The 61826-nt window shown below is 50.2% G+C and overlaps 1 protein-coding gene across 5 annotated transcripts; it reads left to right on the top strand.

Annotated features, from left to right (window-relative positions):
* Positions 1-8672: 8672 nt before the first annotated feature.
* Positions 8673-53263, top strand: LOC140076290 (up-regulator of cell proliferation-like). Of its 5 annotated transcripts, none has more exons than XM_072122854.1 (3): positions 8673-8881; positions 47029-47336; positions 47822-53263. In XM_072122854.1, the coding sequence occupies exons 2-3, from the start codon at positions 47045-47047 to the stop codon at positions 52525-52527; spliced, it is 4998 nt and encodes a 1665-aa protein (XP_071978955.1). In that variant the 5' UTR covers positions 8673-8881; positions 47029-47044; the 3' UTR covers positions 52528-53263. The 5 variants fall into 5 exon arrangements, with proteins under 5 accessions (XP_071978955.1, XP_071978959.1, XP_071978957.1 ...); XM_072122858.1 differs by lacking the exon at positions 8673-8881 and adding an exon at positions 11200-11224; XM_072122856.1 differs by lacking the exon at positions 8673-8881 and adding an exon at positions 33980-34133.
* The last annotated feature ends 8563 nt before the right edge of the window (positions 53264-61826 follow it).

Below are 61826 nucleotides of genomic sequence, written 5' to 3'. Positions count from 1 at the left end.
CCCCCTGTATGCTGCCATATGTAAGGGCATGTAGTGCAGTGTTACCTCCTGTATGCCTGCCATATGTAAGGGCATGTAGGGCAGTGTTATCTCCTGTATGCTGCCATATGTAAGGACATGTAGTGCAGTGTTACCTCCTGTATGCTGCCATATGTAAGGACATGTAGTGCAGTGTTACCTCCTGTATGCTGCCATATGTAAGGGCATGTAGGGCAGTGTTATCTCCTGTATACTGCCATATGTAAGGGCATGTAGGGCAGTGTTATCTCCTGTATGCCGCCATATGTAAGGACATGTAGTGCAGTGTTACCCCCTGTATGCTGCCATATGTAAGGACATGTAGTGCAGTGTTATCTCCTGTATGCCGCCATATGTAAGGACATGTAGTGCAGTGTTACCCCCTGTATGCTGCCATATGTAAGGGCATGTAGTGCAGTGTTACCTCCTGTATGCTGCCATATGTAAGGACATGTAGTGCAGTGTTACCTCCTGTATGCTGCCATATGTAAGGGCATGTAGTGCAGTGTTACCTCCTGTATGCCGCCATATGTAAGGACATGTAGTGCAGTGTTACCCCCTGTATGCTGCCATATGTAAGGACATGTAGTGCAGTGTTACCTCCTGTATGCCGCCATATGTAAGGGCATGTAGGGCAGTGTTACCCCCTGTATGCTGCCATATGTAAGGACATGTAGTGCAGTGTTACCCCCTGTATGCTGCCATATGTAAGGACATGTAGTGCAGTGTTACCTCCTGTATGCCGCCATATGTAAGGACATGTAGGGCAGTGTTACCTCCTGTATGCTGCCATATGTAAGGACATGTAGTGCAGTGTTATCTCCTGTATGCTGCCATATGTAAGGGCATGTAGGGCAGGGTTACCTCCTGTATGCCGCCATATGTAAGGGCATGTAGGGCAGTGTTACCCCTAAAAACCCGCCACGGAGGAGGTCATGTATCCATAACTACATGACCCTCCGACCCCCAGCCAACCAAAAACCACACCATATCCATATCCGTCCAAAGATGGACGCCAACAGGTAACAGCAAACCATCACTGGTGCCCACCAGCTGATGTGATACCACTTTTCCTCTGGCGCAAACAAATTGCGACACCGAGGTATTGTCACATCCACTATTGCTGCATCGCTATCCTGAAACCATATTGCCCTTATGATTATGTCCTACCACGCCAACTCGGGGTAGCAGAAGAAAGACGGGAATCGCTCCAGGTCGGACTGGATTAGTGTAATCTGTCACCTAAGGTGAATGTAGCAGATGACAACGCCCCTTATATGACGACTACTGAATAATGGCCGATTATCGTAAGCTCAAGCTGTTTTTTGCAAGCAGTGCAGGACCCGGAGACCTCACCCACAGATGTTGGTTCCATAGAAGCCCAAAGTTCCACCACCCAGACGGATATTCACGCGCTGATCTGCCCGATAGACACACAAGTGTCCTAGCAATCACATGCTGGAGTGAAAACCTGAAAAAGAGAATGCATTAGCAAAGAAGCAAAATTAAAGTGATATAACCAGCAAAACAATTAGAACGCCAGCACCTTATCCATCCCACCCTGAAACTAAAAAGACCTTACACACTAGCTGTAAGTGCAGCGCCAATTTTAAGAGAGTGAACTATATTCCTTAGAAGGAGTCCAAATTCACTAAAACCCTTCATAAAACAGAAGCAAATTGTAAACAACTCGCAGAAAACTGATTTGCAGGAGCAAAACCCACGCACACAAACTTTGAAATACAAGGAAACCTCAATTACATGACAAGTCTCACCCCAAAAAATGCCATGAGGCCAGCCCAATACCCTTATCAAGTTACTTGACACAATGTCATCTACATAAAGCCAGGGCCAGGAACAGCCATCAGCCCCTACAACACATCTGTCCGCTATGATCAACAAAAACAGCTCTAAAAACCTCAATGGCGCTAATTATCCAAACCCTTCGATGCAGGGAGATTACACCCATTGCGGACATGGAGCCCCTACTAGCAAAAAACCCACCCATCGTCATAACCTGACATACTGAAACCAGAAGGCCCAGGACTGACCACGCTGCTAAAGCGACTCGCACAACCAGGACAACAAGACAGCGCCAGGCATTGTAACTGCTTCCCCCTCTCTTAGGCAAAATACCGTCCCCAAAATAAATTTCCAATACGACTAAAATAGGATTCAGCCGAAGAGGGGACAACCTAAAGACAGTGAAGGAAAGGAAAGAAAATAAGCAGGTAACTTCAATGAGGAGAGTCACAAGGACCAACAGAAAATGATGAGAGTAACCAGTAACCAGAGAAGAGAACCCCTATCCCACCAGATCCACACCAAAAAGGTACTAAAACCACTTAACAATGAAATGAAGCCGCCCACCGGTAAACACGATCTAATAAGACATCATCCAGCTGGCGACCCAATTATTGGACACTTCAGGAACAGATAATAAGTATAAGACAGATTCAGCGTCCGATTTGCCATAAGGGCCCCAGACTCGCCTTGTAAACCACTCAACACTCTAACAAGGGAGACATAAGATACCAATACCAGATCCTTCATAATGCTTTTAGGACCCGCACCGGTGAGGGTTTGTGGCTCAACCTGAACTGCTCTACAAATCCTGAGAGCAACCTTCAGAAATTATGAAAAACTGAGAAATACACAAGGAACAAATGAGTCTAAGAGAAACCTGCCCTATGTATGAAATACTCCGCTTTTTTGGGTAACCCACTCTGAAGGCAGGAAGGGGCAGCCACAGGACAAGGACACTGGATGGTGCAATTATTGCCCCAACAGTTGGACTATACACGCCAGACTTACAGGCACCATAAATTAGACAGTGGCCGCTGTACAGCATGGAGCAGACCTCCGCACTGCCACCTGAGAAACCCCAAGGTGGAAAAGCAAAAGGAAGATGCCCAACCAAGGGCATAGTGGTAATCGTGGCCCAAAGCCACACATTAGTAACCTCATAATACAGAATAATTTACCTCAATTATGTGATCTCATTAATGAATGGCTGGTCCATTGTACCAGTGCTGCCACCTCCTGTGTCCTACTCCTCATGGATTGTAAGCTCTTGTGACTATTGTACCAGCCCCATCATGAACTGCATCACCCCTTCTCCTCATAGACTAAGTTCTTGGGGGTCATGCCCTCACTCATTGTATTACGTGGCTACGATATGTCACTGTTATGTCTTATTTTATTTGTAAGGCTACTAAATGAAGGGTAGAAAATACCATCTATGAAGTGTATTAGAAAGACTGTAAGCTCTTGTGCGCAGGGTCCTTATTCCTATTGGTCCTTCTGACCCTACAACGTGTTATGTTCTCCGCATAGGTAGGTAACGATCTGTAAGACGCTGTGGAATATGACAATGCGCTCTATAAATCCGTATTATTAAGAACTTGTATATAGGCGCCATGAGTTATACAGCGCTATGGAATATGATGGAACATATAACTACAGATTTATTATTAGTACTATTGTCCCAACCAACACCAGGACTTTCCCCTCCTCCAAATCACATCTCAGCCGGTCACATCCCCGTGGGAAGGGGAGAAACTGATCAGGACATTTTCCGTGTAATATCGCAACCAAAATCTGGTAAAACTTGAATATAATTATGGCCATAATTTTGAGTGTTTTGATTTAATTAATGACACTGCACTCAGAATGGCGCCGCTTGTAAGCAATCACCAAATCCACAGACAACAGGGACCAAATGTCCAAGTGCTGGTGCTGTAGGATCTAGACCTGGTGAGCGCTGAGAGGAGAAACATCACAGAAATAAGTATCACTAACGCTACTACTGTTAGGGGTGATAATAGATGTGACCATAATATATGTGACGCTTCAGCAAACTACCTCTCTTTTGAAAGCGTTCGCCCAAATGCCATCCCCAAAGGTGAACTACAAGACACAAAATTGCAGATTAAGACAAAGACCCCCAATCCTGCAGCAGAGGACGTCACCCACAGGTGCGGGAGCTACTGGTGCTCTGATCACAGCCGTGTGGACCACGAGAGGCGCCGGAGGTATCGGAACGCCGCATGACGACCTAGAGGAGCCGCTGCGAGAGGATATAACCGAGTCCCAGGTCATGGGATTGTAAAGACCTGGCGACCTGGATGTGGAAGAGCTGCGCCAATCCCCAGACTGGCATAGCCAGTAGGAGTGGGTTGCAGTACACATCCTAAAATCGTATATAACAGAGCCCCACATCACCAGTTAGCATGGTGCACCCTGGGATGGAGGAAGTTGGGGAGCATAAGCTGCCCATAGAAAAGGGGGGGGGGGGAGCAGGTCTTCATCAGGGACCTCAAATTCTATAGGGTATGATGGGGGGTGGGGTGTTACTCATAGCTGTGGCAGGGGGCTAGAGACTCCTAACAGCAGCAGAAGCCGCTGCCCTGGGGCACCACATGTGAGGGAAGGATCCAGCAGCCAGAGTAGGGAGCTGGGGATTCATAACTGCAGCTAAGCCTCTACCCTGCAGCACTGCAAGGGTTAAATATGCTGCTAGAAGCAGAGGGCAGTGAGGGTGGGGGAGGGGCAGTGTGCTGCTCAGGGCACTGTAAGTGAAGGTGCCAGGGCAGGAGATTTACTATAGATAAGCCCTGGCAGGACTATGGGGACCATGTGGTGTGTGCATGTACAGTAGTATAAGCAGCTGCTGGGGATGCACTAGAGCTATTCCCTGTCTGGCAGCACTATGGAGGTGATGTGGTGTGTGCATGTACAGTAGTACAAGCAGCTGCTGGGGATGGGGATGCACTAGAGCTATTCCCTGTATGGCAGGACTATGGGGACCATGTGGTGTGTGCATGTACAGTAGTACAAGCAGCTGCTGGGGGTGCACTAGAGCTACTCCCTGCCTGGCAGCACTATAGGGACCATGTGGTGGGTGCATGTACAGTAGTACAAGCAGCTGCTGGGGATGCACTAGAGCTACTCCCTGCCTGGCAGGACTATGGGGACCATGTGGTGTGTGCATGTACAGTAGTACAAGCAGCTGCCTGGCAGCACTATAGGGACCATGTGGTGGGTGCATGTACAGTAGTACAAGCAGCTCCTGGGGCAGGGGACAGGCTCATTACAGCTACTGCCAGACGGCCCTGATGATAGGGGAGAGGTGGCAGGAGACGCCATACCTGGAGTGACTGAGCAGGCCATGGCTTGTCTCTGCAGGGGAGGTGGTGGGACAATGTCCTGCCTGGTCCACAGCTACAGCAGGCAGAGGTGTAGGGGGGCAAGGCAGGAGCAGGGCAGGGGGGGGGGGCAGGCAGGGGCAGGGGGGGGGGCAGGCAGGAGCAGGGCTGGGGGTGCAGGGGGCCAGGCAGGAGCAGGGCTGGGGGTGCAGGGGGCCAGGCAGGGGGGGGGGGGCAGGCAGGACCAGGGCTGGGGGTGCAGGGGGCCAGGCAGGAGCAGGGCAGGGGGGGGGGGCAGGCAGGAGCAGGGCTGGGGGTGCAGGGGGGCCAGGCAGGAGCAGGGCTGGGGGTGCAGAGCTCGCGTGCTCTGCCAGGAGAGAGGACTCGGCGGTGACTGCCTACCAGAGCCTGGAGCAGGGTTGTAGGAGCCGGTACAGCAGGGGGAAGCAGCCATGGTGGTTTCCATCAGGAGTGACGCAGCCATGCTGAACCCTCAGCCTGCAGACGACGGCGCATCCTCAGACAGCACAGAACACGCGGGAAAACCGATGAAAAAGAGGCGGAGTCTCTGCTACTCAGAGTATTTGAGCATGTGCCCACCTCTTGTACCGCCCACGTTACTAGCCACACCCCCAGCACATCCCTCTGATGAATAAAGATGAGAGAGGGTAGAGCAACCTCCAATTAAAGGGGCCACACACTTTTTTTTTTTTTATTGTATTCGGACTGCTAGCCACCTTTGAGCAGTCATTAGCCCAACGGCTATGCGCCTAGGGGCTATCAAGACAGGGGCATCCTCTACACCTAGAGGAGAGGAGGTCCTACCATCACCATAGACAAAGGTTCTTTACTGTAAGAGCAGTGAGACTGTGGAACTCTCTGCCGCAGGAGGTTGTTATGGCGGACTCTATGTACATGTTCAAGAGAGGCCTGGATGACTTTCTGGAGAGAAAAAATATCACGGGTTATGGGGATAAAACATTTATTTAATTCTTGAAGGTTGGACTCTATGGACTTGTGTCTCCTTCCAGCCTTATATACTATGATGATGTGAGCGGGGAAGTGGCACATGCAGGATATCAGGCGCAGGATCTTAGTGACTCCCCGCACAGCGCATTATACACGAACAATGCACTTACATGCACCAGGAAGAAGAAGGTGAACTCCGGGGACCTGAGCGGGGAAGCGACACATGCAGGATATCGGGCGCAGGATCTTAGTGACTCCCCGCACAGCGCATTATACACGGACAATGCACTTACATGCACCAGGAAGAAGAAGGTGAACTCCAGGGACCTGAGCGGGGAAGCAACACACGCAGGATATCAGGTGCAGGATCTTAGTGACTCCCCGCACAGCGCATTATACACGGACAATGCACTTACATGCACCAGGAAGAAGAAGGTGAACTCCAGGGACCTGAGCGGGGAAGCGACACATGCAGGATATCGGGCGCAGGATCTTAGTGACTCCCCGCACAGCACATTATACACGGACAATGCACTTACATGCACCAGGAAGAAGAAGGTGAACTCCAGGGACCTGAGCGGGGAAGTGGCACATGCAGGATATCAGGCGCAGGATCTTAGTGACTCCCCGCACAGCGCATTATACACGAACAATGCACTTACATGCACCAGGAAGAAGAAGGTGAACTCCGGGGACCTGAGCGGGGAAGCGACACATGCAGGATATCGGGCGCAGGATCTTAGTGACTCCCCGCACAGCGCATTATACACGGACAATGCACTTACATGCACCAGGAAGAAGAAGGTGAACTCCAGGGACCTGAGCGGGGAAGCAACACACGCAGGATATCAGGTGCAGGATCTTAGTGACTCCCCGCACAGCGCATTATACACGGACAATGCACTTACATGCACCAGGAAGAAGAAGGTGAACTCCAGGGACCTGAGCGGGGAAGCGACACATGCAGGATATCGGGCGCAGGATCTTAGTGACTCCCCGCACAGCACATTATACACGGACAATGCACTTACATGCACCAGGAAGAAGAAGGTGAACTCCAGGGACCTGAGCGGGGAAGTGGCACATGCAGGATATCAGGCGCAGGATCTTAGTGACTCCCCGCACAGCGCATTATACACGAACAATGCACTTACATGCACCAGGAAGAAGAAGGTGAACTCCGGGGACCTGAGCGGGGAAGCGACACATGCAGGATATCGGGCGCAGGATCTTAGTGACTCCCCGCACAGCGCATTATACACGGACAATGCACTTACATGCACCAGGAAGAAGAAGGTGAACTCCAGGGACCTGAGCGGGGAAGCGACACATGCAGGATATCGGGGACAGGATCTTAGTGACTCCCCGCACAGCGCATTATACACGGACAATGCACTTACATGCACCAGGAAGAAGAAGGTGAACTCCAGGGACCTGAGCGGGGAAGCGACACATGCAGGATATCGGGCGCAGGATCTTAGTGACTCCCCGCACAGCACATTATACACGGACAATGCACTTACATGCACCAGGAAGAAGAAGGTGAACTCCAGGGACCTGAGCGGGGAAGCGATACATGCAGGATATCGGGCGCACGATCTTAGTGACTCCCTGCACAGCGCATTATACACGGACAATGCACTTACATGCACCAGGAAGAAGAAGGTGAACTCCAGGGACCTGAGCGGGGAAGTGACACATGCAGGATATCGGGCGCAGGATCTTAGTGACTCCCCGCACAGCACATTATACACGGACAATGCACTTACATGCACCAGGAAGAAGAAGGTGAACTCCGGGGACCTGAGCGGGGAAGCGACACATGCAGGATATCGGGGGCAGGATCTTAGTGACTCCTTGCACAGCGCATTATACACGGACAATGCACTTACATGCACCAGGAAGAAGAAGGTGAACTCCAGGGACCTGAGCGGGGAAGTGACACATGCAGGATATCGGGCGCAGGATCTTAGTGACTCCCCGCACAGCGCATTATACACGGACAATGCACTTACATGCACCAGGAAGAAGAAGGTGAACTCCAGGGACCTGAGCGGGGAAGCGACACATGCAGGATATCGGGGGCAGGATCTTAGTGAGTCCCCGCACAGCGCATTATACACGGACAATGCGCTTTCTGTGAACTCCAGCGGACGGGTAAGTAAATGAGCCCCACTGTGTACATACATGACATTACTTATCCTGTACTGAACATATAAATTAGTGGTTGTTGTATATAGATATGTATATAGTATATGAGTATAGTTTGAGGGATGAGGACATCGCTGGGGGATTCGGTATATGGGGCCCCAACTCATAGTTTGCAACGGGGCCCATTACCGTCTTGTTACACCTCCGGTGTGTAGAATAGTAGGACTACTATATCCCTGCTGCATATTCCTGGGCTGAGTATGATGTGTCTGCATGTATAGAAGAGACTGCAGGGGCCGAGCACCAATCACAAACCTCATCACTATATAATAATATGGAAAGTGAAAATGAAAGCAGATTCTGTCTTTTCTGGGAAATCAGCCGTATTCCAGCAGCTGTTGTCCTGCTGCTATATATACGCTGCGCTCACAGTCACACGTCCTGTGTGGTGGAATGCTCTGCAGAGCCCTGCTCCTATATACACGCTGCGCTCACAGTCACACGTCCTGTGTGGTGGAATGCTCTGCAGAGCCCTGCTCATATATACACGCTGCGCTCACAGTCACACGTCCTGTGACCTGCTCCGCACCGTTCGGGTGAGTCCTAAAACTTGTTGCTTTGGTTTGTCGGCAGTTAGAATCGCCTCCCGTTATGTTTGATGTATTTACCTCGGTGCTTTTGTTGTAAGGCCCCTTCTACACTTGGGTTTTTTAACGCGCGTGTTCTGCGGGTGCTTTTGAAGTGCTGAACTTGCATTGCCCCATGACCCATTGTAATCGATGGGTTTTTCAGACTGGGAGGTAGTAAACATTACCCATGTAACTCCACATTAAGGCACTTTAGTAAAGATACATAATCCTACCCGGAACATTAACCCCATAAACCATTTATAACTAAACATAACTAAGAAATGATGACACGAGGCTCCTGTTGGGCAGAAAAGGTCACAGCTATTTATTGCTGATAAACACAATTATTATTATTTTAATATTCTCAAAATCAGCCGCAATCTGTTCGTTTCTTTGGAAACCATCGCTGCCGAAGTGGTTTGTTCATCCGGACTCCCGAACCACCACTTCGACTTCCGAAAAAATCCACATCAATTCTCTTTTCCGCCACTAGGAGCTCCGAGTACTCCTACTCGGAGCTCCGACCCCCACTCAACAGGAATAGGGCTCGCTGAAAACCAAAAACAAGCAACCTACAAGAAGGGACATGAGCCTCAGTAACAGTAACAAAGGGGAAACCAGCCTCGAGCCTGCACATAAGCAGACCCAGGATCCCCTCCCATGAAACTTACAATGGGAGATTTCAGTCTGCCACCCTACAGGACTAATACCATCTCCAGCCGTGAGAAACCCCAGAGGAAGCAGCCCCTGTAACAGGCACCTAAAGGACCCAACAAAGCAAAGAACACCCTGCGACGTTACTCAGCAGTCCAGCTCTCCTGCACGGCCCTAAACATCACACAGTACGCTGCTTTATCCATAAGAAATCTCTGATATGTCTCTTGAAAAGACCAGCGGGCCTTACAGGAGACGACTACCTAAATCCTTGCCCATGATGTACAGCGCTACAGCGCATGTTGTAAATACAGTATAGATATAAATGCTATACAATGAGCCTGCTGGTCTGAATACAGACAACACCCTCCTGTTATATATACAAGCACAGCAATACAGGCCATAGTCATATCCATTATTTACCCTACATGTGGTAATAACTACAATTCTTGTATACAATATAGTGGGGACAGGTAAGACACTATATAGGACCTGGCTATATCCATACGGTCCGTTTATCTGCAGAAATATGTGCGGCTGCAACCCCAATGGCCCCTGACCATGTGTCTGGCTAATTCCCCCGCTATTTTGTGGGTATAACTGTAGTATAATATTACACCGTTCCTTCCCCATTATAGGCTGAGGCGGCATGTTATCCCAACAATATCGCACTATCCACCACTCATGTAACATACATTATATATGAGTGTGCAGAAGTATACATGGGCACTCCCTAATACATAAGACAACTAAAGGCCATATACATCTATATATCTATATATACACACAACATACAACATTGCGCCAATAACTACAAAAAGCATCTAGACAAAGCCACATACAAATGCACACAAATACAACAAGCATCTAAATGCGGCATGTGGTGAACATATAGCAACAGGTAGTGATATGGAGGTTACATTCAGAGCACCAAAAACTCCCCATAACCAGCCCCCCCAATTTACTCTGTACAGGTCAATGCTGGACCACATAGACCAGGAATGTGGGGGACCTGCACCTATCATGGTCAATCGATAGCCATAAAGTGTAGGACACCATGATTACGGAGAACTGGATGAGATAATAATAGACTCGTACAGTATCACAGATGGAGGCCGCACTATTACATGTGCTCTCTCCCGGCAGCCCCTCTACATAGTGTATAATACATGTGACCTCCCCATAACAAGCAGAGTAATGGAGGACATCTACTCCCTCCAAAGAAGCTCCAGTCCGAGGCTCGTGATTGTCACCATGTTAGTGCCATTAGGACTAGTAATACCGTAGCCATGTGCACATGTGATTGGAAGGTACAAATAACCTGTGGCACATAGTATACATGCATACCTCCCAACCGTCCCGCTTTCAGCGTGACAGTCCCGTTTTTTGGGCTCTGTCACGCTGCCACGGAAAGGGGAGAGAATGTCCCGGGCCCCGCCCACTTTCCCCGCTTTGTCCCGCCTCCTCCAGACCCCATAGTTTAGAGCTGCAGAGCAGCCAAGGCATGGGGGCCGGGAGGAGGCGGGACCAGCCCCTGCTACCTCCTCACATGATGTCTGCACCAATCATGTGAGGAGTGAGCTCCGCCCCCGGTTGGTCACGCCCCCTCCACGAGTCATTCAGACTCCAGCCCGGGAGAATATGGAGTGACAGCAGGTAAGAGACTGAGGGGAACAGGGGGGCTGGAGGCTACAGGAGGAGGAGGAGGACAAGGGGGTCTGGAGGGGACAGGGGGAGCTGGAGGCTATAGGAGGGGACAGGGGGAGCTGGAGGCTATAGGAGGGGACAGGGGGACTGGAGGCTACAGGAGGGGACAGGGGGAGCTGAAGGCTACTGGAGGAGGAAAGGGGGGCTGGAGGCTACTGGAGGTGGAAAGGGGGAGCTGGAGGCTACAGGAGGAGTACAGGGGGGGGCTGGAGGCTACTGGAGGTGGAGGAGGACAAGGGGGTCTGGAGGGGACAGGGGGAGCTGGAGGCTATAGGAGGGGACAGGGGGAGCTGGAGGCTACAGGAGGAGGACAGGGGGAGCTGAAGGCTACTGGAGGAGGAAAGGGGGGCTGGAGGCTACTGGAGGTGGAAAGGGGGAGCTGGAGGCTACAGGAGGAGTACAGGGGGGGGCTGGGGCACAGGAGGAGGACAGGGGGGCTGGAAGCTACAGGAGGACACGGGGGGGCTGGAGGCTACAGGGGGGCTGGGGCACAGGAGGAGGACAGGGGGGCTGGAAGCTACAGGAGGACAGGGGGGGCTGGAGGCTACAGGAGGAGTACAGGGGGCTGCTGGTGGGCAGGAGGAGGCTTCTGCGGGACAGGTGGAGGCTTGCGACAGGAGGAGGCTGCTGGGGAACAGGAGGAGGCAGCTGCGGGGCAGGTGGAGGCTGCTGGAGACAGGAGGAGGCTGCTGGGGAACAGGAGGAGGCTGGAGACAGGAGGAGGATGCTGGAGGACAGGAGGAGGAGGCTGGGGACAGGAGGAGGCTGGAGACAGGAGGAGGATGCTGGAGGACAGGAAGAGGAGGCTGGGGACAGAAGGAGGCTGGGGACAGGAGGAGGATGCTGGAGGACAGGTGGAGGCTGAGGACAGGAGGATGCTTGAATAGACTGGGGGACAGAAGGAGGCTGGAGGGCAGGAGGAGGAGGCTGGGGGACAGGAGGAGGAGGCTGGGGGACAGGTGGAGGCTGAGGACAGGAGGATGCTTGAATAGACTGGGGGACAGAAGGAGGCAGGAGGAGGAGGCTGGGGGACAGGAGGAGGAGGCTGGGGACAGGAGTAGGAGGCTGGGGGACAGGAGGAGGAGGCTTGAGGAGGCTGGGGGACAGGAGGAGGAGGCTGGAGGGCAGGAGGAGGAGGCTGGAGGGCTGGGGGACAGGAGGAGGAGGCTGGGGGACAGGAGGAGGAGGCTGGGGGACAGGAGGAGGATGCTGGAGGACAGGAGGAGGAGGCTGAAGGACAGGTGGAGGCTGGAGGACAGGAGGATGCTTGAGGAGGCTGGAGGACAAGTGGAGGCTTCTGGGGGACAGATGGAGGCTGGGGGACAGGAGGAGGAGGCTGGGGGACAGAGGGCTACAGGAGGAGGCTGGGGGACAGGAGGAGGAGGCTGGAGGACAGGAGGATGCTTGAGGGGGAGGTCGGAGGACAGGAGGATTCTGGAGGGGACTGGAGGACAGGTGGAGGATGCTGAAGGAGGAGGCTGGAGGAAAGGAGGCTACAGGAGGGGGCTGGGGGACAGGAATACAGATAGGATTATGTGTAAGGGGTTTTATATGTTGCAGATTTGCTTTAGGGGATATTGTACGGGTCCATAGGGGTGGCCAAAGTAAGGGGCATTGTACTATGTGGGGACCGTCAATGTTGATATTATACTATGCTTGTGGGTTGGACAATGGGCGTGGTTTAGAAAAATGGGGAGGGGCTTTTGTCCCTCTTTCTCTTGTCCAAAAGTTGGGAGGTATGTACATGAGGTAAGTACCCACATGTAAAACAGCAACATATCCAGCGTCTGAGGTCATGTAGATCAGTGCAATGTACAGTGTATGAGGTAACTACACCCTCATATATATCAGTGATATGTACAGTGTATGAGGTAACTACACCCTCATATATATCAGTGATATGTACAGTGTATGAGGTAACTACACCCTCATATATATCAGTGATATGTACAGTGTATGAGGTAACTACACCCTCATATATATCAGTGATATGTACAGTGTATGAGGTAACTACACCCTCATATATATCAGTGATATGTACAGTGTATGAGGTAACTACATCCTCATATATAATCAGTGATATGTACAGTGTATGAGGTAACTACACCCTCATATATATCAGTGATATGTACAGTGTATGAGGTAACTACACCCTCATATATATCAGTGATATGTACAGTGTATGAGGTAACTACACCCTCATATATATCAGTGATATGTACAGTGTATGAGGTAACTACATCCTCATATATATCAGTGATATGTACAGTGTATGAGGTAACTACATCCTCATATATATCAGTGATATGTACAGTGTGTGAGGTAACTACATCCTCATATATATCAGTGATATGTACAGCGTATGAGGTAAATACATCCTCATATATATCAGTGATATGTACAGCGTATGAGGCAACTACATCCTCATATATAATCAGTGATATGTACAGCGTATGAGGCAACTACATCCTCATATATAATCAGTGATATGTACAGCGTGTGAGGTAACTACATCCTCATATATATCAGTGATATGTACAGCGTATGAGGCAATTACATCCTCATATATAATCAGTGATATGTACAGCGTGTGAGTTAACTACATCCTCATATATATCAGTGATATGTACAGTGTGTGAGGTAAATACATCCTCATATATAATCAGTGATATGTACAGTGTATGAGGTAACTACACCCTCATATATATCAATGATATGTACAGTATATGAGGTAACTACATCCTCATATATATCAGTGATATGTACAGCATGTGAGGTAACTACATCCTCATATATATCAGTGATATGTACAGCGTGTGAGGTAACTACATCCTCATATATATCAGTGATATGTACAGTGTATGAGGTAACTACATCCTCATATATATCAGTGATATGTACAGTGTATGAGGTAACTACATCCTCATATATATCAGTGATATATACAGTGTATGAGGTAACTGCATCCTCATATATATCAGTGATATGTACAGTGTATGAGGTAACTACACCCTCATATATATCAGTGATATGTACAGTGTATGAGGTAACTACACCCTCATATATATCAGTGATATGTACAGTGTATGAGGTAACTACACCTCATATATATCAGTGATATGTACAGTGTGTGAGGTAACTACATCCTCATATATATCAGTGATATGTACAGTGTGTGAGGTAACTACATCCTCATATATATCAGTGATATGTACAGTGTATGAGGTAACTACACCCTCATATATATCAGTGATATGTACAGTGTATGAGGTAACTACCCCCCATATATATCAGTGATATGTACAGTGTATGAGGTAACTACATCCTCATATATATCAGTGATATGTACAGTGTATGAGGTAACTACATCCTCATATATATCAGTGATATGTACAGTGTATGAGGTAACTACATCCTCATATATATCAGTGATATGTACAGTGTATGAGGTAACTACATCCTCATATATATCAGTGATATGTACAGTGTATGAGGTAACTACATCCTCATATATATCAGTGATATGTACAGTGTATGAGGTAACTACATCCTCATATATACCAGTGATATGTACAGTGTATGAGGTAACTACATCCTCATATATATCAGTGATATGTACAGTGTATGAGGTAACTACATCCTCATATATATCAGTGATATGTACAGTGTATGAGGTAACTACACCCTCATATATATCAGTGATATATACAGTGTATGAGGTAACTACATCCTCATATATATCAGTGATATGTACAGTGTATGAGGTAACTACATCCTCATATATATCAGTGATATGTACAGTGTATGAGGTAACTACACCCTCATATATATCAGTGATATGTACAGTGTATGAGGTAACTACATCCTCATATATATCAGTGATATGTACAGTGTATGAGGTAACTACATCCTCATATATATCAGTGATATGTACAGTGTATGAGGTAACTACATCCTCATATATATCAGTGATATATATCAGTGATATCTACAGCAGTAGAATTCCTAGAACCTTGCCAGATAACTCAGGGAACTTTCTTCAAAACATTGTTTTCACAATTTCTGGAAGATGATTGCACACTGCCAAGGCCTGTCTCATTAAGGTCAATAATACAGCCTCCGGGAGGACCTGAATCCATTTTAAGCCCTGGATAGACCTCCAAAATACATCTGCCTGTTGAAAACCCCAAAAACTTATTATACAAACTACATTATACAAATGACACAGAATGTTGTCATGGGGCAAACATTAACCGGAGAACCTGAAACAATAAGAGCGTAAAAAAACAATCCCACAATAAATCAGGCAGTGAGCAAAGCATGTAGACCTCATACCCCAAACCTCATAACCTCCACACCTGGGAGGCCGGCCCTAAACCCCTCAGCTGCTGCCCCAATCTGAAAGGAATGGGTGCCCTCATAAGATAAGAAAAGATAGGTAATCCTTTATTAGTCCCACAGGGGGGAAATTTACACCCAGGATTCACATCTTCTTGGGTCCAACCCAAGAATCCCAACATATCTAAAATATCACCTGAAATCAAATATGGGAAAGTGAGGGGAGGAGGCACTTTCATGAACTAAAAATTGGGACCCAAACCGAGATAAAGATTCTTATAGATTTATATCTGGGGCTCAAACCCCTAATCATTGTAAGGTGACTTTCAAATTAAATGAGTCTGTGTCCAGCGCTGGAATTTGACTAACTTGAAGGAAAGACAAGACCTGTCCTTGCAGGAAGTTAGCAACAAGACTGATAAGTTTTATTGAGGGACGGACATTTATAGAAAACCATAAGGCACTTTACATAAGGCGTGTAATTAGAAAAGCAGCAACTATAATTGGGTGTTCTCACCCAGGAAATGTAACACTATTGGATGTAAGCACACAAAGGAGTCTAATACTATTGGCTACATGCAAATACTGAAACTTCACATAAACCAAATGTCCAGATGTCCACCTGGATACCTTCCACTAGGTGGTGCTAGTGAGCACTAAGTCTTTGTTTGCTGAGGGAAACACCCAAACTTAGTTATCACTACACAAAGTTATATGAAATGAATACTGAATCTTTAAAATGTCCGACAATATGTAAGATGGCGTCTGAGTCCAGTGTAATATCTTTAACATTTCCCCCCTTTTGAGCTTTGCATGGCCTGTAACTTTTGTCCAGAGTGACCTCCTCAAACTCCAGGTACCCACAGGTAGGCTAAGCCCTTACCTGCTGGACTTGTTAACTCTTCACCAGATCCCCTGGAGGCCAGTCACTCGGGGGTTACAGGCCTGCATACTCAAATTACATAATTGTGTTTCCATAGTTTATGGGTTTATTAACAGGCTGGTTCTTCAACAAGACGGTATCCTCCACACCAGGACTTCTCCTGTCATGGTTCTTACCACCTGGACGGCCATCTGGGACATGGTGGACTTGATGAGGGGGACCACACAACACGCAATAAGTGACGAGAGCAAAATCACAATCCCCAATATCACCCCCACTTACAGGAAACCCGTCCAATCCCCCAACTACAAAGTGAAGGACAAAGTGTCCACCCCAGAGTTTCTCTTGAGTTCCCTGGACAGTCCTTCAATCTCTTCAAGTGCATGGGTAATGGATCCATAGGGGGCGATGTCATCTGGGATGTATATGTGACAAGCCACTCCCACAATCTTACAGACTCCTCCCTTCTCAGCAAGGATCATGTCCAAAGCCGTGCGGTTCTGGGAAGCATCTCGGATACAATCACAAATCTCTGTTGATTACAATACAACCAGTTAACCCAACCAACATCTTTACTCATAGCTCTCTGGGGAATAATGGACTCTAGACCTGCCCATATCTGATTGTGGGCCTTGTACTCATCTGGGACCCCCCCTGGTGCTCCCACTGTATCTATATAAACATTGTCATCTAGGTGCTTCTTTCTCAGACCTCCAGAATCCTTTGGGATTCTCTACCTTTTCTTATGTGTCTGATCAACCTTATCCCTGGGGATCACGAGGAAGGAATGCACAAGTGTTATCACCGTACACTCACCTTCCCAGCCTCTAGGCCTGACCTGACTCTCCTATCCCCACAAATACAGTACATCAGACACTGCTAATACAGGGTTACCTGTGCTGTCAATGTTATAGAAGGTCATTGTCTTGTTGCACCAACCGTAGGTAAAGTCTCCTACCCTGGGGGCATCCTGGTCAGCCCTATAGATACAGTGATAGTCATGGTTGGGGTGTCCCTGAGAATAAAGTCAGTCAGAAGAGACCAGTGATAGGGATGGATCCTATATCCCCTCATGCTCCCCCTTATTCAGAACATGTTTATGTTATATCTCTCAGGTCATTCTTAGGAGAATTGAGCTGAATAAATAAGGTTGCATAAAGAGTATAAATATTGCTTGGTTAAGATGACCAGAAGAGACTTTGACCAGTTATTAAGTAACTTCTGATTAGTATCAAGGAATAATAACCATTAAGGTAGCTTGTGCCAGCTCGCACCTGGCACTTAATGGGAAAATCAATAATGGAATTTATTCATTATTGATATGCCCTGCAAAGAAGAACATATGTTAATTATTAAATATAGTTAAATGGAAACTAACCAATTGTTATAATATTTCCTAATGGTTCGATGAAACTATCCAATAATTGTAAGACAGCTTAACATGTAAACGCCCTTCTTTTGGGTATATAAGACGATGTCATGCACCAATAAAGCAGAGTTTTATTCTGAGAACCAGGGTGTGTTCTTGTCTGAAATTCTCGGCGAGCTCGTCATCATCCTGAATTTGGCTCCTCTCCAATATACTGAATTGTCCCCATTGAGGACTACCCTAACACCAGCTAGCAAGAAGAATAAGTGAGTTTGCAACAGTAAGTGTGGGAAGCGTGCTGACTTCCCTCTAGCTGCACAGACGTGGCACTGGTCAGCAGGACTTGGAAAGGACCGTCATAGCGAGGCTCCAGACTCTCTCTCTGATGTCTCTTTACCACCACGTAGTCTCCGGGCTTCAGGTTATGCGTCCTGAGGTCTCTCTCTGGATCTGAAAATGGAATCAGAAACTCTTTTGCCGACCTTTTCCAAGGCCTGGCTCAACTGTATGGCATGTTCCACCTGGTTTCCTGCCATCAGCTATAGGGTCTATGGGAAGTAGAGGCCTAGTCTGGGTGCACAGCCAAAAGGTACTTCAAAGGGGGACAATCCCATCTTTCTGTTGGGGGTGGTCCCAACTGAATAGTGAGCAGCAGGAAAGCATTCGCACCATGGTTTCCCTGCTTCCATGGCCTCATGGATCTCTAACTTAAGAGTGCCGTTTATAGTATCTCAAACACACCACTAACTTGGGAAGGGTATGGGGTGTGCAGGGCCTGTTCTACACCCAGGAGGGACAAGGTTTCAGGTCTTTACCTCCAGTGAAGTGGGTTCTGCGACCGGACTCTATGGTCTCCGGAAGTCCAAACCTGCAGAAAAATCTCACTCACCAACTTCTTGGCTGCAGCTCTGGCAGTAGCCTTGGTCATGGGAGAAGCTTCTGGCCACCCTGGAAAGAGATCAATGCACACAAGCACGTATTCCTACGTACCACTTTTGGTAGCTGGATAAAATCCATCTGCAGTCTCTGGAAGGGATACAGCGGCTTGGGTGTCACCTTCCGTGGGGTCTTTTCCACCTTACCCGGGTTGTGGCGAGCACAGACTATAAAGGCTTTCACTAGTCTAGTGACAGGGGTATTAATGCCGGGGTAAACCACTTGCGGTTTATGAGCACTAGCATGGCCATTTTGGATGTGTATGTGTCCGTGGGCTACTTGCCTTACTGTCGGGTGCAGGGCTCCTGCCAGGCACACCCTCTCTCCCAGCATCCAGGTCCCATCGTCATCTGGGCTCCAGCTCTCCTCCACACTTCCTTCACTTCTGATGACACTCAGGCCACCAGGGACTGGAACACCTGTGGATCAAACTTTTAGCTCAGAACTCACCGCTGAGACTTCAGGACAGTCTCCGGGCTCCATCTGTGCAGCTGCCTTCGCCATCCCGTCAGCCACATACTTGCCCTTGGCTTGTGGAGTTACCAAATTGTGTGTGGTTTAACTTTTACTATCCTCACCTCTTGTGGAAGTAAGAGAGCATCCATGAGCTCTATAACCAGCGTGCCATGCTTAAAGGGGTTCCCTGCAGAGGTGAGGAAATCTCTAGCCTTCCATAAGGGTTCATAGTCGTGTTAAGACCCCAGAACTATACCTTGAGTATAGATGTTTGCCCTTTTACCTTCCACCAGCTGTAGCGCTTCCCTGAGTGCCATCACTTCACCTCCTGCACTGACCTGTGTGGAGGGAGTGGTTCTGCTTGTACTACCTCATGTGCGCCACTGACCACTGTATATCCAGTGTAGAACCGTCTGTCTTCTCCTGCAGACCTGGAGCCATCTATGAGAAAAAAACTCAACATCTGGGTTACTCACCCTTCTCCCCCCCCCCTCTGAATCCTGGAAGACTGGTGATAGAATGAAGGATTCAGAGCTGTGCACCTTATCAGTGTATCCTGGGGCATCAGGAGTGCACACTGGAGTCTGAGCTGTCTGGCCATTGCTCAGATGCTTGGGCTGTACTTGGGTGAGGACACTGTGCAAGGTATGTGGGGTTTGCATTGTAACTGAGTGATCTTGGATCTGGGATCAACTCACTGGCCTTGCTGAGCAGATTGCTGGCTGCAGCTACTGACACATGAGGGGCTCCCCTCACGACTGAGTCTAACCGGGCCTAATAGTGGGCCACTGGGGAGGCCACCACGTTCCTGGACTCGACACCTGTGGCGTGGCCTAGATACTCAGTGCAAAATAAAACATAAGTTTGATCCAGTGGGATGTGCCTAGGGCCAGTGCACACAGAATTTGTCAGCTTAAGGCTATGGAATGCATCAATTGCCTCCTGACTAAGGGCAAATGGAGAAGAGGCAATTCAATTATCAAGGGGCAACATCAGGCTGGAGGCAGACCTTATCCCAGGCTGCAGGAGCTGGCCAGTCCTAGAATCATGTGAAGAGGCTTAGGGCCTCAGGGCAGGGGCACATTCTGGACTGCCAGCTTTCTTCCCTCTGTCAGGTCTCTGCCTGTGGCTGAGAAGCAGTGGCCTAGGAAGACCACCTTCTCCTGGCAGTACCGGAGTTTGTCTCAGGAAACTTTACAACCCTTCTGGAACAGAAAACACATAAGGTCAATACATGCATCCTGGGAAACAAAAACAGTAGGTCCTCCGCATACTGAAAAGGAGAACATCCAGTAAGGGGCTAGTCTGCCAGTCTACTCCCTATAGGGCCGTGTAGTATGGAGTACTGGCTGGGGGGGTTTTACCCCCCTTGTGGGAGTCTACATCAGATATACTGGAATACTACACTGGTAAAGGCAAATAGGTACTGGTAATCCTCATGTAGGGGCACAGAGAGGAAAACATTTGCCAACAGGGAAGAGTTCTACAATGAAAGGCACTAACTCTATTTGGGGGGGGGGGGGGCTTTCCGAAGAGGGGGACTGTTCTTGCTGACATCCTTGTCCATTACCACCCCCCTTGTCCCGCCCTGTTGAGGCCGTCTACGTTTCCTAGAGTGTGTCTCTTTGTATTCTTATCACAAGCAAATTCCTTTAAGTCTTTTAGATTGTCAGCTCTGTCTCCCCACTCAACACAGATGCTTTCTGTGTGCTTCAAGGCCACTTCTCACAGACATAGATAAGACAAAGCAAACCCCAGCTGCACAGCTGCACAGAGATCTCCCCCTGATTAACTCTTTCAACTCCAGAAAGCAGGTACCAGAGACATTGCAACACTTTTTCTAGTAATTTTTCTGCAATTGTCAGAATCAAATAAGTTTTAAAAATAAAATAAACAAACAGCGTTGCACACTCAAGACCCTTAGCAAATGTTTGAAATTGGTGAAAATATTCACCTGCCGGCATTTATTTCAAACATCCGCCAGGACGCCTCAAGGGTGACTCAGCTGCTATCCTACAACCAGCCTACAGTGTAGAGTTATAGGCAATTAATTTTCAGGCACTTGAAGGAAATATACTGTCTTACGATGGCCGCCACTGAAAAATGGTAGGGCGTGTCATCTTCTCTAACCCCCAGATACGGGGGTGGAGTCTAAGAGGGTGCTGGTCTGCATTCCAAAAGATTTTTTTTTTTTTTTTTAATGAGCACTCTCTAGGATTCCTGTCCCTCTGTCCTGGTCCGTCCGTAGTCACTGGTCTAAGTCTCCAGTAATCAACCCCATCCACTTTCCTTTGTCATTAACTCTCTACTTACATCAAAACAACCTTCTGCCTGGGTGTGCCACTTTTTGTCTTTGAGCCAGCCACCATTTACATCAAGTGCTGTCTCCTACCTCTGCACACTCAGGGGATCATCTAACATACCCAAAAACTTCAATACCTCATAACTTCCTTTTACCCATCTTTACCTTTCCTGTGTGACACTATGTCAGTCGCCTTTTTAGGTCTGCAATGTCCAGCTACAGTCTTACTTTGCTCACTACCCATTTTGTGGAATCTGTGGAATACCTGATTTTGTTCAAGGGCTATAGATATCCTCCGTACATACAGCTCCAGACTACCCCGCTACCTATCAGTAAGTACAAATTAGAGACCTTCACACAATATTTCAGAAATCAAGGAGTTAACGCTCAACTGTAAAATTCCCGTCAGTGTCCCTCTTGCCTCTACTGTCCTTTCCGCATCACGGGGCCGCATCAATCCCGAACGAACGATACGTAAATTTGGCCAGAATTTGTCTCTGCAAACTTCCAGATTCTATCCGCGCTTACATGAACAAAAATCTCAACACCATCAAACTTTCTGAACTACATCAACAATTCACAAGAGGGCACTGCAGACCTTTTTCTAAAACATACATAGTCACGTCCAGTCTCTGTCAGTCAATCACCTTACAAGAGATCCTTTATCACAATTAAAGTGAACATACTATTATATATGGACACATAAGGCAAAGTACATAATATCACACAAGGAGATGACCTTACCCAGTCCCTTTCAGCCAGTGAAACAGAACTACAGTCAAGGTAGACAAAAATAGACTTGACTTACCCCGACGAGCGCTCATTGTCAGTTCTGGTCACTGGCCGCCTGGACTCTTGCGGAGGTCACCTCGATGGTTAGATGTCCATAAAAGTATGCCCACCCAGGGACGCCAATTCTTATAGATTTATATCTGGGGCTCAAACCCCTAATCATTGTAAGGTGACTTTCAAATTAAATGAGTCTGTGTCCAGCGCTGGAATTTGACTAACTTGAAGGAAAGACAAGACCTGTCCTTGCAGGAAGTTAGCAACAAGACTGATAAGTTTTATTGAGGGACGGACATTTATAGAAAACCATAAGGCACTTTACATAAGGCGTGTAATTAGAAAAGCAGCCACTATAATTGGGTGTTCTCACCCAGGAAATGTAACACTATTGGATGTAAGCACACAAAGGAGTCTAATACTATTGGCTACATGCAAATACTGAAACTTCACATAAACCAAATGTCCAGATGTCCACCTGTATACCTTCCACTAGGTGGTGTTAGTGAGCACTAAGTCTTTGTTTGCTGAGGGAAACACCCAAACTTAGTTATCACTACACAAAGTTATATGAAATGAATACTGAATCTTTAAAATGTCCGACAATATGTAAGATGGCGTCTGAGTCCAGTGTAATATCTTTAACAAGATAAAATCACCTGAGACACTAACCGGGTAAGAGAGAGCCCCTAGAGACCTGTACAGCTGTATCTGATGATTATCGGCCAACTATAACGCCTATAACAGTATTGTATCGATATACAAACACTTGGGCCTAAGTGAATTATCCCTTAATAAACAGAGGGTGGGAGGGTGGCTGAACGAGAGACAAGATCCCTGATACAAATGGTCACAAAACTAGGGGTTAGGCTAAAGGCAAAGGAAAACAAGGTCTTGTATTCTAAGGAGAAAACTGCTGGGTAGCACCTAACCAGGTCATATGACAAGCTGTGAAGAAAATGGCCACCGGGTGGACCCCGGACCTTCCATAGCCGATATTGGATGCCACTGGTGAAAAGACCTGAAGACTCAAACTGGACAAATTGCAGCCAAAGTATAAAACACTCAGTACATGTCGGGCCCATTAGGTGATGTTCAACTCCAAACAGCAAAATAGAAGCAAGTTACACAACAGGGAAAGACCCGGAAGGGATGAATAAGATTACAACAAGTCAATAACAAACTACAACCCTAAGTGATCAGCACAGAAATCGCTTCTCATATTGGAAACAGTGGCCCCACAAATCACTGCAACCACAAATGGGAAGAGATCCAGAAAAGTCAGGTTCTGGTCCAGGCCAGAGACAGATCACTGTGGTGCCCAAGGTTCTCCAGCACACATCCCCAAATTCCAACCAAAACCACAGGAGACCCAGCTCTGGCCGTTAGCATGTAATAGCATTGTATGGAAACAAAATCATCACTAAATTGTAAGGTGAACATAAAGACTGGTGATAATACGGATGAGATGTTCTGATATTATAAAACAAGCACAAATGCTGTGAGACAAAAACTCCCCCAGCGGTGTAACCCTGCGAGCAACAACCACAAAGCCAAAGAGAGAAAAACTCCCCCAGCGGTGTAACCCTGCGAGCAACAACCACAAAGAGAGAAAAACTCCCCCAGCGGTGTAACCCTGCGAGCAACAACCACAAAGCCAAAGAGAGAAAAACTCCCCCAGCGGTGTAACCCTGCGAGCAACAACCACAAAGCCAAAGAGAGAAAAACTCCCCCAGCGGTGTAACCCTGCGAGCAACAACCACAAAGCCAAAGAGAGAAAAACTCCCCCAGCGGTGTAACCCTGCGAGCAACAACCACAAAGCCAAAGAGAGAAAAACTCCCCCAGCGGTGTAACCCTGCGAGCAACAACCACAAAGCCAAAGAGAGAAAAACTCCCCCAGCGGTGTAACCCTGCGAGCAACAACCACAAAGCCAAAGAGAGAAAAACTCCCCCAGCGGTGTAACCCTGCGAGCAACAACCACAAAGCCAAAGAGAGAAAAACTCCCCCAGCGGTGTAACCCTGCGAGCAACAACCACAAAGCCAAAGAGAGAAAAACTCCCCCAGCGGTGTAACCCTGCGAGCAACAACCACAAAGCCAAAGAGAGAAAAACTCCCCAAGCGGTGTAACCCTGCGAGCAACAACCACAAAGCCAAAGAGAGAAAAACTCCCCCAGCGGTGTAACCCTGCGAGCAACAACCACAAAGCCAAAGAGAGAAAAACTCCCCCAGTGGTGTAACCCTGCGAGCAACAACCACAAAGCCAAAGAGAGAAAACGCACAAAAGACGTGTACAAAGCAATAAGCCTGTACAGTGTATCCTGCGGCAAATGGCCCGAGCACAGGCCTCAAGCCTTATCCGGGGGGATATCAAAACTATGCAGGAAAATGTAAACAAAGGGGCACAAACAGCTAAATTACCGGATCTACAGACAAATCATCCAAATAGTAACAGAGCGAAAAGAAAAGGGGGTGACATATTAGACAACCCCGCCCAGGAAAGAACTAAAATGTTTCCCACTGCAATAACTTTACTTCTCCATGTATAAAATTATCTCCGTACATGTCCCCCAAGATCCGCAAAAGTACCACACCACAAGATGGCGCTACACAACACTGATCAGCATAGTAATCATATAAAGGAAATGAAGCAATGGTGGGAAGACAAGTATCACCGTCCACATAGCCGCTCACCGTCCACATAGCCGCTCAATCTGGGGGCACAAACAAGAAACACAAAGCCAAATCAATAACCAACCAGGCCATCGGGACCCCCGGCCGCCTACTGGTGAGGAAACACAACACGGATATAAGGAACATAATATATCTGAGCTTCCTCAGAAAACATCCCGTCATAGACCGACTCCTGGAGAAGGATAGGGGGTAAATGAGACAGTACTACGCTGGTTACTTCTTTGGAACTATCCAAAGGAGAAATGTGCATGTCAAGAAATGGGGAGTGGAGGCTGAAGGGCAGGGGCACCTAAAAGGGGCCACCACCCCTCCCCGGGAAACTTATTTCTATATATTTTCCAAAGGACACTGGGATGGCCTATTGCAACTGTCCTGAAATACAACCCACATGAAATAAAGAAACAAAACCTAAAAATTGAACACAGTTAACGCCTTAGAAGGATCATCTCAACCCCATGTCTAGCGCACTCACTGCCATCGTTTCATCTGCAGGTGCTATCTTAGAAGGATAATAGGAAGCGGGACAGAGACATACAATACGCACATGTGCGCCCCCCCACAGGAGAGGCATTAGAGCTTATACCTACAGAGGCAGCGTCCCTCATTGCAGAACCATCAGCTCCGGGTCATAACCAGAACCTGTACATGGTGTCGTATCACCACCAGAAAGGCCACCTGTGTCTTGCATGAAGAATAAATTGCCTCCTGATATGTGAACATCCCAAAATAACACATTTTCACCCATCACATCTCAAAACAGAGAAAGCCTTGGGGTATTTATTGATAATCTCAGCTCCTTCATGTTAGGGACTTGGGTCCGTGTTGATAGAATGACTTGTTCCTTACCTGCTGTAAGCAGTTCTGACACAAAGGCCAGATATCAATGTAAGCATTGGCCCATATCCTCTCCCCAATCTATATGGGCTCCATGCGGGCTGACAGTACATTATACACAGTCCTTATGGTCACCTGCGTGCACAGGTGCCGGAGCCGCGCTAATATCTACCATAGCAGAGGTAACCCGTGTAATAAGGTCATTAGAGAGGGGACTATTCTGTCTCACCATGGAGTCGCTCCCACTCCCGCAGCACCTCCATATTGTAGCTCAGCAGTTGGTGCAGGAATAGATGGATGATCCACAGGAACTGAAGCTGGAACTGAAGTCACTGGAGGAACCAAGCCACGATCCTGGAATGACCCACTGCGGTCCCGCATATGCCGTCCACGGCTTCATGTACCAGTCATCGTCTTAGCGCTCGGGACCCACCGGAGATGATGCGGAGCGCCGCCTTGACAAACTGGACAACCTGGCCGCCGCCTGCGCCAGGTTGAATTAAACTCCGCAGAGCCGCGGCGGGAGCGCCAGCGTAACTCCCGGGCGGAGGAAGGGGATTATGGGTATGAGATCTGTGACCATGGGGAACAACATGAGGTATTACTGATGTGACCGCAGCCCCTGGCTACAGGGGAGCGACAGAAGAGGCTGACACAGCAAGTGAGGGGTTAATTACAGCAGCTCCCTGACTGGGGAGGGCTATACTGACATCTTCTACAAATACAGCACATGAGGGGTTAATTACAGCAGCTCCCTGACTGGGGAGGGCTGTAGTGATATCTTCTACAGATACAGCACATGCGGGGTTAATTAGAGAAGCTTCCTGCTAAGGAGAAAACTGCAGTGAAAGCCTCTACAGCTGCAGCATGTGAGGGGTTAATCCCAGCAGCCCCCTAACTATGGGGGGTGGGGGGGGGGGGGACTGCAGCGGTATCTGCCAAAGACACAACTACTGGGGACTGTACTGACCCCCAGAAACCACCTGAGAAGGTGCAGGGGCGTCCTCTGAGGACTGAGCACAACTAGTATGAGCTCCTATTATTACTGTGGGAACTACAGGGAGAGATGATGGGAGTGGTAGTGCAGGGAGAGATGATGGGAGTGGTAGTGCAGGGAGAGATGATAGAAGGGCATGGAGCTGCACATGTGGTTAGTGAAGGAGCAGAGACCAGAGCAGAGTTACTACTACTGTGTCTCTGCCTCCAGCTCCATGTATGAGGTTACATGAGGAGAAGCAGCTACTGCAGGGTCTCCTCACCTCATGAGAGGCCTGGGGTTGAGGGAGGGTCTGGCCGGGCTGAGGCCTGGGGTTGAGGGAGGGTCTGGCCGGGCTGAGGCCTGGGGTTGAGGGAGGGTCTGGCCGGGCTGAGGCCTGGGGGTGAGGGAGGGTCTGGCCGGGCTGAGGCCTGGGGTTGAGGGAGGGTCTGGCCGGGCTGAGGCCTGGGGTTGAGGGAGGGTCTGGCCGGGCTGAGGCCTGGGGTTGAGGGAGGGTCTGGCCGGGCTGAGGCCTGGGGGTGAGGGAGGGTCTGGCCGGGCTGAGGCCTGGGGTTGAGGGAGGGTCTGGCCGGGCTGAGGCCTGGGGTTGAGGGAGGGTCTGGCCGGGCTGAGGCCTGGGGTTGAGGGAGGGTCTGGCCGGGCTGAGGCCTGGGGGTGAGGGAGGGTCTGGCCGGGCTGAGGCCTGGGGGTGAGGGAGGGTCTGGCCGGGCTGAGGCCTGGGGTTGAGGGAGGGTCTGGCCGGGCTGAGGCCTGGGGTTGAGGGAGGGTCTGGCCGGGCTGAGGCCTGGGGGTGAGGGAGGGTCTGGCCGGGCTGAGGCCTGGGGTTGAGGGAGGGTCTGGCCGGGCTGAGGCCCGGGGTTGAGGGAGGGTCTGGCCGGGCTGAGGCCTGGGGTTGAGGGAGGGTCTGGCCGGGCTGAGGCCTGGGGGTGAGGGAGGGTCTGGCCGGGCTGAGGCCTGGGGGTGAGGGAGGGTCTGGCCGGGCTGAGGCCTGGGGGTGAGGGAGGGTCTGGCCGGGCTGAGGCCTGGGGGTGAGGGAGGGTCTGGCCGGGCTGAGGCCTGGGGGTGAGGGAGGGTCTGGCCAGGCTGAGGCCTGGGGGTGGGGGAGGGTCTGGGGCTGAGGCAGGAGCTGGGAGACTACATGGCCTCCTGCCTGGGGATGGAGCAGACACTGGCAGGAGATGATTCCTCACCTTCAGTGTCTGGATGGGTCCTCCATAGATACACAGGTGCCTGAGCCCTGGACACAGCACAGTCCTGCAGCACACACCAGCCTGACCCCAGGAGAGGGACAGCGCACACTAGCCTGACCCCAGGAGAGGGACAGCGCACACCAGCCTGACCCCAGGAGAGGGACAGCGCACACCAGTCTGACCCCAGGAGAGGGACAGCGCACACCAGCCTGACCCCAGGAGAGGGACAGCGCACACCAGCCTGACCCCAGGAGAGGGACAGCGCACACCAGCCTGACCCCAGGAGAGGGACAGCACACACCAGCCTGACCTCTGGAGAGGGACAGCACACACCAGCCTGACCCCAGGAGAGGGACAGCACACACCAGCCTGACCCCAGGAGAGGGACAGCGCACACCAGCCTGACCCCTGGAGAGGGACAGCGCACACCAGCCTGACCCCAGGAGAGGGACAGCGCACACCAGCCTGACCCCTGGAGAGGGACAGCGCACACCAGCCTGACCCCAGGAGAGGGACAGCGCACACCAGCCTGACCCCAGGAGAGGGACAGCGCACACCAGCCTGACCCCAGGAGAGGGACAGCGCACACCAGCCTGACCCCAGGAGAGGGACAGCGCACACCAGCCTGACCCCAGGAGAGGGACAGCGCACACCAGCCTGACCCCAGGAGAGGGACAGCGCACACCAGCCTGACCCCAGGAGAGGGACAGCGCACACCAGCCTGACCCCAGGAGAGGGACAGCGCACACCAGCCTGACCCCAGGAGAGGGACAGCGCACACCAGCCTGACCCCAGGAGAGGGACAGCGCACACCAGCCTGACCCCAGGAGAGGGACAGCGCACACCAGCCTGACCCCAGGAGAGGGACAGCGCACACCAGCCTGACCCCAGGAGAGGGACAGCGCACACCAGCCTGACCCCAGGAGAGGGACAGCTTGAGTGTCGCCTAAAAGAGGGAGATATCCTTGAGTGATCAGTCATATATATACCCTCTGGTCCTGTAGGAGGGGAGGACATTATGAGGCAACAGGGGAGGGGTGAGAGCACATCTTAAAGGCACAGATCACCAACCCTATTAAGGTGCAATCGTATCCAAACTTTTACCCCTTCACATCTCATAACGTCAGCCCCCAGTCTAGGGGAACCTTCCTTATACAGTCAGGTGTACCCCACAGGTACAATGCACACAGGCACAATGCACACAGGCACACAGGTACAATGCACACAGGCACACAGGTACAATGCACACAGACACACAGGTACAATGCACACAGGCACATATATACAATGCACACAGGCACACAGGTACAATGCACACAGGCACATATATAAAATGCACACAGGCACACAGGTACAATGCACACAGGCACATATATACAATGCACACAGGTACAATGCACACAGGCACATATATACAATGCACACAGACACACAGGTACAATGCACACAGGCACACAGGTACAATGCACACAGGCGCACAGGTACAATGCACACAGACACACAGGTACAATGCACACAGGCACACAGGTACAATGCACACAGGCGCACAGGTACAATGCACACAGACACACAGGTACAATGCACACAGACACACAGGTACAATGCACACAGACACACAGGTACAATGCACACAGACACACAGGTACAATGCACACAGACACACAGGTACAATGCACACAGACACACAGGTACAATGCACACAGGCGCACAGGTACAATGCACACAGACACGTATGTACAATGCACACAGACACATATATACAATGCACACAGGCACACAGGTACAATGCACACAGGCACATATATACAATGCACACAGACACACAGGTACAATGCACACAGGCACACAGGTACAATGCACACAGGCACACAGGTACAATGCACACAGGCGCACAGGTACAATGCACACAGGCACATATATACAATGCACACAGATACACAGGTACAATGCACACAGACACATATATACAATGCACACAGGCGCACAGGTACAATGCACACAGACACACAGGTACAATGCACACAGGCACATATATACAATGCACACAGGTACAATGCACACAGGCACATATATACAATGCACACAGGCACACAGGTACAATGCACACAGGCACATATATACAATGCACACAGGTACAATGCACACAGGCACATATATACAATGCACACAGGTACAATACACACAGGCACATATATACAATGCACACAAACACACAGGTACAATGCACACAGGCACATATATACAATGCACACAGGTACAATGCACACAGGCACATACGTACAATGCACACAGACACACAGGTACAATGCACACAGGCGCATATATACAATGCACACAGGCGCACAGGTACAATGCACACAGACACACAGGTACAATGCACACAGGCACACAGGTACAATGCACACAGACACACAGGTACAATGCACACAGGCACATATATACAATGCACACAGACACACAGGTACAATGCACACAGGCACACAGGTACAATGCACACAGGCACATATATACAATGCACACAGGCACACAGGTACAATGCACACAGGCGCACAGGTACAATGCACACAGACACACAGGTACAATGCACACAGGCACATATATACAATGCACACAGACACACAGGTACAATGCACACAGACACACAGGTACAATGCACACAGGCACATATATACAATGCACACAGACACACAGGTACAATGCACACAGGCGCACATAGGTACAATGCACACAGGCACATATATACAATGCACACAGACACACAGGTACAATGCACACAGACACACAGGTACAATGCACACAGGCACATATATACAATGCACACAGGTACAATGCACACAGGCACATATATACAATGCACACAGACACACAGGTACAATACACACAGGCACATATATACAATGCACACAGACACACAGGTACAATGCACACAGGCACATATATACAATGCACACAGGTACAATGCACACAGGCACATACGTACAATGCGCACAGGCACACAGGTACAATGCACACAGACACACAGGTACAATGCACACAGGCACACAGGTACAATGCACACAGACACACAGGTACAATGCACACAGACACACAGGTACAATGCACACAGGCACATATATACAATGCACACAGACACACAGGTACAATGCACACAGACACACAGGTACAATGCACACAGGCACATATATACAATGCACACAGGCACACAGGTACAATGCACACAGGCACGTATGTACAATGCACACAGGCACACAGGTACAATGCACACAGGCACACAGGTACAATGCACACAGGCACACAGGTACAATGCACACAGGCGCACAGGTACAATGCACACAGACACATATATACAATACACACAGACACACAGGTACAATGCACACAGGCACATATATACAATGCACACAGGCACACAGGTACAATGCACACAGACACATATATACAATGCACACAGGCACGTATGTACAATGCACACAGACACACAGGTACAATGCACACAGGCACATATATACAATGCACACAGGCGCACAGGTACAATGCACACAGGCGCACATGTACAATGCACACAGGCACACAGGTACAATGCACACAGACACACAGGTACAATGCACACAGGCACACAGGTACAATGCACACAGGCACACAGGTACAATGCACACAGACACACAGGTACAATGCACACAGACACACAGGTACAATGCACACAGGCACATATATACAATGCACACAGGCGCACAGGTACAATGCACACAGGCGCACATGTACAATGCACACAGGCACACAGGTACAATACACACAGGCACATATATACAATGCACACAGGCACACAGGTACAATGCACACAGGCACATATATACAATGCACACAGACACACAGGTACAATGCACACAGGCACCCAGGTACAATGCACACAGGCGCACAGGTACAATGCACACAGGCACATACGTACAATGCACACAGGCGCACAGGTACAATGCACACAGGCGCACATGTACAATGCACACAGGCACATATATACAATGCACACAGGCACGTATGTACAATGCACACAGGCACATACGTACAATGCACACAGGCACACAGGTACAATGCACACAGACACATAGGTACAATGCACACAGACACACAGGTACAATGCACACAGACACACAGGTACAATGCACACAGACACACAGGTACAATGCACACAGACACACAGGTACAATGCACACAGGCACATACGTACAATGCACACAGACACACAGGTACAATGCACACAGACACACAGGTACAATGCACACAGACACACAGGTACAATGCACACAGACACACAGGTACAATGCACACAGGCGCACAGGTACAATGCACACAGGCGCACAGGTACTATGCACACAGACACACAGGTACAATGCACACAGGCACACAGGTACAATGCACACAGGTACAATGCACACAGGCACATACGTACAATGCACACAGACACATAGGTACAATGCACACAGACACACAGGTACAATGCACACAGACACACAGGTACAATGCGCACAGACACACAGATACAATGCACACAGGCGCACAGGTACAATGCACACAGGCGCACAGGTACAATGCACACAGGCGCACAGGTACAATGCACACAGACACACAGGTACAATGCACACAGGCACACAGGTACAATGCACACAGGCACACAGGTACAATGCACACAGGCACACAGGTACAATGCACACAGGCACACAGGTACAATGCACACAGACACACAGGTACAATGCACACAGGCACATATATACAATGCACACAGGCACACAGGTACAATGCACACAGGCACATACGTACAATGCACACAGGCACACAGGTACAATGCACACAGGCACACAGGTACAATGCACACAGACACACAGGTACAATGCACACAGGCACACAGGTACAATGCACACAGGCACATACGTACAATGCACACAGGCACATATATACAATGCACACAGGCGCACAGGTACAATGCACACAGACACACAGGTACAATGCACACAGGCACACAGGTACAATGCACACAGGCGCACATGTACAATGCACACAGGCACATATATACAATGCACACAGGCACGTATGTACAATGCACACAGGCACATACGTACAATGCACACAGGCACACAGGTACAATACACACAGACACATAGGTACAATGCACACAGACACATAGGTACAATGCACACAGACACACAGGTACAATGCACACAGACACACAGGTACAATGCACACAGACACACAGGTACAATGCACACAGGTACAATGCACACAGACACACATATATACAATGCACACAGGCACACAGGTACAATGCACACAGGCACACAGGTACAATGCACACAGACACACAGATACAATGCACACAGGCGCACAGGTACAATGCACACAGGCACACAGGTACAATGCACACAGGCACACAGGTACAATGCACACAGACACACAGGTACAATGCACACAGACACACAGGTACAATGCACACAGGCACACAGGTACAATGCACACAGGCACACAGGTACAATGCACACAGGCACATATATACAATGCACACAGACACACAGGTACAATGCACACAGACACATATATACAATGCACACAGGCACATATATACAATGCACACAGGCACACAGGTACAATGCACACAGACACATATATACAATGCACACAGGCACATACGCATACCTCCCAACCGTCCCGCTTTCGGCGGGACTGTCACGCTTTTTAACCCCAGTCCCGCCGCCCCGGGAGGATAAGGGAATGTCACGCTATTCCCCGCATTGTCCCGGGCCAGGAGACTGAGTCCCGTCTCCTGGTCCCGGGACCAGGGTCCGACTTGCCTGGCTGAGAGTAACCGCGGTTACCGCGGACGCGGTGACCGCGGTAACCGCGAGGGGGGGGGGGGCGGGGGGTTTGGGTGGGCAGGGCACACCTGCTGGCTGCAGCACACACTACCTCTGGGGATCATCACAGCAGTGAATGTGGTCAAGGACCTTCGATGAGGTCATGACCATGTGACGCCTATGTGGGAGGAGCTACTGAAGACCCCGGTAGAGGTTGCTGCCATGCATGCCGAGGTATGTATGAGAAGTTATACAGAAGCAGTGCAAGGAGGTGAGACAGGTATATAATGTGGGGGTGGGGGGCAGTGTGACAGGTATATAATGTGGGGGTGGGGGGCAGTGTGACAGGTATATAATGTGTGGGGGGGCAGTGTGACAGGTATATAATGTGGGGGTGGGGGGCAGTGTGACAGGTATATAATGTGGGGGTGGGGGGCAGTGTGACAGGTATATAATGTGTGGGGGGGGCAGTGTGACAGGTATATAATGTGTGGGGGGGGGGCAGTGTGACAGGTATATAATGTGTGGGGGGCAGTGTGACAGGTATATAATGTGGGGGTGGGGGGCAGTGTGACAGGTATATAATGTGGGGGTGGGGGGCAGTGTGACAGGTATATAATGTGGGGGTGGGGGGCAGTGTGACAGGTATATAATGTGTGGGTGGGGGGCAGTGTGACAGGTATATAATGTGGGGGTGGGGGGCAGTGTGACAGGTATATAATGTGGGGGTGGGGGGCAGTGTGACAGGTATATAATGTGGGGGTGGGGGGCAGTGTGACAGGTATATAATGTGTGGGGGGGCAGTGTGACAGGTATATAATGTGGGGGTGGGGGGCAGTGTGACAGGTATATAATGTGTGGGGGGGGCAGTGTGACAGGTATATAATGTGTGGGGGGGGGGCAGTGTGACAGGTATATAATGTGTGGGGGGGGGCAGTGTGACAGGTATATAATGTGTGGGGGGGGCAGTGTGACAGGTATATAATGTGGGGGTGGGGGGCAGTGTGACAGGTATATAATGTGGGGGTGGGGGGCAGTGTGACAGGTATATAATGTGGGGGTGGGGGGCAGTGGAACAGGTATATAATGTGTGGGGGGGGGGCAGTGTGACAGGTATATAATGTGTGGGGGGGGCAGTGTGACAGGTATATAATGTGTGGGGGGGGGCAGTGTGACAGGTATATAATGTGGGGGTGGGGGGCAGTGTGACAGGTATATAATGTGGGGGTGGGGGGCAGTGTGACAGGTATATAATGTGGGGGTGGGGGGCAGTGTGACAGGTATATAATGTGGGGGTGGGGGGCAGTGTGACAGGTATATAATGTGGGGGTGGGGGGCAGTGTGACAGGTATATAATGTGGGGGTGGGGGGCAGTGTGACAGGTATATAATGTGTGGGGGGGCAGTGTGACAGGTATATAATGTGTGGGGGGGCAGTGTGACAGGTATATAATGTGTGGGGGGGGCAGTGTGACAGGTATATAATGTGTGGGGGGGCAGTGTGACAGGTATATAATGTGTGGGGGGCAGTGTGACAGGTATATAATGTGTGGGGGGCAGTGTGACAGGTATATAATGTGTGGGGGGGGCAGTGTGACAGGTATATAATGTGTGGGGGGGGGGCAGTGTGACAGGTATATAATGTGTGGGGGGGGGCAGTGTGACAGGTATATAATGTGTGGGGGGCAGTGTGACAGGTATATAATGTGTGGGGGGGGGCAGTGTGACAGGTATATAATGTGGGGGTGGGGGCAGTGTGACAGGTATATAATGTGTGGGGGGGGCAGTGTGACAGGTATATAATGTGTGGGGGGGGGGCAGTGTGACAGGTATATAATGTGTGGGGGGGGGCAGTGTGACAGGTATATAATGTGGGGGTGGGGGGCAGTGTGACAGGTATATAATGTGGGGGTGGGGGGCAGTGTGACAGGTATATAATGTGGGGGTGGGGGGCAGTGTGACAGGTATATAATGTGGGGGTGGGGGGCAGTGTGACAGGTATATAATGTGGGGGTGGGGGGCAGTGTGACAGGTATATAATGTGGGGGTGGGGGGCAGTGTGACAGGTATATAATGTGGGGGTGGGGGGCAGTGTGACAGGTATATAATGTGTGGGGGGGCAGTGTGACAGGTATATAATGTGTGGGGGGGCAGTGTGACAGGTATATAATGTGTGGGGGGGGCAGTGTGACAGGTATATAATGTGTGGGGGGGCAGTGTGACAGGTATATAATGTGTGGGGGGCAGTGTGACAGGTATATAATGTGTGGGGGGCAGTGTGACAGGTATATAATGTGTGGGGGGGGCAGTGTGACAGGTATATAATGTGTGGGGGGGGCAGTGTGACAGGTATATAATGTGTATATATGTGATCTAGTGAAAGGGGGTTGCTTTAAAATTTTTCTTTTTTTTCAATTTTTTAAAAAAAATGTTACCATTATTTTAGACTCTGTAATATAATATACTGGAATACTAGTGTATAGCAATATTACTGCTGATCTCTAATAGCCTCTCATCTGCTATTAGAGATCATTACACATGGCAGGCCTACTAGTCTCAATGGGACTTTAGGCTACCATGACAGCCGATCACCAAGAGGAGGAGTTTGGGAAATCAGGAGGCTGCTGGAGGAGGAGGCTGGGGACAGGAGGAGGAGGAGGCTGGGGGACAGGAGGAGGAGGAGGCTGGAGCAGGCTGGGGAGCAGAAGGAGGAGGCTGGAGGACAGCAGGAAGATAGAGGATGGAGGGGCTGGGGGACAGGAGGATGCTCGAGGCGGCTGGGGGACAGGAGGAGGCTGGAGGACAGGAGGAGTATGCTGGAGGAGGAGGCTGGAGGACAGGAGGAGTATGCTGGAGGAGGAGGCTGGGGGACAGGAGTATGCTGGAGGAGGAGGCTGGGGGACAGGAGGAGGAGGCTGGGGGACAGGAGGAGGAGGCTGGGAAATCAGGAGCAGGCTGGAGCAGAAGGAGGAGGCTGGAGCAGAAGGAGGAGGCTGGAGGACAGCAGGAAGATAGAGGATGGAGGGGCTGGGGGACAGGAGGAGGATGCTGGAGCAGGCTGGGGAACAGGAGGAGACTGGGGGACACGTGGAGGAGGCTGGAGGACAGGGGGGCTACAGGAGGAGGCTGGAGGACAGGGGGGCTACAGGAGGAGGCTGGAGGACAGGGGGGCTACAGGAGGAGGCTGGAGGGCAGGGGGGCTACAGGAGGAGGCTGGAGGACAGGGGGATACAGGAGGAGGCTGGAGGACAGGGGGATACAGGAGGAGGCTGGAGGACAGGAGGAGGAGGCTGGGGGACAGGAGTATGCTGGAGGAGGAGGCTGGGGGACAGGAGGAGGAGGCTGGGGGACAGGAGGAGGAGGCTGGGAAATCAGGAGCAGGCTGGAGCAGAAGGAGGAGGCTGGAGCAGAAGGAGGAGGCTGGAGGACAGCAGGAAGATAGAGGATGGAGGGGCTGGGGGACAGGAGGAGGATGCTGGAGCAGGCTGGGGAACAGGAGGAGACTGGGGGACACGTGGAGGAGGCTGGAGGACAAGGGGATACAGGAGGAGGCTGGAGGACAAGGGGATACAGGAGGAGGCTGGAGGACAGGGGGATACAGGAGGAGGCTGGAGGACAGGGGGATACAGGAGGAGGCAGGGGGGATACAGGAGGAGGCTGGAGGACAGGGGGATACAGGAGGAGGCTGGAGGACAGGGGGATACAGGAGGAGGCTGGAGGACAGGGGGATACAGGAGGAGGCTGGAGGACAGGGGGATACAGGAGGAGGCTGGAGGACAGGGGGATACAGGAGGAGGCTGGAGGACAGGGGGATACAGGAGGAGGCTGGAGGACAAGGGGATACAGGAGGAGGCTGGAGGACAAGGGGATACAGGAGGAGGCTGGAGGACAGGGGGATACAGGAGGAGGCTAGAGGACAGGGGGATACAGGAGGAGGCTGGAGGACAGGGGGATACAGGAGGAGGCTGGAGGACAGGGGGATACAGGAGGAGGCTGGAGGACAGGAGGCTACAGGAGGAGGACAGGGGGCTGGAGGCTACAGGAGGAGACTGGAGGACAGTCTATATGTTTTACATGTTACAGAGTTGCATTAGGGGATATTATATTGGTCCACGGGAAGGGGGGCAAATTAAGGGGCGTTGTAGCATTTGGGGACCATCAAGTTCGATATTATACTATGCTTGAGGGTTGGACAATGGGCGTGGCTTAGAAAAAGGGGGAGGAGCTTTGTGTCCCTCTTTCTCTTCTCCAAAAGTTGGGAGGTATGCATACGTACAATGCACACAGGCACATACGTACAATGCACACAGACGCACAGATACAATGCACACAGGCACACAGGTACAATGCACACAGACACATATATACAATGCACACAGGTACAATGCACACAGACACACAGGTACAATGCACACAGGCACACAGGTACAATGCACACAGGCACGTATGTACAATGCACACAGGCACACAGGTACAATGCACACAGGCACATACGTACAATGCACACAGGCACATACGTACAATGCACACAGACGCACAGATACAATGCACACAGGCGCACAGGTACAATGCACACAGGCACACAGGTACAATGCACACAGGCACGTATGTACAATGCACACAGGCACATACGTACAATGCACACAGGCACATACGTACAATGCACACAGACACACAGGTACAATGCACACAGGCGCACAGGTACAATGCACACAGGCGCACAGGTACAATGCACACAGGCGCACAGGTACAATGCACACAGGCACATACGTACAATGCACACAGACACACAGATACAATGCACACAGGCACACAGGTACAATGCACACAGGCACATACGTACAATGCACACAGGCACACATGTACAATGCACACAGGCACATATATACAATGCACACAGGCGCACAGGTACAATGCACACAGACACACAGGTACAATGCACACAGGCACACAGGTACAATGCACACAGGCACACAGGTACAATGCACACAGGCACATACGTACAATGCACACAGACACACAGGTACAATGCACACAGGCACACAGGTACAATGCACACAGACACACAGGTACAATGCGCACAGACACACAGGTACAATGCACACAGATACACAGGTACAATGCACACAGACACATATATACAATGCACACAGGCACATATATACAATGCACACAGGCACACAGGTACAATGCACACAGACACACAGGTACAATGCACACAGGCACACAGGTACAATGCACACAGACACACAGGTACAATGCACACAGGCACACAGGTACAATGCACACAGGCACACAGGTACAACGCACACAGACACACAGGTACAATGCACACAGACACATATATACAATGCACACAGGCACGTATGTACAATGCACACAGACACACAGGTACAATGCACACAGACACACAGGTACAATGCACACAGGCACACAGGTACAATGCACACAGATACATAGGTACAATGCACACAGACACACAGGTACAATGCACACAGGCACACAGGTACAATGCACACAGATACATAGGTACAATGCACACAGACACACAGGTACAATGCACACAGACACACAGGTACAATGCACACAGGCACACAGGTACAATGCACACAGGCACATACGTACAATGCACACAGACACACAGGTACAATGCACACAGGCACACAGGTACAATGCACACAGACACACAGGTACAATGCACACAGACACACAGGTACAATGCACACAGACACACAGGTACAATGCACACAGGCACACAGGTACAATGCACACAGACACACAGGTACAATGCACACAGACACACAGGTATAATGCACACAGACACGTATGTACAATGCACACAGACACACAGGTACAATGCACACAGGCACATATATACAATGCACACAGGCGCACAGGTACAATGCACACAGGCACACAGGTACAATGCACACAGGCACACAGGTACAATGCACACAGGCACGTATGTACAATGCACACAGACACGTATGTACAATGCACACAGGCACGTATGTACAATGCACACAGGCACGTATGTACAATGCACACAGACACGTATGTACAATGCACACAGGCACGTATGTACAATGCACACAGGCACGTATGTACAATGCACACAGGCACGTATGTACAATGCACACAGACACGTATGTACAATGCACACAGGCACGTATGTACAATGCACACAGACACGTATGTACAATGCACACAGGCACGTATGTACAATGCACACAGACACGTATGTACAATGCACACAGACACACAGGTACAATGCACACAGGCACACAGGTACAATGCACACAGATACATAGGTACAATGCACACAGACACACAGGTACAATGCACACAGACACACAGGTACAATGCACACAGGCACACAGGTACAATGCACACAGGCACATACGTACAATGCACACAGACACACAGGTACAATGCACACAGGCACACAGGTACAATGCACACAGACACACAGGTACAATGCACACAGACACACAGGTACAATGCACACAGACACACAGGTACAATGCACACAGGCACACAGGTACAATGCACACAGACACACAGGTACAATGCACACAGACACACAGGTATAATGCACACAGACACGTATGTACAATGCACACAGACACACAGGTACAATGCACACAGGCACATATATACAATGCACACAGGCGCACAGGTACAATGCACACAGGCACACAGGTACAATGCACACAGGCACACAGGTACAATGCACACAGGCACGTATGTACAATGCACACAGACACGTATGTACAATGCACACAGGCACGTATGTACAATGCACACAGGCACGTATGTACAATGCACACAGACACGTATGTACAATGCACACAGGCACGTATGTACAATGCACACAGGCACGTATGTACAATGCACACAGGCACGTATGTACAATGCACACAGACACGTATGTACAATGCACACAGGCACGTATGTACAATGCACACAGACACGTATGTACAATGCACACAGGCACGTATGTACAATGCACACAGACACGTATGTACAATGCACACAGACACACAGGTACAATGCACACAGACACACAGGTACAATGCACACAGGCACACAGGTACAATGCACACAGGCACACAGGTACAATGCACACAGACACGTATGTACAATGCACACAGGCACACAGGTACAATGCACACAGACACATACGTACAATGCACACAGACACGTATGTACAATGCACACAGACACATACGTACAATGCACACAGACACGTATGTATAATGCACACAGACACGTATGTACAATGCACACAGACACATACGTACAATGCACACAGACACATACGTACAATGCACACAGGCACGTATGTACAATGCACACAGGCACGTATGTACAATGCACACAGGCACACAGGTACAATGCACACAGGCACGTATGTACAATGCACACAGACACATATATACAATGCACACAGGCACACAGGTACAATGCACACAGACACACAGGTACAATGCACACAGGCACACAGGTACAATGCACACAGGCACACAGGTACAATGCACACAGGCACGTATGTACAATGCACACAGACACATATATACAATGCACACAGGCACATATATACAATGCACACAGGCACATATATACAATGCACACAGGCACACAGGTACAATGCACACAGGCACACAGGTACAATGCACACAGACACACAGGTACAATGCACACAGGCACACAGGTACAATGCACACAGGCGCACAGGTACAATGCACACAGGCGCACAGGTACAATGCACACAGGCACACAGGTACAATGCACACAGACACACAGGTACAATGCACACAGACACACAGGTACAATGCACACAGACACACAGGTACAATGCACACAGACACACAGGTACAATGCACACAGGCGCACAGGTACAATGCACACAGACACGTATGTACAATGCACACAGACACATATATACAATGCACACAGGCACACAGGTACAATGCACACAGGCACATATATACAATGCACACAGGCGCACAGGTACAATGCACACAGACACACAGGTACAATGCACACAGGCACACAGGTACAATGCACACAGGCACACAGATACAATGCACACAGGCACACAGGTACAATGCACACAGGCACATATATACAATGCACACAGGCACATATATACAATGCACACAGACACACAGGTACAATGCACACAGGTACATATATACAATGCACACAGGCACACAGGTACAATGCACACAGGCACACAGGTACAATGCACACAGACACATACGTACAATGCACACAGACACGTATGCACAATGCACACAGACACGTATGTATAATGCACACAGGCACGTATGTATAATGCACACAGGCACACAGGTACAATACACACAGGCACGTATGTACACAATGCACACAGGCGCACATAGGTACAATGCACACAGGTACAATGCACACAGACACGTATGTACAATGCACACAGGCGCACATAGGTACAATGCACACAGGTACAATGCACACAGACACACAGGTACAATGCACACAGACACGTATGTATACTGCACACAGGCACGTATGTATAATGCACACAGGCACGTATGTACAATGCACACAGGCACGTATGTATAATGCACACAGACACGTATGTATAATGCACACAGACACGTATGTATAATGCACACAGGCACCTATGTACAATGCACACAGGCACGTATGTACAATGCACACAGGCACGTATGTACAATGCACACAGACACGTATGTATAATGCACACAGACACGTATGTATAATGCACACAGGCACATATATACAATGCACACAGGCACGTATGTACAATGCACACAGGCACACAGGTACAATGCACACAGACACACAGGTACAATGCACACAGACACACAGGTACAATGCACACAGGCACGTATGTACAATGCACACAGGCACATATATACAATGCACACAGGCACATATATACAATGCACACAGGCACATATATACAATGCACACAGGCACATATATACAATGCACACAGGCACGTATGTACAATGCACACAGGCACACAGGTACAATGCACACAGGCGCACAGGTACAATGCACACAGGCACATATATACAATGCACACAGACACACAGGTACAATGCACACAGGCACATATATACAATGCACACAGACACGTATGTATAATGCACACAGACACGTATGTATAATGCACACAGGCACATATATACAATGCACACAGGCACGTATGTACAATGCACACAGGCACACAGGTACAATGCACACAGACACGTATGTACAATGCACACAGACACACAGGTACAATGCACACAGACACACAGGTACAATGCACACAGGCACACAGGTACAATGCACGCAGACACACAGGTACAATGCACACAGGCACACAGGTACAATGCACACAGGCACGTATGTACAATGCACACAGACACACAGGTACAATGCACGCAGACACGTATGTACAATGCACACAGGCACAATGCACACAGGCGCACAGGTACAATGCACACAGACACGTATGTACAATGCACACAGACACGTATGTATAATGCACACAGACACGTATGTATAATGCACACAGCTGTAATACATTTGCTATATACGTAACATCTGATATTTGCAGACTCTGGAGAAATGAATGTGAAACCTTTTATTATAAGTTTCGTTTCTGGGGATCAGATTCTCCTCCTGACTGTATTATTACTCAGATACATTCACTACACAAGATCTCAGCTACAGGAGAGCGGCCGCCCCCCGGGTGTATGGTGAGTGTATCACAGCTGTATCTAAGCTGCCATTATAGAGGTATCTAACATACATACAGCTGCTGTATCTAAGCTGCCATTATAGAGGTATCTAACTTACATACAGCTGCTGTATCTAAGCTGCCATTATAGGAGGTATCTACCATACACAGAGCTGAGCGCTGTATCTAATCTGCCATTATAGAGGTATCTACCATACATACAGCTGCTGTATCTAAGCTGCCATTATAGAGGTATCTAACTTACATACAGCTGCTGTATCTAAGCTGCCATTATAGAGGACATCTACCATACATAGAGCTGCGTGCTGTATCTAATCTGCCATTATAGAGGTATCTACCATACATACAGCTGCATGCTGTATCTAATCTGCCATTATAGAGGTATCTACCATACATAGAGCTGCGTGCTGTATCTAAGCTGCCATTATAGAGGTATCTACCATACATACAGCTGCTGTATCTAAGCTTCTGTTATAGAGGTATCTACCATACATAGAGCTGAGTGCTGTATCTAATCTGCCATTATAGAGGCATTTAGCTGGAATATAGACAACGTATCCATATCTTGTGTCCTTTGTAATAATAATTCTTTATGTATATAGTGCACACAGAGCATATCAAGCTGGTCCCTGTCCCCATGGGGCTCACAATCTAACAGTATGTTTTGGAATGTGGGAGGAAACCGGAGTACCCGGAGGAAACCCACACAAACACGGAGAGAACATACAAACACTTTGCAGATGTTGACCTGGGTGGGATTCGAACCCAGGACCCCAGTGCTGCAAGGCAGAAGTGCTAACCACTGAGCCACCGTGTTTGTATTCTATGATCCGATACATGAGGTCGGTTCTGTATCAGGTCATGTGATCTGCGGAGAGGTGCAGATGGACCTTGGGCCAGGACATTGTACATGTATGTAGATTACAATAATTCTAATATATGCTCCTCCGCTAATTCTATAGGTCCCACAGCTGTGACATATAGAGCTATAGGGACTGTGACACCTGTGCAGGGCGGGTGCTGGGGTAATTGTCTCCAGGGTACAGACCAGAGCCCCAGCTGCTGCCCCCGTGATCACAGGGCAGGTGTGTAGGGAAAGGTCAGGGGTCGCTCTGTGTGAGGTCACATGTAATAGGAGTAGCGGGCAGGGAGCGCCCCCCGCTGCTGTGTATAGTCAGTGCAGGATAAGCCAATATACCTACCTGTTACTACCGGAGCCATAGGGACATGGAGCCATAGGGACATAGAGCCATAGGGACATGGAGCCATAGCAACAAAGATGTTCCGGTCTTTATTTCGTTCCAAATAAAAACATACTTAATGGGAAGGTGCATAGGAATACTTGGCGTCTCCGGAGAAAAAACCTACGCGTTTCGCTCAATAGAGCTTAGTCATGGGTTACTTTCACATGGAATCGTAAGTCTATTTAAACATGCGGCGCTTCCTACCGGCGTGTGACGTCATGATCACGTGATCATCAAAGACCCCGCCCATGGCGGAAGTACGGCTTCAGGTTACAAATTACAAAATAAAACCGTATGAAAGCTAAAATATTATCCAAAGCGAAGGGAAGTAAAAGTATCAACAATGACACGTGTTATATCTCTAAGTTTGCATGCATAACAAAAAACGGGCCACACCATTGTCTTGATGTAAAACTCGCTGTTTATTATAACAGGCTAGCTATAGATCTCCAATACCACTGGATACCATTTAGTGTCTAAGGGTTCCACACTGTCACAGTTACACCCGCGATCCTCGGTACCTGTGACTGCTGCCGCTGTCCCCGCTCCCCCAGGTCCATACTCACCTCCCCTGGCTCCGGTATCCGCGACGGCCCCGTCCTGGTCCCACGTCGGCTTCCTCCTAGGCCTCGCTCCTGCTTCTAGCCGAGGCCGTGCGCTCCCGATGCTAGGGCACGTGCGCCCAACTCTCCAGGAATTTAAAGGGCCTGGTGGCTCCCAGCATGCCCTGCCGGATCTTCCAGGTCTGGAGAGAAAGCCCCCTGTATCTCCTCAGTGTTTCCAGACGCCTCCTTGTTCCTGTACTCCTGTGGGGATCCTGGGATCCTGCGGCGGTCCTGTAATCCTGTGGCGGTCCTGTAATCCTGTGCGGTCCGATGTTCCTGTTGCGGTCCGGTGCTCCTGTGGCGGTCCGGTGCTCCTGTAATGGTCCGGTAACCCAGTAGCCTTCCGAGGTCCCGCCAGCCTTCCGAGGTCCCGCCAGCCTTCCGAGGTCCCGCCAGCCTTCCGAGGTCCCGCCAGCCTTCCCGTGGTCCCCCGTGTCCCCACCTTGGCTGCCACCGCGGGTCTACTCGCACCCGTGGAACGACCTGGTGATAATAGAGATGACCTCTAGATGGTAGTGCTAGCCGCAACCTGGGACCAGAATCTAAGTGATCCCTGGTCTTCACCAGAGCCCGCTGCAAAGCGGGATGGTCTTGCTGCGGTGGGCTCTGGTGAAGACCAGGGATTACTTAGATTCCGGTCCCGGGTTGCGGCTAGCACTACCATCTCCCGTGGTGGTCCAGGGAGTCCACAGACTCTGTCCCATGACACTATCTCACACCCCACTGCGTGACACACACTTTCTCATGAACGTCACAAATTACAATTACAATATGCATAAATGGAAAAACACAATCACATTCATGTTGGTATTAGGTCACAATCACATTCATCTCATAAATCGCGAGATTCTTGATGTCACAGTATAACTGAATAATAGCACAGGATGAGATTGTGTCTTAGATTCATCCAAAAAGTTTCCCTATCCAGTAACTTTTTTCTATGCTGCCCCCTCTTATAGGTTTCTTCACCTTTCCTATTGCTTTCCACACAAAAAAAACTCACTTCCCCCGATGACATTCCAGAAAATGTTTTGCGGCGCCAGATATATTCGTCAAGTTTGTGTTCCTTATGTCTGAGGGATGTTCTCTGATCCGTGTTTTGTGAGTGTTGGTCGTGCAGCCCACATATTACTTATTGTACGACGTGTAAGTTATCAAATACACTACAAAAGTAGTACAGGCGGACCCCTACTTAAGAACACCCAACTTACAGACGACCCCTAGTTTGTATGTTCTCATCCGGATCGGGGATCGCGACAGGAGCGGGTAAGTACATTTGCCCCAGAGACATGATACAGAGGTTTTAGAAGGTAGCAGTGCAGGCATTATGCTTGGTGCTTCCCTTTGTGCTTTTTGCTGTTGTATTACCTTTGCCTTTGGTGGGGATATAAAGGTTATAGGACCAAGGTGTTACGGGGTCCTTTGTGGTTCCTTGTTGTAGGTTCCTTGTTGTTGGGGTGTTACCTGCTTGGATACAATGTTCATCCACTGAATACTGTATATTGTACTCATGTTCCTCAGGTGATATACAGACAACATGACTACGACCAGAGGAGCCTCATGGATTGTCCAGAATCTGAAATGGAAACTGGCAGAAATATTCGAGGAACATGTAGATGGTTTGTTTGATGAACTGGACTCACTGGACCTCATATCTGTGGAGGAATGTTTGGATTTCTACCTGAAGGATTCTCAGACAGAAAAAGCGGTGGAGTTGATCAACCTCGTTCTTCGTAGCGGAGAAGCGGCGTGTGAGAAATTCCTCAACCACCTGGAGAACATGATTCTTAGGTTTCCTGCTTTGTCTGCATTGCCTCCATTTTTGGAAGGTGAGCATCTTCTACTATTGGGGTTGCTGTATCACGGCAGAATCGAGGCCTTCTATGGAGGACCACGAGTATCCGAATGAATCTTCTCATTCTCTGATTTTAGGCACATTTATTGTTAATGTATAAATTCTCTAGAAAAAAAAGTAATTTGCCATATTCCGACTAATCTTTACTAAAAATTTGCAGATGAGGAGATGAAGATGTAGATAAAAAAAGATGTCTAGCACCTCACCTGGCGTGGTGTCTCTAATGCTGATGGCCTGTGTTGTGATCACCAAGTTATTGCTGCCTTTTCCAGTGGTTTCCTTCCTTCTTCAAGGTTTTAACTGCCCTCTGCCATATTCATTGGCCTCGTTGACCTCATAAATGAACAAAATTGAACACAAATCATCCCAGAGTTAAATTTTTACTGCTGTAGAATTTGAAGATGTTAAAATTAGGACAAAAAGCATCACACTTACGTTTTTGTATTGATCTTTCCACAGACCGTTCAAAACATTTTCAAGAACTTCTCCAACAACTGAACTTGGAAAAACATCTGGAATTCAAGTTGACGTTGGGCGATGTTCTCAGCATTGGGACAGATAATCTTTCCGTAGATGGTCCTCAGTGTATTTCAGACGTCCCCAGGCATTTCTTGACAAAAATTATCGGACTGAACAGAACAGCGCGTAATATTCAAGTCCACAAAGAGTTGTCTAAAGAGGAAACCGATGATGTTGGTGAACAGTTTTTTTCCGTAAATGAAGCAGAAGACGACTCTTCATGCTACATCCATCCACTAGATGTTCTTTGTGCTCTTCTTCATTGTTCTGACTCGTTTTTACAGCAAGAAATCCTATCAAAGATGTCCATGTGCCAGTTTGCGGTTCCTCTCCTGCTTCCCGCCGGTGATGGTTCGGGCTCCACCTTCATGCTTTGGGCCATGAGAGAAATTGTGAAGAAATGGAGACCTCAGTCACTCGCAGACAGTAAAGGGTTTATGGAAGACAATGTGGTAAATATCGAAATGCCGATCTTCTCTTTTGTCAGGTTGGGACCAAATAAATTATCTAAATCTAAAGTACTAAATCAGGTTCTGAACCCCCCTCAACAACACCATGACTTCTTCATACATGACAACATGGAAGGAGGAAACATTGAGCGGAAGATATCTGATGGGCTGGTGGAAATGTCCTGGTACTTTCCTGCAGGGAAATCTGATGTTTTTCCAGAGCCGATTGCTGTGGCCAATCTACGTGGAGACCTGGAGGACAACTGGGAGCAGTTCACATTCCTCACCAGAATCTCATCGGCCACCTTTATATTCATTGAGAGTCTATGTGAGAGACAGTTCAGATTGTTATCATCCTACAGCCCATCTGACACCAAGTTTTACTTCATTGTCACTTCTTCAGGCCCTGGGAAAGATGTTAGCTCGGAGACACAGAAACATTTAAAAAAGCTCATGTCCAATCTGAAAATTTGTAAAAAGCAATTTATAGTAAAGAGAAGCAAAGCGAATGATGCAGAATATGTTAAAAACATTCAAAATGCCATTGAACAGTTCTTAAAAGAAGACCATAAGAAAGCATCTCTAGAAAGCCTCAAAAAACACCGTTTTGGCCTCCATATTGATGTAGATGAAAACCTGCCGGAGTGTCAGAAAGCGAGAGCGTTTGCCCTGAACATTACTGCAGCCATAAAAAACGTGGCAGAATACAAAAAGAAGGCGCTAAGTCTACAGGGAGATCTATGGAAGAAGGTGTCCAAGATTGAAAAGGAACTTTGTCGGATGACAAACCTCGGAGACAAAGGTCTTACGCAATATCAGAATGAACTCTTAGAGAAACGGATCTCTCTACACAAGGAACAAAATGAGCACGATCTGTCTGAGGGAATCATGTTATTTATCAATGCACTAACGCATTTATCTCAGAACGAGCGACATTATTTCCTAAAATGGATGAAACTGGAGCTGGAGTCAATCTCTAGAAATAATGTGTCGGCCCTGCAAAATGAGTACAAGGAAAAATGTAGCAAAACGTCCGATAACTTGGAGGAACTCAAACACATTGACCAAAAAATCTCCGATAGTTCTTTAGGAATTGAGCACTTCCTTCGTGAGCTGGGACAGTTTTATGAAGCAGAAAGCTCCATGAAAAAACAAAATTTACTTCCCGAAAACAGAATACAGTTTGCTGGATTGCCAGAAATGGCTTCCAACCTTCTTTTGGGAGGATTCCCATTGGAGCTGATTGATGGAGATGCCTCCAACATTCCCTTACAGTGGATCACTGATGTCCTGACTGAGCTGGATAAGAAGACTGGAGGACGGTGTAGGATGAGAGTGATCACTGTGCTGGGAGTGCAGAGTACGGGGAAGTCCACCCTTCTGAACACCATGTTTGGTCTACAGTTCCCTGTGGCCAGTGGACGATGCACACGAGGAGCCTTCATGACTCTTATTAAGGTGAAGGAGAACTTCCAGGAGGAGCTGGGCTGTGAATTTATCCTGGTGATTGACACCGAAGGGTTGAAAGCTCCTGAATTATCTTCTCTTGATGACAGCTATGAACATGACAATGAGTTGGCCACCCTTGTGGTTGGGTTGAGCAATATCACAATAGTCAATATGGCCATGGAGAACACCACAGAAATGAAGGATATTCTCCAGATTGTGGTCCATGCTTTTCTTAGAATGAAAGAGATTGGGAAGAAACCTAATTGCCAGTTTGTCCATCAGAATGTGAGCGACGTGTCCGCCCATGACAAGAATATGAGAGACAGGAAAAAACTTCTAGAACAACTAGATGAAATGACAAAAGTGGCTGCAAAAATGGAAAAGAAATCTGGAATGACCCGTTTTGGTGATGTGATGGATTATGATCTCGAAAGGCACAACTGGTACATTCCCGGCTTATGGCAGGGGGTTCCTCCAATGGCTCCGGTGAACTTTGGTTACAGTGAAAATATTTATAAGCTGAAGCAGGACTTATTTACATTAATGAAAACACAAAATGCTAATTGTAATATCCAGGACTTTATTGTATGGGTAAAAAGTTTGTGGAATTCTGTAAAACATGAGAAATTCATCTTTAGTTTCAGAAACAGTCTGGTAGCTGAAGCTTATGGTAACTTGTCTACACAGTTCTCTTATTGGGAATGGGAATTCAGCAAAAAAGTCCATAAGTGGATCAATAGCACAGAAAATCACATAAAAAATCAGATGGTGGAATGTTTGGATCCAGAAACTTATGAGCAGCATATGTGGGACCTTCAGCAGCTGCTGATTGAGGAGGAAAACAAGATGCTGGAACTTCTTGAAAACTACTTTGACGGCAAGACAGAAAACGTTTACCTCGTAGAACGTTATCGAGAAGATTTTAGACTGAGCGTTACATTTCTCAAACAGGAGCTTGAAAGAAAGGCCATCGGCAAGTACAATAAAGCTGTAGCTCTCCAGAAAGGAAAGTTTGAGGTTCACAGTATCCAGAGTGAATATCAGCAAGTAATAGAAGACAAAATCACCCAACTCCTGGAAGATGGAAGACACAAGAAACATAGAATGACAGATCAAGACATCGAAATGGAATTTGAGAACATGTGGGACGAGACAATGTCAACTGTCCATGTAGGAAGAATTAAACATCGTAATGTAAGTCGAGCCATTTTAAAGCATTTGATGAATGACCTTGGCAACAAAGGATCTGCTATAAATGAAAATATAAAAACAGTAAAGATACTCTCAAACAATGACCAATGGAAGATGAATGAGAAGTATATTAATCGCTCTCAATGGTCTAAAATAAAAAATAAATTTGTGACTGATAATGAACCATACATCAAACTCGAAGAATTTGCCCAATCACTGATAGATACGTGTAATGACTATATCTCAGAGAAGATGAACAGTGATGAGGACTATGATGACACTTACTGCCGGGAACTACTGCAGAACATCAATGAAAAGCTTAGCCAAAGAGAATTAAAAAAAATTGAATTCTCAATGGAGTTTGAGAAGGACATCAAACTCTTCATTTTTGGAAGAGCAGCTGGAGTATTCCAAGAGATGCACAATAGGTTTGTTCAGAAGAACGACCCAATAAATTGTCTCAATGAATTAAAACCTCAATATTTTTGGACGTTTCTCAAAATATTCAGAGAAAAAGATGAAGGTCAGAGCAGGGCCAAGGAATTCTGTGAGAAGTGTCTGAAGCCGGCTCTCGCCCAGTACGTCTACAGCCATCTCGGGGAACGAATCGTGGACGACATCTTACATGGTCCTGACAATAAGATATTCAGCACCAGGACCTTTTTCCAGTATACAATTTTGGAGACTTTGCTGGCAGAAATGTCTTTCCAGAAATTTGTAAAGTATATTGCCTCATTCAAGAAATTTTCAGAGGAGTGGATAAAAAATTACATCTTAAAAAAATATAACGATCCATCAACCTTGGAGGAATTTTATGAGAACATTCTGAGCTTCATCTGTAAGAAAGTCCAGAACGTTCTCCGGGATGAGACATGTCTAACATGCACAACCATCTCACAACTTCTCCAAAATCTCTGCGATACTTTGCAAACAGAATTAGTGATTCCACAGAACGAGCTAAAAGTTATTGTATTCGGTAACACGTCAGATGTGGAGCAATTTTCTGTAGATGTTCAATCCTTCCTAACAGAGACAGAGGAGCAAATCCTATCAGACCTGAAGGCGATGAGTTTGGAGCCTGTACTTTCTAGAGTCACAGTGAGTCCTCGGGATGAGTTGATCAGGAAGGTGATTGGATGTGGACATCAGTGTCCATTCTGTAAGGTCCCCTGTGAGGCCGGAGGTGGTAACCACAAGCAGCACTTTGCGTCTGTCCATAGACCCAAAGGGCTTGGTAAATATAGATGGAACACAAATAAAAAGCTGGTCCCGGACATATGTACTACGGCTGTTGTATCTGAAACTAAATTTTGTAACCTGGACACAGATTATAAATATCACCCATTCAAAGAATATCGCACTTACTATCCAGACTGGTCCATCCAGCCGGACCCCAGCATCGAGTCCTCCGATTACTGGAAATACATTTTTGCACAGTTCAATAAAGAGTTTGCTAAGGAATATGATGCAATCTCGGCAGATCTACCGTCCAGCTGGAGGAACATCTCCAAAGACCAGGCTCTGCTCAGCTTAAAGAAAATATTCAATGTGTCCTGAGCTGAGACTGATCATAGTGACACCATTCATATAATTATAGAGAGACAATGCTCTTTCAACGTGTTTCTTCCTTGAGTTTTATTATTCCTAATATCATATTACAATCATTCAGATTATTTTTGTTGCCCGGGGTTGTACTTTCCTTTTAACCCTCCCCTCCAGGGTTGCCTTCCCTGCCCCTCACTACTCATATGGTGATGTGATCATGTATTTAGTTGTGCAGACCTTTAAGCTACTGGGACGGTCAAAGACGCAGCAACGGAAAGGCAGAGGAACCAAAAGGCGTTTTCCAGATTCCTGGGGGAGCGGGGCAGGGGTGGGGAACAATGAAACCATTCTTACCTCCTAGTTCCCGCTCTAGTACTTCCGTTTTGGAGAGTTGACCGGACCCACTTCAGCCAATGAGTGGCCTCTTCAGACCACAGGATGTCACTTCTGTTAACCATATGACGTCCTTTTCTTTTTTGTCCCAAGGTTCACGGAGGACATTCATTGGCTGTAGCAGGTCCTGTGACCTTTGGAAATTCACCACAGCCGATAACTGTAAGTACTGGAGAGATCCAGGAACTGGGAGCCGGGGCAGTGTATGGCCTGGAATACCCCTTTAAGCGTTGCTGTGTTTGTGTAGCCAACATATCCTCTTCTATAGACTAATGTTATAGCAGTATTGTTAATCTTCTACTATTGTATCCATTGGATTGTATCTACAATATTAATAAAACATATATTCCAATCATTCAGTGTCCTCTGCTGCCTTCGCCATGGTTTATGTCTATTGTCCATCTGTGAGGTTCACACATCTGGTGAAGGTGAACAGATTACTGTTTGGTCATTCCCATTAGATGAATCTCCTGGAAGAGGTTGTACCCTGGAAGAGGTTGTATCCTGGAAGAGGCTGTATCCTGGAAGAGGCTGTATCCTGGAAGAGGCTGTGCCCTGGAAGAGGATGTACCCTGGAAGAGGATGTCAACGCATCGTGTGAATGGGCCCTCAAGGAAGCAGAAAGAGGCCTTGTACGTGCCTATGAGGCGACAGTAATTGGAAAAGTCTCTGTAAGGAGAACTCTTATGTCCTGACAGCAGTGATTTACACATGAGAAGTGCGACAATCTATCGGGAGCGCGGCCGGGACATTGCTCACACAAGGACTCGCAAAGGCGTGATTGTGCAGGGCAGTGTGTACTATGTGCAGGGGTCCTGTGTACTATGTGCAGGGGTCCTGTGTACTATGTGCAGGGGTCCTGTGTACTATGTGCAGGGGTCCTGTGTACTATGTGCAGGGGTCCTGTGTACTATGTGCAGGGGTCCTGTGTACTATGTGCAGGGGTCCTGTGTACTATGTGCAGGGGTCCTGTGTACTATGTGCAGGGGTCCTGTGTACTATGTGCAGGGGTCCTGTGTACTATGTGCAGGGGTCCTGTGTACTATGTGCAGGGGTCCTGTGTACTATAATGACAATCTCAGAAAACATTTGAGGTAGTGGTGAAATAATACTCCGTAGTCCTCTATATAAAATTAGTAGTATCTGTAACTGGCAATAGATATACAAAACCTACTGAAGAAAAAAAAGCAGATTTGCACAGAAAAATTTGCTATAAAGCATATGACAAAAATTTTTAAATATTTTCAATAAAATCGTACAATGAGGATAAAATACATGGAACAGACATTTTAACGCTGAGAGGGAATCAGCTAATGTCGGGGAAGTAATCTTAAAAACATCAAGGTGGCGTGTGAGCATTTTTCACTCACACTGCACATCACTACATACCCCTGTATACCCCTGCACACCCCTGTATACCCTGCACACCCCTGTATACCCCTGCACACCCCTGTATACCCCTGCACACCCCTGTATACCCCTGCACACCCCTGACACATATGCCATCTGTGTCTGCATACCCCTGACCATTTAGGGAAGGTGCCCCGGGACTGGAGGCTGCGGTTTTAGGGTCCATATTAAATGTTTCTGGGCTACTGGCACTTTAATAAAAGGTGTGTGTGGGGGGGGGGGTTCTGGACTACTTACCCCTCCTCCTTGTCTACCTCATGATGTTTCCCCCTCCTCCTTAGGTGTAGGCCTTTATAAGGCTGTTCCTTTCCATTTTCGGCCTCTTGCTGTAAGCGGCACCTGAGCGGCCCTCCCATCCTCCATCCCTGTTTTGATATGTTTTGTTCAATTGTTAATTTCTGTTTCTTTTAGTTTCTTACATGCACTCAGTCATAGCTGGCGGAAAGTAGAGATGGGAAAGAGAATGCTCGGCTGGCCGACTTGCCAGATGGGATTCCAGCTGCCATACAGCAGCCGAGCAAGAAGGTTCAATCAAGTGCCTTAAGTGGTTTGAATTGCTAAATGGATAAATAAAGCTGTGACGCGGTCTGCGTTATTTGGGGTTACGGTGTATATAAAGGGTTCGGTTAGCGTTAAAGGGCCCATGTTTGATATATATGTTTTATGGCAATATCATGCCATCCAGTCCTAAACTTCAAAAACAGCCTCTCCCCCCCCCCCCCCCCCTCCGTGCGGAGCCGCGCAGTTCACAACCTCATGTGGAGGATCTCAGGAGAAACTGTGTGACAGCATTTGGGGCACTTTTCTATCTTTAACCCTTTGTAAAAATGGAATTTCAGGAGCTAAGGTGGCATTTAGCTTTTGATATATTCCTTGAGGGGTGTAGTTTCCAAAATGGAGTCACTTTTGGGGGTTTAACACCGTTACAGGACTCCAGGAGCTACTCACATAGGACAAGGGGCATGGGAAGGATTTCAGCAAAATCTTCTCTTCAAAAGCCCCAGAACGTTGTCCGAGCTACTCACATAGGACAAGGGGCATGGGAAGGATTTCAGCAAAATCTTCTCTTCAAAAGCCCCAGAACGTTGTCCTCCCTACAGCTATTTGCCCCCACAGAAGGGGAATTGCCATATTCAGAAGAATTTATGTAACAGAATGTGGGTGCTTTTCTTCCTTTAACCCCTTTTAAAATTACATTTTGAAAAAATCATAATTTTTCATTTCCAAAGTCCTATGTTAATAAACACTGCGAAACGCCCATAGGGTCAAACCTTCATCTATACCCCAAGATATATTCCTTGAGGGGTGTGGTTTCCTGGCTGCCGCTGTAGTTGCCGGCGACACTGGCTGCCGCTGCAGTTGCCGCCGACACTGGCTGCCGCTGCAGTTGCCGCCGACACTGGCTGCCGCTGCAGTTGCCGCCGACACTGGCTGCCGCTGCAGTTGCCGCCGACACTGGCTGCCGCTGCAGTTGCCGCCGACACTGGCTGCCGCTGCAGTTGCCGCCGACACTGGCTGCCGCTGCAGTTGCCGCCGACACTGGCTGCCGCTGCAGTTGCCGCCGACACTGGCTGCCGCTGCAGTTGCCGCCGACACTGGCTGCCGCTGCAGTTGCCGCCGACACTGGCTGCCGCTGCAGTTGCCGCCGACACTGGCTGCCGCTGCAGTTGCCGCCGACACTGGCTGCCGCTGCAGTTGCCGCCGACACTGGCTGCCGCTGCAGTTGCCGCCGACACTGGCTGCCGCTGCAGTTGCCGCCGACACTGGCTGCCGCTGCAGTTGCCGCCGACACTGGCTGCCGCTGCAGTTGCCGCCGACACTGGCTGCCGCTGCAGTTGCCGCCGACACTGGCTGCCGCTGCAGTTGCCGCCGACACTGGCTGCCGCTGCAGTTGCCGCCGACACTGGCTGCCGCTGCAGTTGCCGCCGACACTGGCTGCCGCTGCAGTTGCCGCCGACACTGGCTGCCGCTGCAGTTGCCGCCGACACTGGCTGCCGCTGCAGTTGCCGCCGACACTGGCTGCCGCTGCAGTTGCCGCCGACACTGGCTGCCGCTGCAGTTGCCGCCGACACTGGCTGCCGCTGCAGTTGCCGCCGACACTGGCTGCCGCTGCAGTTGCCGCCGACACTGGCTGCCGCTGCAGTTGCCGCCGACACTGGCTGCCGCTGTAGTTGCCGCCGACACTGGCTGCCGCTGTAGTTGCCGCCGACACTGGCTGCCGCTGTAGTTGCCGCCGACACTGGCTGCCGCTGTAGTTGCCGCCGACACTGGCTGCCGCTGTAGTTGCCGCCGACACTGGCTGCCGCTGTAGTTGCCGCCGACACTGGCTGCCGCTGTAGTTGCCGCCGACACTGGCTGCCGCTGTAGTTGCCGCCGACACTGGCTGCCGCTGTAGTTGCCGCCGACACTGGCTGCCGCTGTAGTTGCCGCCGACACTGGCTGCCGCTGTAGTTGCCGCCGACACTGGCTGCCGCTGTAGTTGCCGCCGACACTGGCTGCCGCTGTAGTTGCCGCCGACACTGGCTGCCGCTGTAGTTGCCGCCGACACTGGCTGCCGCTGTAGTTGCCGCCGACACTGGCTGCCGCTGTAGTTGCCGCCGACACTGGCTGCCGCTGTAGTTGCCGCCGACACTGGCTGCCGCTGTAGTTGCCGCCGACACTGGCTGCCGCTGTAGTTGCCGCCGACACTGGCTGCCGCTGTAGTTGCCGCCGACACTGGCTGCCGCTGTAGTTGCCGCCGACACTGGCTGCCGCTGTAGTTGCCGCCGACACTGGCTGCCGCTGTAGTTGCCGCCGACACTGGCTGCCGCTGTAGTTGCCGCCGACACTGGCTGCCGCTGTAGTTGCCGCCGACACTGGCTGCCGCTGTAGTTGCCGCCGACACTGGCTGCCGCTGTAGTTGCCGCCGACACTGGCTGCCGCTGTAGTTGCCGCCGACACTGGCTGCCGCTGTAGTTGCCGCCGACACTGGCTGCCGCTGTAGTTGCCGCCGACACTGGCTGCCGCTGTAGTTGCCGCCGACACTGGCTGCCGCTGTAGTTGCCGCCGACACTGGCTGCCGCTGTAGTTGCCGCCGACACTGGCTGCCGCTGTAGTTGCCGCCGACACTGGCTGCCGCTGTAGTTGCCGCCGACACTGGCTGCCGCTGTAGTTGCCGCCGACACTGGCTGCCGCTGTAGTTGCCGCCGACACTGGCTGCCGCTGTAGTTGCCGCCGACACTGGCTGCCGCTGTAGTTGCCGCCGACACTGGCTGCCGCTGTAGTTGCCGCCGACACTGGCTGCCGCTGTAGTTGCCGCCGACACTGGCTGCCGCTGTAGTTGCCGCCGACACTGGCTGCCGCTGTAGTTGCCGCCGACACTGGCTGCCGCTGTAGTTGCCGCCGACACTGGCTGCCGCTGTAGTTGCCGCCGACACTGGCTGCCGCTGTAGTTGCCGCCGACACTGGCTGCCGCTGTAGTTGCCGCCGACACTGGCTGCCGCTGTAGTTGCCGCCGACACTGGCTGCCGCTGTAGTTGCCGCCGACACTGGCTGCCGCTGTAGTTGCCGCCGACACTGGCTGCCGCTGTAGTTGCCGCCGACACTGGCTGCCGCTGTAGTTGCCGCCGACACTGGCTGCCGCTGTAGTTGCCGCCGACACTGGCTGCCGCTGTAGTTGCCGCCGACACTGGCTGCCGCTGTAGTTGCCGCCGACACTGGCTGCCGCTGTAGTTGCCGCCGACACTGGCTGCCGCTGTAGTTGCCGCCGACACTGGCTGCCGCTGTAGTTGCCGCCGACACTGGCTGCCGCTGTAGTTGCCGCCGACACTGGCTGCCGCTGTAGTTGCCGCCGACACTGGCTGCCGCTGTAGTTGCCGCCGACACTGGCTGCCGCTGTAGTTGCCGACGACACTGGCTGCCGCTGTAGTTGCCGACGACACTGGCTGCCGCTGTAGTTGCCGACGACACTGGCTGCCGCTGTAGTTGCCGACGACACTGGCTGCCGCTGTAGTTGCCGACGACACTGGCTGCCGCTGTAGTTGCCGACGACACTGGCTGCCGCTGTAGTTGCCGACGACACTGGCTGCCGCTGTAGTTGCCGACGACACTGGCTGCCGCTGTAGTTGCCGACGACACTGGCTGCCGCTGTAGTTGCCGACGACACTGGCTGCCGCTGTAGTTGCCGACGACACTGGCTGCCGCTGTAGTTGCCGACGACACTGGCTGCCGCTGTAGTTGCCGACGACACTGGCTGCCGCTGTAGTTGCCGACGACACTGGCTGCCGCTGTAGTTGCCGACGACACTGGCTGCCGCTGTAGTTGCCGACGACACTGGCTGCCGCTGTAGTTGCCGACGACACTGGCTGCCGCTGTAGTTGCCGACGACACTGGCTGCCGCTGTAGTTGCCGACGACACTGGCTGCCGCTGTAGTTGCCGACGACACTGGCTGCCGCTGTAGTTGCCGACGACACTGGCTGCCGCTGTAGTTGCCGACGACACTGGCTGCCGCTGTAGTTGCCGACGACACTGGCTGCCGCTGTAGTTGCCGACGACACTGGCTGCCGCTGTAGTTGCCGACGACACTGGCTGCCGCTGTAGTTGCCGACGACACTGGCTGCCGCTGTAGTTGCCGACGACACTGGCTGCCGCTGTAGTTGCCGACGACACTGGCTGCCGCTGTAGTTGCCGACGACACTGGCTGCCGCTGTAGTTGCCGACGACACTGGCTGCCGCTGTAGTTGCCGACGACACTGGCTGCCGCTGTAGTTGCCGACGACACTGGCTGCCGCTGTAGTTGCCGACGACACTGGCTGCCGCTGTAGTTGCCGACGACACTGGCTGCCGCTGTAGTTGCCGACGACACTGGCTGCCGCTGTAGTTGCCGACGACACTGGCTGCCGCTGTAGTTGCCGACGACACTGGCTGCCGCTGTAGTTGCCGACGACACTGGCTGCCGCTGTAGTTGCCGACGACACTGGCTGCCGCTGTAGTTGCCGACGACACTGGCTGCCGCTGTAGTTGCCGACGACACTGGCTGCCGCTGTAGTTGCCGACGACACTGGCTGCCGCTGTAGTTGCCGACGACACTGGCTGCCGCTGTAGTTGCCGACGACACTGGCTGCCGCTGTAGTTGCCGACGACACTGGCTGCCGCTGTAGTTGCCGACGACACTGGCTGCTGCTGTAGTTGCCGACGACACTGGCTGCTGCTGTAGTTGCCGACGACACTGGCTGCTGCTGTAGTTGCCGACGACACTGGCTGCTGCTGTAGTTGCCGACGACACTGGCTGCTGCTGTAGTTGCCGACGACACTGGCTGCTGCTGTAGTTGCCGACGACACTGGCTGCTGCTGTAGTTGCCGACGACACTGGCTGCTGCTGTAGTTGCCGACGACACTGGCTGCTGCTGTAGTTGCCGACGACACTGGCTGCTGCTGTAGTTGCCGACGACACTGGCTGCTGCTGTAGTTGCCGACGACACTGGCTGCTGCTGTAGTTGCCGACGACACTGGCTGCTGCTGTAGTTGCCGACGACACTGGCTGCTGCTGTAGTTGCCGACGACACTGGCTGCTGCTGTAGTTGCCGACGACACTGGCTGCTGCTGTAGTTGCCGACGACACTGGCTGCTGCTGTAGTTGCCGACGACACTGGCTGCTGCTGTAGTTGCCGACGACACTGGCTGCTGCTGTAGTTGCCGACGACACTGGCTGCTGCTGTAGTTGCCGACGACACTGGCTGCTGCTGTAGTTGCCGACGACACTGGCTGCTGCTGTAGTTGCCGACGACACTGGCTGCTGCTGTAGTTGCCGACGACACTGGCTGCTGCTGTAGTTGCCGACGACACTGGCTGCTGCTGTAGTTGCCGACGACACTGGCTGCTGCTGTAGTTGCCGACGACACTGGCTGCTGCTGTAGTTGCCGACGACACTGGCTGCTGCTGTAGTTGCCGACGACACTGGCTGCTGCTGTAGTTGCCGACGACACTGGCTGCTGCTGTAGTTGCCGACGACACTGGCTGCTGCTGTAGTTGCCGACGACACTGGCTGCTGCTGTAGTTGCCGACGACACTGGCTGCTGCTGTAGTTGCCGACGACACTGGCTGCTGCTGTAGTTGCCGGCGACACTGGCTGCTGCTGTAGTTGCCGGCGACACTGGCTGCTGCTGTAGTTGCCGGCGACACTGGCTGCTGCTGTAGTTGCCGGCGACACTGGCTGCTGCTGTAGTTGCCGGCGACACTGGCTGCTGCTGTAGTTGCCGGCGACACTGGCTGCTGCTGTAGTTGCCGGCGACACTGGCTGCTGCTGTAGTTGCCGGCGACACTGGCTGCTGCTGTAGTTGCCGGCGACACTGGCTGCTGCTGTAGTTGCCGGCGACACTGGCTGCTGCTGTAGTTGCCGGCGACACTGGCTGCTGCTGTAGTTGCCGGCGACACTGGCTGCTGCTGTAGTTGCCGGCGACACTGGCTGCTGCTGTAGTTGCCGACGACACTGGCTGCTGCTGTAGTTGCCGACGACACTGGCTGCTGCTGTAGTTGCCGACGACACTGGCTGCTGCTGTAGTTGCCGACGACACTGGCTGCTGCTGTAGTTGCCGACGACACTGGCTGCTGCTGTAGTTGCCGACGACACTGGCTGCTGCTGTAGTTGCCGACGACACTGGCTGCTGCTGTTGCTGCTGTTGCTGCTGTTGCTGTAGTTGCTGACACTGGCTGCTGCTGTTGCTGTAGTTGCTGACACTGGCTGCTGCTGTTGCTGTAGTTGCTGACACTGGCTGCTGCTGTTGCTGTAGTTGCTGACACTGGCTGCTGCTGTTGCTGTAGTTGCTGACACTGGCTGCTGCTGTTGCTGTAGTTGCTGACACTGGCTGCTGCTGTTGCTGTAGTTGCTGACACTGGCTGCTGCTGTTGCTGTAGTTGCTGATACTGGCTGTTGCTGTAGTTGCTGACACTGGCTGCTGCTGTTGCTGTAGTTGCTGACACTGGCTGCTGCTGTTGCTGTAGTTGCTGACACTGGCTGCTGCTGTTGCTGTAGTTGCTGACACTGGCTGCTGCTGTTGCTGTAGTTGCTGACACTGGCTGCTGCTGTTGCTGTAGTTGCTGACACTGGCTGCTGCTGTTGCTGACACTGGTTGCTGCTGTTGCTGACACTGGTTGCTGCTGTTGCTGTAGTTGCCGACACTTGTTGCTGTAGTTGCTGCTGTTGCTGTAGTTGCCGACACTTGTTGATGCAGTTGCTGCTGTTGCTGTAGTACTTGCCGACACTTGTTGTTGCAGTTGCTGCTGTTGCTGTAGTACTTGCCGACACTTGTTGCAGTTGCTGCTGTTGCTGTAGTACTTGCCGACACTTGTTGTTGCTGCTGTTGCTGTAGTACTTGCCGACACTTGTTGTTGCTGCTGTTGCTGTAGTACTTGCCGACACTTGTTGTTGCTGCTGTTGCTGTAGTACTTGCCGACACTTGTTTTTGCTGCTGTTGCTGTAGTACTTGCCGACACTTGTTGTTGCTGCTGTTGCTGTACTTGCCGACACTTG

The sequence above is a fragment of the Engystomops pustulosus genome, chromosome 8 (genome assembly GCF_040894005.1).
Source record: "Engystomops pustulosus chromosome 8, aEngPut4.maternal, whole genome shotgun sequence".
Taxonomy (NCBI): domain Eukaryota; kingdom Metazoa; phylum Chordata; class Amphibia; order Anura; family Leptodactylidae; genus Engystomops; species Engystomops pustulosus.
The sequence above is the reverse complement of the archived record's forward strand: the minus strand, read 5'-3'. Positions and strand labels throughout refer to the sequence as shown.

Excerpts from the sequence above, each read along its gene's own strand:
- LOC140076290 (XM_072122854.1), top strand. The coding sequence starts at position 47,045 with ATGACTACGACCAGAGGAGCCTCATGGATTGTCCAGAATCTGAAATGG. Across the intron at positions 47,337-47,821 it reads ATTGCCTCCATTTTTGGAAG|ACCGTTCAAAACATTTTCAA; the intron begins GTGAGCATCTTC and ends ATCTTTCCACAG.